The sequence below is a fragment of the Pinus tabuliformis genome, chromosome 8, assembly GCF_031772625.1.
Source record: "Pinus tabuliformis cultivar Carrire ecotype Pingquan chromosome 8, CPIR1, whole genome shotgun sequence".
NCBI classification, from domain to species: Eukaryota; Viridiplantae; Streptophyta; class Pinopsida; order Pinales; family Pinaceae; genus Pinus; species Pinus tabuliformis.
The window spans coordinates 607,384,538-607,456,626 of record NC_142294.1 but is presented as its reverse complement, the minus strand read 5'-3'; positions in this window follow the sequence as shown (position 1 = coordinate 607,456,626).

Genomic DNA, 72,089 nt, shown 5'->3' with positions numbered 1-72,089 from the left:
GACAGGGGATTAGGAGAGGTGGCGTAGTGGTGGAGGAAACTATGGAAACTAAGTTGCCTAGCTAAAGATAGATTTTTTCGGTGGTGCATATTGGGAAATAAAGTCCTTACTGGTGACAATCTAAAAAAGAGAAATATGGTAGGGAAAATCTAGTGTTTCCTTGAAAAAAACACTAAGGAGACTATGGATCATCTTTTCCTTTACTACCCCTTCTCTTTGGTTGTATAGAACAATGTTCAAGGATGCATGGGACTAGCTACAAAGTGGTAGGGCACATATTTTAAGGACACTTGGAAGGAGTCGTGTGAATAGGAAAATCCTAAAAAAAGTAGGATTTCTCTGTCTATTATCAGTTGGGGTGTATGGATCTCTAGAGATAATGAAATCTTTCAAGAAAATTCAACCACTCGGGATATAATGATAACACAATATATGGCTATGTTTATTTCTATGTCGGCTTATGGGCCTATTCATTAACCACGTAATATCACAGAAGAAGTTATTGATCGCTCCTATCCATGGGCCTACTTTGACGGGGCCTCTCTGGATGGAGGAGAGTGTGTGTGTGGGGGGGGTGGTGGGGGTATGTGTTATACCTCAGGGATAATCATTTCTTCAAGCTATAGTCCGAGTTAGGCAGAAGAACACATAAGTATGTCGAACTCGTCTTCCTTAAGCTTCTTCTCTTGTTTGCTATTGAGAAGGGATGTCAGTAGTTGTATTCTTTTGGAGACTCAAATATTGTTATCAATTGGCTTAATGACATTACCAGATGTCACATACACACACTTCATCCTACCCATGAATATATTTTACAATTAAAGGTTTCTTTTGATAGGATTCTGTGTTGCGATATCTATAGGGAAAGGAACTCAAGTGCAAAAACTCTCTCTAAGTCATTCAATGAACATAATATGGGCACTTGGAAGATCATGGAGTGGCTAGATGAGACCTCCTATGAGTATTATCATAGACCTTTCATAAATGATCTATTGATGGACAATTTACTAGACTGATCACTTATTACACACATGTTTTTCCCGAGCTAAAATTCCCAGACAATTGGAAGGATGTTGTATATATTTTCTAATGCTTTATGATGATAAGTTAATATCTGCTAATAGACATTAGTATCTTTGGACACAAAAAGGGCCCTCATCTCAGGCCTGGTATTATGATCGTTTTTAGATTGGTTGATGATCAGTTCTTTTTTTAATGCATTTTATTGCATATACAGAACGTATTTTTCAGCAAATTCTTGATGAAAATTATGATATTTTCCTTGGAAAAAGGAAAAAACATATTATGTATAAAAATATATTTAAATTATAAAACCATATTTTATATTTAATAGATGAAATAAATTAATTAAAAAAGTATATCACATTCTGAAGAAAACAAATGATAAATATTAGATTTAGGTGTATTACAAAAAAAAATTATGATGTTTTCATCTATCTATATATATATATATATATATATATATATATATATATATATATATATATATATATATATATATATATATAGATAGATAGATAGATAGATATATATATATATATATATATATATATATATATATATATATATATATATATATATATATATATATATATATATATATATATGAGCATGATCTATGCAGAGAGAACTAAGTTTTTCATATTAAAAATTTATATTTTATGAAAAAATATATTTTTCATTATTTTTTGAAGTTGGTGAAATAATATTTCAATTGCATTTTGTAGACACATGTGTTTGCGTAATGTTCTTTTCATCTATTTAAATAAATTGAATAACCAAGAGTACCCTTTTTAAGATGACTGGTAAACAAAGATAGTGGTATTTTTTGAAAAAATTTCGTTGTATAAATTTTATGTTATCGATTTTTTATTCAACCTCTTTAAAAGTGGTCAAAAAATTTTAAACATTATGTTTAAAAGAAACTAGATGAAAAATATCGTATGAATTTGAAAATGTCAAACTCATATGCCATTGGATAAAAGATTCCTTCCTGAATCTAACATGATCAACTCTGCCACCTAAGGACAATTTTTTCCCTTAGTCTGCTACGGTACAAAATGGTGTTGCAGAAATTTTTATAGAAGGGATGCTGAAAATATGGATTTCAAGACCTTAGATGCTCGATTGAGTGCTTAAAATGCTCGATTGAACGCTTAAAATTTAAATTCAAATAGCTCGACTAAGCAATTTTTTTAGCACTCGTGGAGCTTGATCGAGTGCTTAAACTGCTTGATCAAGCCCTCTCTTTTTTCACCTAAACTCACCCTCTCTTTCCAAGAAGTGTAACCAAACTCAATGCTATCCCCCTTAAAATTAAATTAATTTTTTTTATTCCAAATAAATTTTTAATATTTGAGTACTTAAAAGAAAATGTTTTTTTAACTTGATTTGTCAAATGTTGTTGAGTCACAATAAATCTCACAATATTTGAAATCTTTTATTATATATTATTTTAATTTTTCAGATTTATATTAATATTACTAGTTTAGGGCATAAAATGATGAAATAAATTGAAATTGATATAAAATATGCAAAGTTAATCACACCACTCACATATTATCCACATATTAAATATAAGATGTACTCTATGAAAATCACTATAGGAATTTAGACTATCTACAAGGTGAGGCCTATGTATCGTTGATACAAATATAAAGAAAATGGTAATCACTATGGAGTTTCCATGGTTATTGTGGCAAATGACTAACAAATGATACTTCACTTCTTTTATTTGGTGGCCAAATGTTGTGTTCAATTATGGAACTAAAAAAATACATCAACAAAGAAACCCCTTCACATTTGTCTAGAACTAGGGTTAGAGTTTTTACATGTGCCCACTCCTAGCCGAAATTATAGTTTTACACCCTATACAATTTTCTTGAAATTCCACATAATATTAATTCCAAAAGTACCAGTAATGTGACTTAACATAGCATCTAATTAATATCCTCTTGGTAAACAAAATTACCTAAAAAAACTCACATGTTAACTCCAATTGAGGTGACATTTCTCGCATTGAAAAACTTTCAATGTCAAGAACATTGTTCAAAGGTTAACAAAGTCATTCGTAATCTCCAATTTGTAAATCTTATGAATAGTGGTATATTAAAAAATATTGTATAGGAATGATTCAATGAAGTTGCACACATAATACATGTGATATATCAAAAACATTTTCATCTATACTTACAGTGATCAATGTAATAAAGGTTGTTATTATTAAATAATATTGTAATATAAATGTTGTTATTATTAAATAATATTTTATATACAAAGTAATGGAAAATTTGTATCTTCCATGCTATGGATTTTGCTCCTCCAGCTATGGCTCATTGTGCATATATGACCCTTCACAACTCTTAATTCGATTTAGTTGCAGGGTTCATTAGGCATTGTGCACATACGATATGCATTGAGCTGCAGGGCACTGAATTGATCTTGGTGTAAAGCCACACTTTCATTGGACACTCAAACCTAGTACCATGGCAATCGGCCAATGGGCCTTTTTTGTTTGTAAGAACAACCCCACTCAGTTTAAAAGCTTCAGTAGCTTCAGCAATGAGTGACACCTGCGAGTTTGTGGTATATTGCTAGCCAAACTAAATGGTTGAAACATTCTTGGGGAGTTTCGACCATGAGATCCTTCCACACTCCTCCCATCCCAACAACAGCGACTACTCTTAACCCAAGCCTTATTGCAAAAAATATGAGGAAGATGTTGCCACATAATATTAGGTAAAGTTAAATTAAAACATAATTCAAGAAGACTTATGTTAAAATTCTTTTAAAAATACAAGTTTTTGATTAAAAAATATAAGCAAAACTTTAAATAAAAAGGAAAAGAAAAATTCTAAATAAATTTAAATTTACTTTTAATACTAATTAAAAATTAAAAGGTTAAATTTTGTATAGGCTATTAATAATTATAAAAAAAAAATACTTTTAATTATAAAGTGGTTTTATAAATAGAGAAATAAGTTTTCATTGAATTAATTTGTGATTAAAAAATAAATAACAATGAATACTTATTTATGTTCAAGAGTTAAGCCTTCAGGGTTAGTTCAGTTGGTCAAGTCCCCATTATTAAAGCCACGGGGGCTTCACTGGCAAAGCAATACCATATCATGTGCATTCATCTTGGAGGATATATATTGAGGGAAAAATGACATAATATATTGAGCATATAATAAGGGGTAAAGTGTTTTTATATTTGCAGGTATAAAAAATGGAGTTCAATGTTAATGAAAAAACATAAAGGGGTATCAAAAATGTTAATGAAAAAATGGATACCTACAATATTTAGTGAAAGAAGGGGCTTTTTAAATTGGGAAGGTGTATTGGGTTCATATTGGTAGGGAGTTAAATAGTGTGATTTTTAGAGGTATTTTCCAATATTTAGTCAAATTAATGGTATTGTTTAGTATGCCACTAATGCACATGCTATGTTAGAGGTTCATTGAATGAAGACCCCGTGATTAAAGCACCTCTACTATTGAGAGGTCATGGGTTTAATTTTCTCGATACAAGTTTAATGTTCTCAATATTCTTAGGGTTATACTGGTTGAGCTAAGAAGAAGTGATCCTTTTGGGTCGAATTACCTAGTACAAATATTCATCTTCAACATCATTAACCACATGGAGTTTTAGCACCAACGCTCATACCTTAATGCCTCCCTTATCACACTAGGAAAGAAATATTTAAGGGTATAATGGATGTGATGGGGAAGAATGAGGATTTAAATGGAACCTAAGTGTTGGGAATATTAAAACACTTCTCTATAAATTGAGGTCCCCAATGCAAGTTGAGTGTTTGAAAAGGCATTACTCCTAGTTGGCCCTTAGAGCATAATATGCATTGTTTAGCTTTGAATAAAATTATTTGTATTTTTATATAAAGCTCAAGTTTCTCATATGAGAATGGAGAAAATTCTAAATGTGTATGCATTAGTGTAAGCTCTACTCACGGCCTACTTAGAGGCTTTAGAATTCCTTGGTGGAAATGTGGGTGCTTGTATTACCATAGTCTTGATCATCTCTCCAATATTATGTATGTACATGATGGATAGCCCAAACCAATAAATTTAATTTATAAACAAATATTGAATGATAATAAAATACATCATTGGTTGTAGAATAGGACAAAAGACATAAGGGATATGACTCTACAAGAGGGGGGAAATAAAGAAGCTTAAGGCTAAGGAAATGCCTTAATAAGTGATTTAACCCAAAGTATTTGTAACCTTAATTATTTCCCTTGATTAATAGCTAATTGTCATTTAACTAAACCTAGGGGGTTATCACATAAATGAGGTACACATGCCTTTCTAAAGTTACATTTTTCCTTCATGCCATGCAAATAAAAGGTTTACTATTTACCATGCAAAAAAAAAAACTATTGTTCTAGCTAAAGTTTTGAAAAGTGGGTTTCAAATGTCAAGTAGCATATAAATTATTAGAGGGTTGAACTATTAGAAGATTGAATTACATTGTGACCTATCTTGAATTACCTTGTGAACTATCCTTTATTTAAGGAAATTAGAGGAATTATCCTTGAGTAAAAATTGTCATGAGAATGATGTAAGTGAATTATGGAAATCTACAACTAAGAATTAAGTGAGAATTTTGGATGTATGAAATGATAATAATTGTCATTGAGGAAATTCACTAGAGATGACAATTCCCCAGAATCTGAATGGCGAACCTACGATCGATCCTTAGAGGAAAGTGGGTTAGTGGCATAGCCTTAGGAACTACTAAGAAAATAAGGGTATCCCATTTCTTGGGTTGTGTAGACTAATGGAGAAAAAGGTTTATGAATTGGGGAATGTTATCTATTTAATTAATGACAGTCAAATTGGGAAATGGGTTGTGAAAAGATAAATTACAACCATCCATGTGAAGATTTTGTCCATGTGGATTGATAGCCTTAGCTCGAGGGTGAACTTTTTTGTAGAGATATATATCATAGTAGAGAGACTTTGGTTGGGTGGAATCTTCATCTTTTATCACTAGTTCAACAATTCTAGATAAATAAATGCTTAGAAATTTATATGTGAATTGTGTTGAATTAATATACTTAAATGTTATGGTTTATGTCATGGTTGAATTAATTTTCAATTTATTCTTGTGTTTGCCAATGTTAGCATATATATATATATATATATATATATATATATATATATATATATATATATATATATATATATATATATATATATATATATATATATATATATGATTTATGGTTTCATGAATAATTGAATGGTTGCATTTATGTTGCATATAAATGTATTTCCATGGTTGCTTAATCATCGCAGAACAATGAGTTTAATTACTTAGTAAATTGGTATGAATTTGGGTGGTTAAAAGAATTACCTTGTATCCTCAAATGGCATAGAGGATATTGGGTATATTACACAATGGTATCAAAGCTACTATTCACAACATTGGGATTGTATAGGCTAGAAGTTAGGTATATATGAAGAGGTTTCAGTTTGTGTGACAAGTGTTTGATGAAAATTCTCTTTGAATAATCAAGGAAAATAGTGTCTAAAGCTTACAAATGTGTAATTGAGTGTTGCAAATACCAAATTGGAAGGTTTTTACCATATTTTGATAGCTTGTGAAAGAATAAACAAGGAAATTCTTGAATTTCAAAGTTATATTTTTGAAATTCTCGAGAAAATGAAGTTTGTGGGCTATTTTTTTGGAAAAATGGCCATCATGAGAATGGAATGTATAGAGCCATAACTCCAAATTTAGAAGCCCATCTTAGGCATGTGTGTGGTCATTGGAAGGCTAATTCAAAAGGAAAAAAAAAATTATGGTTTAAAGCTTGGAGAAGTGTTCCGAGAAAACTAGTGTCGCTATTTGATCTGCTATTCCAACTAAGATTGACAACTATCTTAGAAACAAACAATTCAACGCAACTTGTGTTTTCCTTTATGGATGATAGATAAGAGAGAAGCAGAGAGCACCAACCTCAGTCTTTTGCTTGGCTCCTTGCTTGTTCCTCTCTCCTTTGATAGAGTTTTCGCCACCCTTTTCTCACTTGTCCCACTTCAAAGAACACCTGTAGAGGCAAAGTAGAAAAATACCATCAAAGCATAGAGATCTATAATGCCATAAACAATGCAGAATCAGATGTACATTAACCATACAATTGCATCCACAAATACAAGATTTACAAGTACACAAGTATATGGAGGAAAACTCAAATAGCTTTATTGATAATAGAAGTAGAAGAGAGGATTACAACCCAGCTGTCTGATCCAGCATCATCCTCCTAGCATGAAAGCCCTCTTCACCTCATGAAAAGCAAGATCACCCAACAATACAATGTCTCAAAGAGAAACCAACAACACTTCCTTACAAATTACAAAATTCCAACCCTTGGATCTCTGGGATGAGGGATCCATTTATAGATATTTGCAGAGGGGTGAGTCAGCTTTTGGGTTTTTGATTAGTGTCATTTCACTGATAGTTCTTGGTTCCACTTCGAGATTTCATGATTTCTTACTCATCCCTGGGCGAATTCAGAGAGGCAAGTGTCATATGAGCAGTTTCTAGAAGATTCTCTGAGTTTCCACCTAGCAAACTGCCTCTGCCATTTGTCTTCTCTCGCTCATCGCACCCTATAGAAGGGATTTTTAGTATGCATCGCACCTCCTGTGTGTAGCAGGTGAGATGCATTGCACCCTGACCATGGAGCAAGTGATATGGTCCAGTTTTTGTCAGTTCTGAGTGGTTTTTCAGGTGGAACTTCTGGGAAATGATGTAATCATTTGACCATGATCCTTTAGGGTGTGAAACAACACTTTTAGGGGTTTAAGAGCCCTTGGTTTATTGACATATGTGATTGGGGTTACAGTGCCCAAATATTTCTATAACAAGAAGTGATTTAGAATTCCTCAAAATATGAGAAAATGAATATAATGTTATAGACCTAGAATATAGATGTATTTGACATTTTATTGGTATGTACAATTTTTGCGGAGTCAAAGCTACAAAAAGGATAAGTAAATAACAAAAAAGGAGACATGGAAGATGGGAAAAAACCCAACATATATGAAGAAGTTAGAGGCATGAGTATCATCATGAAAGAGATAGATTCTGAAAATTATAGAGAGAGGATGGAGTCATTAGAGTTGGTAGAAACTATAACGAGCTTGAAAATGGAGATGTAGAGCTGTTAATGTAAGGATGTTGAAATCTCAAGAGGAGAAAAATTGAAAAAACACTCAACTATTATATAGCTTAAATCATTTGCAAAAAATAAATGAATAATGGATCAAGTTCAAGGTATGAGGAAGGAGATAGACTCCATTTGAGAAGAGAAAACCATGGAATATCATCACATATAAGAAGTGCTACAAGGAATAAAAAGAATTATTACTCATTGGAACATTTAAAGAGGAATCCATAAACATCTAAAGAATCATAGAGCAATCCATAAGATCGGAGGATATGATGAATCTTGGTTTCTAGGAATAAGGAAATACTTTATGTTGCATAACTACTCATCAAATCTAGAAGCCACAATTGTTATATACACTTTATAGGGGAAATATTCTATTTTATGGCACCAACCAATGCATGTTAAGCACATCAATGAGATGATAATTTCCTAGCAATAACTCAATAATCATTTCTAGTAGCAATATCTTTCTAATCATTACTATGACAATAACATGCAAACATTTTTCAAGCTCAAATTGAGAAATATGGCCATGAAAGAGCATGAAAAAGGAGAAGGAAAAGATGCAAATATTCTTAAGTGGGTTTCCTTCACCCTACAAAAATAAAATTCAAGTTAATGAACCTAAGATTGTTGAAGAGACAATCAAGAAGGTCAAATGTTTGTATGAATAGAACAAAGGAAAAGAAGCATTTCAAATTCCTTAGCGAGATAAGAAAAAAGAACAGAAAGATTAGAGGGGGAAGGGATTCCATCCTCCTTTCTTCAGGAATGATCCTAATACATATTAGTAGAGCTATCTAGCTCAAAATGGGTCTATGATGGAAAATTTCTTGGGAAAATGGGAAAGGAAACCAATAAAATGTTGAGATGTGAAGGAATTTTTTTGTACAAATATTTCCTTCAAAAGAAAATGTAGAATTATGAGCATGCACAACATACAAGAGGAAACTATAGTAGAATATGTGGGTAAGAATATCCCAAGAATATATGATATCCTATAAAAGTGACAATACGACCATTAATCACACATGATTAAGGTTAAAGGTAAGGTTACCAATCAACCTATTACAATTTTAATAGATTTGGGAGGAATTCATAGTTACATTGCCCTTGGTTTGGATAAAACATTTCATGGAAGTAAGCATGAGAAACCATGTTTAGCTCAAGTCTATGCTAGAAATAAAATTAAGGAAATTAATGAGATTGTGATTGCTCATAATGATATCCTAGATTGTCATAATAAGACTTTTACTTGTCTTGATCAAGAAGGAAAACTAAGAATAGTGAAAGGAATTTGTAGATCCATTTCTATAAAGGAAACTTAATCTTTACAAGTGAATAAATGTTATAGGAAGGGGTGCCAATTGTATGCAATTCACGTGGAAGAGAAATTAAAATGTATAAGCCCAAATACTGAGGACTTTCCAATGCTAAAAGATTGTGAAATCATATTTGGGGAGATTCTAGGTTTACCACCAAAAAGAGATTGATTATTCTATTAATTTGCTACTTGTAGCTACTCTAGAATATAATTCTCCACTCATAATTAGTGCAACGAAATTGGAGTACAAAATGAAATTAAAAGAATTGATAAAGAAGGGGTGTTTACACCTATGTGTCTCTCATTGGACATCACTAGGACTATTTCTAATGAAGAAAGATGATACTTTGAAACTATGCATTAATTTTAAATAGTTTAAAAAGGTCAATGTGAGAAATAAATATTCTCTTTCAATAATTGATGAACTATTTGATTAGTGAAGAGGATAAAATGTATTTTCAAAGATATATCAAAGGTTAGACTAGTACCAAGGAAAATTTTAAGGATAGAAGTTTCTCTTAAAGTTTAGAAACCTTGGCAAATATTACTAGTCCCTAATATGCAAATTGTAAAATGTTTGCCAATATTTTTGTAAAAATAATTATATTTCTAATGATTTTATATTCGTCTATATAAATTTTTGGTTATTTTTAAGGTAAAATAAGTTTATACTATAAAATGTTGGCGAACCATTTTTAGAAAAATTGGAAATTGGCGAATCATTTTTAGAAAAATTGGAAATTGGCGAATCTTTTTTTTGGAAAAAACATGGAAAATTCGCCCACTTGTGAATATTAGCCCCTAAAATTTTCTCTGTAGACTACTATTAGATAAGGTAAAATGATGAAGACATCAATAAGATAAATTTTAGAACTAAGTATGGACACCATGACTTTGTAGTGGCGCCATTTGGATTGACAAATGAACTAGTTACCTTCATGTGGTTAATGATTCAAATAATTAGAAATAATTTAGATAATTTTTTTATTTATTCCTAGATAAAATTCTTATTTAATTAAAGTTAGAGGAGAAGAATGAAGAGAAATTAAGGTTAGTACTATAAATACTAATAGAGCATCAACTATATGGAATGTTAAGCAAAACTTTCATTTTATAGGCCTCCATACATAATTAGTACAACAAAATTGGAGTAGAAAATGTAGTTGAACTAATTGTTAAAGAAGGGACATATACACCTAAGTGTATCTCATTGGTGATCACTAGGAATATTTGTAATGAAGGAAGATGAGACTTTGAAACTATTCAATGATTTTAAATAGTTGAACAAGGTCAATGTGAGAAAAAAATATCCTCTACCAAGAATTGATGAGCTATTTGATTAGTGAAGAGGATCAAAGGTATTTTCAAAGATATATCTAAGGTTAGACTACAATTAGATAAGGAAAAAGGATGAAGACATCAATAAGATAACTTTCAAAACTAGATATGGACACCATGAATTTGTAGTGGCACCATTTGGATTGAAAAATGCACCAGTTAGCTTCATGTAGTTAATGAATGGAATAATTAGAAATTATTTAGTTAAAAATTTCATTTATTCCTAGATCAATTCTTATTTAATAAAAGTTGGAGGAGAAGCATGAAGAGCAGTTAAGGTTAGTACTGAAAGTACTAATAGAGCATTGACTATATTAAAAGTAAAGAAAATGTTCCTTTTATCAAAGAAGAACTTATTAATTGGGACACATTTGTTACATTTCAATTTGTCGCCATAACACTTGATTAATTTATGGGTCTTTTTACCATCCATGAGCATGTTTGGATGAACTGCCTCAGAAGCCAAACAACCAAAAATATCTTGAAATATATAAGAAATTTTGGGGAAAATAGTTGTCACACCTTGTTAGGTTTCGCTTGTGTTGATTTTTCTAGCTTTTCTCGCAGATTCGCTGGAATTAACTTTGAGAACAACACAATGTTTTTCTCTATCTGCCACTATAAACCCACACAAGTGAATTTAAGAAAGTAAAAATAAAAAGTACATTCTAGAAACATAGTTGGTCGAATATTTCCCAACTGAAAGCTTCTAGGTGATGACTATTCAAACTATAACCCTCGAATGATGCATCTTAATCCCATTCCACATGGAAACCTAATCCCTCAATTAAGGGGTTTAATCCTCCTTTTCTGGATCTAAAACTTCTTCCTCTTGGCCTATAAAATGACCAGAGGGTAGAGAGATTGAGGAGGTCAGAACTAGAGAAGATAATTTTATGTTAGTTTGAGATTGGAAAGCTTTTCATATAAGGAGGATATTGAAGCCATTTGGGAGGGACCTCACAACATCAAGGCGAAGGTTGTAAGGCTCCTCTTTATATTTGATTAATAAAAATGAACACCTTCTCCCATTAATTTGTCTTATTGGAATGATGAATGGTTTACAATTGTTTATAATGTTTGTTAAGGAAAATTCAATTCCTAATTTCCTTGATCATTAGGTTAAGTTTTTTTTGGACTATTATATCACATATGCTTTTGATCCCTTTATGGTCTATGATTGCAGGTCTAATCAAGCATTGAGGAGTTGCATCAAATCACAGCAAGGGATCTTCATCGAGCATTTCGTGAAATAGGTAAGAGGCTCATCCATTAGCCTTAATTCTTATAATTCAAACAAGTCCAACATAGGGAAAGAGTGAGTTCAATTGTCTTGCTTGTTTCTAGTTTCCGTTAAGGATCTAGGGAGATCGCTCTTGTCCATAAGAGGGATTTGTTCGGTGTAACAAATTGGAAACTCTATCAGGGAACATCTATGTTCTCTTTCTTTTCCTTAGTTTTTCTTTCTGATCCTTTTAATTTATCTCGACTTGAGTCTTTATGAATTAATGACCTTTCAGATCTGTGTGGTTGATTTCTTGAATTTTTATTTCTTCTTGGATTTATGACACCTACACTGTTATTGTTCACTAACAAAGCGCAATCCTACGCCAGTTTTTCCTTAGCAACTGGTTGCATGCACTCTGTTTTGTATTGTTGACCTACGCAGGCCTTGGGAATTTTCTAAAATTTGGCTTTTGCTTCAACCCAAACTTGAGTTTGTTTTTCTAAAAGTGTCATTATCTTTGCTTGGATTGTTTTATGTCTCTTTTGAACTCATTTGAGTGCTTTGTTAATATTTTTTGAGAATTAGGTCTCTTTGACAAAACTGGTTAGGCTTTTCCCTGGTTGATTTTCTGATTGATCAAAACAAGATAGGTTTTCCTGCTACTTGTAATATTCTTATTTTGTTCTGTCAAATACATTAGTTAACCTTAAATTTTTTCTTATTTGTGATCAAACTCATGTTGAACCGCAAATTAGGGTTTCTTGAGATCTAGTGCTTTTGTGAAGAAATTTTGGTCATTTTGGTTTGAACAATGTAAACTTTGAAATGGGAACTATAAACTCAAAACAAGAACTCTAGCCAAAAAATTCCCCAAAAACATGAAAAATCAACTCAAAAATGAAAAGTGTTGATGCTAGAATAACACTTTTTTTTCTAGGGTAAATTTTCAACATATTTAAAAATGGAAGTGAAAACCAATTTTTTTTTTGCAAAACTTGTGCAAAAAACACCTAGGAAATGAAAAATGTTGATGTGTTGATGTTGAAATAACGTCCTTTTTTTTTCTTGGCAGGATAAATTTTCAACATTTTGAAATAATGGCCTAAAAGTTTTTATCATGACTCCGAACAACATTAAAATTTCAAAAGAATATGAAAACATAAATTTAAAAAAAATAATAATAATGAAAAAAATAACAAAAAGTAAATAAAAATATATATTGAAAAAACACAAAATATAAAAAATGACAAAAAAATCAAATATATAAAAAAGAAAAGAAAAAAAAAGGTTAAAAAAGAAAAACAAAATTAACCTATAAAAGATAAGAATTAAAAATTTAAAAATTTAAAAAATATATAAAGAAATAAATAATAACAAAAACATATTTTCAAAAAAACATAAAAAATGTAAAAAAATTATCTTCCAAATGATAAAAAAAATGAAAATTATGTATATTTATATATATATATATATATATATATATATATATATATAAACAAATAAATGAGAATACTAAAACTTTAAAAAAACTATTAAAAATAAATAATAATTTTTTTTTTTTTAAATAATTAAAAATTAAAAACAAACCTAATTTTAAAAAAATAAGTAAAAAATTAACCAAAAAAACCAAAAAAAAATAATGCAATAGTCTAAGGCTCCTGTACTAGGGATAATGACCCTCATACATCCACTAGTATAAGAATACAAATTGGGGCTTGGTGTTAGTACATCCATGACCAATCTGCCCTCAACAAGATACTCTGACCATCTGGCTAATGTAGCATGCTCTCTCAACTCCTCTCAGTCATACCTTGTACCTGTCAAGTCCTTTGGCTCCCGATCTATAGCTCTTGCCTCTGTCAATGCTCCAAGTCCATTTGACCATTGAACCTCAGACATCTAATCTACTCAAGAGTTGATTGTTCATCCATCAATGTGTCAACACATCAATACTCATGTCGAGTTGTTCAAAGCTCCACTTGTGAACAACTCTCAATTTGCCCATTATTGCTCCTCAACTACTGAGGGACTCCAACCCACTATGGTCTTCCTATGCTGCTCCAATGAAGACCAACATATGGCATGGAGGGTTTCCACCTATCACTACAAGATATCCATCTCCCATAATGAACATGAGCTAGGAGGACTATGCATCATCTGTTGTAGAAGTCCTTCTCTACACACAATTCTAGGGTTGCAAAAACTACTCCTGGTTGATCATACCCTTAAGCTCAACAAGTGCCACTCTAATAACTACTTTTTCCCATCAAAGTGTTGCACACCGGGCTCCAACTTGGGCATTATCATGATGTCCTCTAACAAACCATAAATTCCCAACCACATCCACACTTGGTCCACTCTCATGCTTGCCTCCAAACATTCCATGAGTCACCAATCCTCTCTATAGCATCCTCTTCTGGCTAGGGCATCCTCACACCTAGGAAACCATCCTCTTGGATCCTATCAAACTCCATCAACTCTCCAACCCTTGGACACCCATCCAACTAGCAACCAACTCTATCAAAACACATACCTCTGCAAGTCCTTAAGAGTTGATGGCTTCCTTTGCATGGATGTTTCTCAGCTGCTACTACTTGATCATCGGTCAACTGTTGTTACTCAGTTGCTGCTACTACTTGGCCACTACTGCTACCTGGCCACCGCTTAGTTGTTATTACTTGACAGCTGTTGCTACTTGATCGTCGTTCAGCTGCTGCAACTACTTAGTCGTTTATGCTAATCGGTCGTTTCTGCTACTCTGATGTATTTTCTTGAGAGATAAATGCACTTTTGGATGTGGGCTACAAACATGAGGGCTACATGTGGTGTCAACAAGTCTAATTTGAACATAGGTCGACCTACTCTTTTCTCCCAAATTAATTCACAACCACACATATTAACTTAAAAAATTCACAACTCCAATTCTACAACTCAAAATGAGATGATCTTCATTGCGTCGAATTCATCTCGATGAGAGCTCTCATCCTCATCCATCACATGTCGAAATTTTCTCATTGTTTTGGCCCAAATCATGATGGTTGAAAAACCCCAAGCTTGGGTTTTAAGCCCACAAGGCCACATGTGGAGCTCCTTCCTCCAAAGCCTGGATCCTCAAGGCTTGGAGTACCTCCCAAGCTACAAAAATCAGCACTCCCTCTTAGCAAGGGAGGTACTTTCAAGACTAGAGAAGTAACCAACATCATTGGTGACACTAACCCATCTAGCATCCATCACTGCAACATTCCTTGTAGGATGAATCTAGTAATCTCAGTAGTGTCTCTGCCTCATCACATCTAAACCTAAAGATCCAAAACCTCCATAGGGCTGCTCCCTCTAAGGCTAGACTCCCTCTAAGTCTACACGATATCCACTGGCTCAGTTTTGCAAGCACTCATCCTCATGGATCAAATACGACTCATGAAAATCCCTCCAGTCTCGAATATGCAACATCACAATCCAATGAAGACTCTAGCCTTCCAATCTATAGTCCATCAAATGAATCTATCTCGATTAAACTGGTCTTGTCCATGCCGAAGAAGTCCTCAAGTTGTCCCAACCATCCATGACAAGTGAAAGGAATTCCATGATCTGCAAACCACCACACGACATATTGAAGTGTGCCAAGTTCATCATTGATCCACCAGAACTCCCAGCCCATCTCGCCATGTAACCTGTCAAGACCACATCTCCATGTCCTCGGTTGAACCCTCTGCTCCATGATTTAGACAACCACAACTCTCTCTAAGTTGCTTCGATGTGCACACTCAGATTCACTATCCCTCAAACTAACTCAGATATGCTCTGATACCATGTTGAATTTGCATGATATTGGGTCTAGGATAGAATCTTAAAATCTTTGATGCTACCAAACCAAGAATCTCAACAAGAACTACTTTGCACATTGGAAAATATAAAATAGTAAATTGCATATGCACAGAATATAGACAACTTTTTACGATTTTTAACCCAACTTTTTTTATATTAATCAACATGTAATACATTAGTCTAAGGCTCCCATACTAGGGATAATGGCCCTCATACATCCACTAGTACAAGAATACAAATTGGGGCTTGGTATCAGTACATTGATGACCAATATTCCCTCAAAAAGATACTCTGACCATCTAGCTGATGTAGCACGCTCTCTCAGCTCCTCTCGATCATACCCTATACTTGCCAGGTCCTTTGGCTATCGATTTGTAGCTCCTGCCTCTGTCAATGCTCCGAGTCCATCTACCATTGAACCTTTCTTGTCTAATCCACTAACTATTTAATCGTTCATCCATCAACGCATCAACACATCAAGACTCATGTCGAGTTGTTCACGGCTCCACTTGTGAACAACTCTCAATCTACCCATTGTTGCTCCTTAGCTACTCAAAGACTTCAGCCCATTATGTTCTTCTTGTTGCTCCTCAGCTACTCAGAGACTTCAACCCATTACATTCTTCCCCACTCCTCCCATCCCAACAACGGAAACTACTCTTAACCCAAGCCTTATTGCAATATCCATGCAAATGCAGAAATAACAACGATGTCATCTTCCATGCCCACAATCTGAGATTTTTCAACCAAACAGAGCTCTGCAACTGCAATTTTTTTGGGGTTCTCTGATTATGCGGTTTTTCTAGGACCATATTTGACGCTCGCCTGCATCTTGATTTGGTAGTTTCCCCTTTGATATGTCAATCCACGTGACAAAAGTTTTGTTTTCTCTATTGTTCCACAGAACAACAATGAATAGCTTTACCTTTTTCTTTGCCAAGAATATCTCTACGTTTTTATTTATATATGCGTATTTGAATGGAAGGAGGAAGCTTACTGGCGTGGGAGGAGAATATAATCTTTTTGAATTATTTTGGCCGTGGTCTAATTAGTCGGAGGAATTGTCTCAAAAATTATGGAAGTTCCAGTTATATTTAGGGAAAATCTGGTAAGGATTTTTGTAAATCCAAGTTATAGATGTTAAACTTCAATATTTTAGGTGTCATAGACTTTTTTGATGGTGTTGAATCCATTTCCACCATCAAAAACATAATTCAAACATTGTCTCTACCAGATTTTTTGAAATTATTTTGCCTGGATTCTGGCCACTTTTGGCCGTCCAGGCAATTCCTCCACCTCGATAGTCAACTCCCTTATTTTGAGGAGTGATTTTTTGTTGCAAACAATGGAAATCGTGACACTGTAATCGCTTTTAAAATTATGATTTAAATATTTTAATCTGCTCCAAATTGGCTAAATTCTTGGGTTTGTAATTTAAATAAATTGATTAGCATAGCATTTTTTTAATGGGAAAGGAATAATATTTTGATGCTTAGGTTAGTTTTTTTTTTTTTCTTTAATAATACAGTGAAACTCTAGCAATTCAAAAAATTTGATTTATTTGAAATAAGATGGATATATTCTGGTTTTTTTAATCAATTCTATATGGATATGTTTTGGTCTTTTCTATCCCATCATGGCAGGAATTAAGCATTTTCTTTATTTTAAACAACTCGCTAATAAAGTGTTGAGATAAGACACTTTAATAAGTAAAACTAAAGCTATATGTATACTATGTTAAAGGTATAAAGAATTCCATGCATCTTTTATAATGAATTATAATATCAATAATAATTGAAGTGACCAAACCAAGCTAATAATTTATTGATGTTTTATAATAAAATATAAAATAATTTATTTTAATTTAAAAAAAGAATACACATGTAAATTTTAAATTGAAAAGACAATAAATTATATACATTTTATTTATAAAAGTTACATTTCTAAACCAAAAAGTTAAAGAAATAATTCATTTATTAACTAAATTTAAATAATAATAATAATAATAATAATAATAATAATAATAATAACAGTAATAATAATAAAATAAGTAATACATACACATTTGATCAAAAGAGAAAGGATAACTTGTCCATTTTTTTTTAGAGTGAAGTGTAATCATCAAGAAAGTAAAATCATATTCGAAGCTTTCAAAGTAAAATGGATGGATTCCAAATGTGTAGCCCACGCTACTCACTTTGCATTAGTAAGCACATGTTGTAAGATTCTTCATTCCTATGAAAAATGGGTTCTTGCTTGTGTTGTTCTTTTGTTTGGGTAGACGGGGTATACAAGACATTTCACTTTTTCTTTTTTGGGGTAAGGGGTCATACAAGACATTTCAAGCCTCTATTGTAAGAGAGAGCCCATTCCTAAAGGCATATCATCTATAATAACTTAATAATAATTAGATTACCCACCAAGTCGGGGATAGGGGAGTTGGAAGGCATTAGGTGGATATAGAGGCAAAGATAGCTAGGGGAGAGATGTCTAGTATTGTGCGGGGACCAATGATTGTTATAGTACTGGTCCCACGAAGCCACCGGAAATTGAGAGATGTGCAACCAATATTTAAACAAAAACAAATAACATTAAGTGCAAATATCTTTTAATTTATGTCCAAAATTTCCCAAAACATTGACTGGTAGTATAAATCATATTGACCCAACTAGAAAACGAGTAAAACCATAAATTCTTCAAAAATGGTCTATTCCAGAAGTACAAAGTAGTAGTCACTTCAACCCCCACTAATTAGGAGTGAAGCTATGTATCCCAAATGCATATCCATACCTACACATAATAAAAGTGAATGTATGTCAGCCATAACTATTGTGTTATTCAACATTTAAACCCACAGTGTTCAATAAATGACACCCAACCCATTCTATTTCCCATTAAAACATATCAAAACACATGTATCAACAAAAAACAAATTCTCATTCATTGCATCACATCCAAATCAATCCAGATCACACGTTCAAAATGAAGTCATTTCAATCCATGTCTATCCTTGACACCAATTAAATTCAAGTGCAAAAAACTATAAAATAAGTTCAACCATTGCTGAAGTTGCATGTTTAACATTCAAACTGTTCACCAGCTCTCGAGACAAGCCATCACAAAACATTTGACACTATATTCAGGTTAGTTGTTTCAATTACAACCTAGTTTTCTTACAATTTTAGTTTCATTTCTCACAGTTTTTATTTCGTTTTTCTTATAGTTTTATTTTCATGAAAATATATATTTTTTCTATTTTTCCATATTCTGAATCATTTTCAGGTTGACTGGAAAATATGACACAACCATAATGCATAGTATTGGCTAGTATGACTAGCTACAAATGAAAAAGAAGAGAAATCGTTTATAGTTGAACATCAATCCTTTTCTACAGTACAAATTCCAGGCGGGAAGGACTTCATCTAAAGTTCTACACATTCATCCCAAAGGCAAAACAATGTCATCAAAGCTAGTTCCTCAATCAAAATTAATTAAAAAATGAGGCTCCTAGCTACAATTTAAGAACAACTAGATGACCTTCACATCGTAGATCCAACAGAGATTGGCCTTGTCCAACTAACAAACCATTTTGGCCAGCAATTTGTTGTAGAGCTCACTTTCCTTTAATGAATGTCATCCCATGGTTAGATAGAGGGCATTGGCTAATCTCTCTTTCTCTCTCTATAGTTTTCCACTTACCTAGGCCCTGCCATGTCCATGGAATTGTGTTAATTTGCTTTCTGATCTATTGATATATATAGTGGTTGTTTAGGGATTAAACACTTATCCAAGCCTATAATATATCTATCAATTTGAATCTTAAATTGAATTCAAAATATATTCATGCAAGATAAACTTTAATCAAATTCAAAATATATTCATTCAAGATAAACTTTAAATTGAACAAAAAACTACATATTCTAATTCTCAAACCAAGGGCATCCATTTCTTCTTTTATTGAAAATAAATATTTCATTAAACTTTTTTCTTGAGAAAAAATAAGTCACAGAACTTGTGGAGACCAGACTTCCACATGTCACAATTTTCAAGGATAAAATATGTGTCATGGCACCAAAAATCAACGTGTGATAGACAACCCGATATGCCAAATCAAATACGTATGTTCAAAAATGCAAAAAATAGCAAACTAGAGAAATATTTCCATAGCAACGAGGAGCATCAGAAGGATGTGATATAGAAGATGAAATTGTAAATCAAGATCCATTGTTATGGAAAGCAGACCTTGCCAACCTCTCTGATATGGTCAACTGGCTATGAATGACAAACTTGAAATGACAAAAATATCAGTGAAAAGCTTGGAATGACAAAAATAGACATAGAAACTCATTTATGCTTCCCTTTCTGCTGGTACTCCTTTATACTTAGCATCAAATGCTCAAGATACTTCATCTGTCTTTCAGATTAGCTTAAACCCACATTATTCTTCCATTCATCAACTGTGACATATTCAAATGGAAATAATGTAAAATAAGTTTGTCATTGTGATGCTTTTCAGAAACATCAGCAATCAAATTAACATCAAAATATTAAACTGACCATTATGAATTTTTTTTACAACGGATTGATGAGAGATCAAGTCTAATGGGAGTGAAATTTTTTGGCAAATTTTCCTTAGTAATTCTTTTTGGCTACCATCTATTCATATTGCACTTTATAACTAGGTCCAAGAACACAGCTAGGGCTACCCTCAACAGCCAAACAACTTGCAAAATTACCATGTCTTCCCAATCCCAACCTAGGATGTCTGTGAGTGCCTACAGCTAAGGCTACCCTCAGCAGCCAAACAACTTGTAAAAATACATTTTTCCCAATCCAAACCTAGGATGTCTTTGAGTGTCTCCCACCTTGTTAGACTTTAAATGGAGACTTAACACTTTTCAAGATTTAAGGATTTGATTTAATTCAAACAATAGTCGGGTAGTGCACTTTATAGCTAGGTCCAAGAACACAACTAAGGCCACCCTCAATAGTCAAACAACTTGCACTTTATAACTAGGTCCAAGAACACAGATAAGGCTACCCTCAACAACCAAACAACTTGCAAAATTACCATGACTTCCCAATCCAAACCTGGTATGTCTGTGAGTGTCTCCAACCTTGTCAGAATTTAAATGGAGACTTTACATTTTTCAAGATTTAAGGATTAAATTTAATTCAAACAATATTAAGGTAGTGCACTTTATAACTAGGTCTTGGAACACAACTCAAGCTACCCTTAGCAACCAAACAACCTAGACTTTATAACTAGGTCCAAGAACATAGTTAAGGCTACCCTTAGCAACCAAACAACCTTCACTTTATAAATAGGTCTAAGGACACAGCTAAGGCTACCCTTAGCAGCAAAAAAACTTGCAAAATTACCATGTCTTCCCAATCCAAAATTGGTATGTCTGTGAGTGTCTCCAACCTTGTCAGACTTTAAATGGAGACTTTACAGTTTTCAAGATTTATGGATTTAATCTAATTCAAACAATAAGCAAATTCACTTTATAAATAGGTCCAATAACACAACTAAGGATATCCTCAATAGTCAAACAATTTGCACTTTATAACTATGTCCAAGAGCACAACTAAGGCTACCCTCAACAACCAAACAATTTGAAAAATTACCATGTCTTCCCAATCCAAACCTAGTATGTCTATGAATCTCTCCAACCTTGTATAACTTTAAATGGAGACTTTACAGTTTTCAATATTTAAGGATTAAATTTAATTCAAACAACAATAAGGAAGTGCAGTTTATAACTAGGTCTAAGAACACATCTAAGGCTACCCTCACCAGTCAAACAACTTGCACCTTATAAATAGGTGCAAGAACACAACTAAGTCTATCCTCAACAACCAAACAACTTGCAAAATTACCATGTCTTCCCAATCCAAATCTAGTATGTCTATGAGTGCCTTCAACTTTGTCAGACTTTAAATGGAGACTTTACAGTTTTCAAGATTTAAGGATTTAATTTAGTTCAAACATTAGTAAGGTGGTGTACTTTATAACTAGGTCCAAGAACACTATAAAGGCTACCCTCAAAAGTCAAACAACTTGCACTTTATAACTAGGTCCAAGAAAATATCTAAGGCTACACTCAGCAACCAAAAAACTTGCAAAATTACCATGTCTTCCCAATCCAAACCTAGTGTGTTTTTTAGTGTCTCCAACCTTGTCAAACTTTAAATCGAGAATTTATAGTTTTCAAGATTTAAGGATTTAATTTAATGCAAACAACAGTGAGGAAGTTCAATTTATAACTAGGTCCAAGAACACCGCTAAGGCTACCCTCATCAGCCAAATTACCTGCACTTTATAACTAGGTCTGAGAACAAAACTAAGGCTACTCTCAGCAGCCAAACAACTTGCAAAAATACAATGCCTTCCCAATACAAACCTAGGATGTTTGTGAGTGTCTCCAACCTTGTTAGAATTTAAATGGAGACTTTACAATTTTCAAGATTTAAGGATTAAATTTAATTGAAACAACAATAAGGCAATGCACTTTATAACTAGGTCCAAGAACACAACTAAGGCTACCCTCAACAGCCAAACAACTTGCAAAATTTCCATGTATTCCCAATCCAAACCTAGGATGTCTGTGGTGACTATGAATAACAAAATTGACAAACATGAGACTAAACAAATTAATTCAAACAACAGTAACTACCAGATCAACATCTTAACCAGAAAAGGAACCAGGTGTCACTTTTTATAGTTGAAATTCCTCCTAGAGCTTCCTTCATGTCTGAAGAGTGTTATCTATAGGAATAACAATAGTATTTACAAACTCAAAACCATTCCCTATAGATCTTCTATTAAGCTTCTAATGTCTGTCATGAAACTAAACAATATTGACAAACATGAGGCTAAACAATTTAAGTCAAATAACAATTTATAGAAAATAATTAAACTAGATCAACATCTTAACCAGAAAGATCACTTTGTTTAGTTGAAATTCCTTCTATAATTCATAAAACATTTTATCCAAAACATTTATTGACATAATTGAAGACAAACAACCAATTCTAGGTCAATTTCAACACACTGGAAATAATTTTCCAAGTACAAATACAGTCATGGTATTTTAAGTGTGAAAACAAGTTACCAAAACGACAATCATTGATAATTTTGAAGACATACAACAAATTCATTCTGTAGATTTGATTTTTCAAGGATACTGTAAAAATGTTATATGTATGAAAATCTCTTAAGATGCTGCTAACATACATGTTGATAATTTCCTGTAATAAAGAAGAAACATTTTTTGCTTGTATGAAAGCATAATTTTCAATTATTCTTAACCAAATGCATGCAATAATTCTGCAGGTAATTGCATCTATGGAAAGAGTTAGTTATGTTTCTCAGACAAGGAGAAGTGATAGGAGAGTGACAGGGGGTGCCCAGCTATGATGTCCTTCATCAGATGAGGACACGACAAGTGATGTGAATGTCAACAATTCTCGAAGCAATGTTGTTGCAAATGACCATGCGACTAAAGCTGATGTTGTCACACCATCACCCATAGAGCCACCGTCAACTATAGTCCAAGGGGAAAGTTCAACTAAAAATATCAGTGCTCTAAGAGGTTGGAAAAAAATTAGTTGCAATTGATGACATAGGGTTTAATGGTTATTTGGTTAGGGCATTTGCAAAAAAACATGGCATTTCTCCCTCATCAATACATTATTTGATAAATGGGCTCACTCATACAAAATGTAGAGGGCTTCTTACAATTATGACTGAAGAGAAGGAAGTTGAGGTGGTTGAGTGGTATAAGGAGATGGCCCAATTGGGACATGAGCTAGAGTTGATACAACTCAAATCCACAATTGCTAAAATCTGTCAAGGGAGGCAAAACCCTTTCAAAGATGGGTTTCCTGGTAAATCATGGTGGTTTGGGTTTAAAAAAAATCATCCATACCTTGTATTGCGTAAATATGAGGGCCTTGACAAAGACAGAGCATTAAATTTGTGCCCTATAGTTGTATGTAAGTTCTATGACACTCTTTATAGTGCTTAAGATAAACATTCTTATGGTGCAGACATATATGGAACTGTGATGAAACAGGTTTAGAGACGGGAAGGAATTGTGGCATGCGGGTAATTGCCCAGAGAGGGAGCTGAAACATGACAAAAATTTTTCCTAAGAGCAGGGTGTGGATAACTATTCTATGTTGTGTCAATGCAATTGGCACTTCAATCCCAGGATTTTATCTATTCAAAGGTAAAAATCAACTAAAAAACTATATACAAAACTATGAACCAAGTGCATGCATGGCTGCACATCCCCATGCATGGATGACTAGAGAATTTTTTTTAATTTTCTTTGTCACTTTCCTGCATCTGTACCAGGTGGTGTCTCACCTAATAACATACACCTATTGATATTAGATGGCTATGGAAGCCACATTGTTGTACAAACAATCGAGGAAGAAAACAATTTGGGCATTAACCTGTTAAAATTTCCCACTTATACCACTCACATATTGAAACCCCTTGGTGTTAGTTTGTTTTTCCCTTTCAAGAACCATTTTATGTTAGAGCATGCTACCTGGATGGAAAAGAATCCAGGGGTTGAGGTGAAAAGGTTCGAGCTAGCAGAGCTTGCAAGTAAAGCGTTTAAAAGGGCTATGACACCATCAAATATCAAGGTTAGATTTAGAAGGATAGGAATATGACCACTGAATTATGATGCTCTTATGCATGATATTGGTTGTAATCAGGCATTTTATGTGGATTTCCAGGAAGAAGGGCATGTCCAAACAGGTGTTGAAGTGCAAGAAGAAGTAGATGAACAGGATGATGTGGTTGCAGCTGGTAATATGATTTCCCTCTCTCTAGGACATTTATATGGTGATGATGATGAACATGTATGTGAAACACAATATAATTATGAACAAATTTAGAGGAACATGGAGGTCGTTCTACCAACTCAAGCACATGAAACTTCTATTGTCGATATTATTAATGATATTGTTGAACATGCAGTTGACAATGAAAATGTATTTGAAAATGACATTGTTGATATTGCACTAGGAAGCAGAAATGACCAATTGACATTGACAAGCCAAGTAACACCAACATTAGGGTTGGAAAAATCCATGAATAATTTGAACGAACATAGTGTCTCAAGAACCAATGAACAAAGTATGAACATACCTTCACAACCAACGGAATTGAACAATGAAATTGTTCATTTTTTGTGTACAATAGATCAATGGAAGAAGATGAAGCACATAATGAGGCATCAGATGAAGATAATCAGTTTTATCGGATACTGAAAGTGAAGTACCAAGAAATGACATGCAAGTGGGAGGGATGGATAAGTTACTTGGTCGATTCCTAAAGCTACCAGTAGAGAGAGTGTAAATGAAAAAAAAAGGAACACCTTGTAGCCTTTTTTTGGGCCAAAGTTCACATTTACTCACCTCAGAAGACTGTATAAACCTATTAGTTGAGTCTGAAAAAAGAAATTTGAAATCCAGGAATTAAAATAGAAAAAGAAGGATCTAGCCAAGGAGAATATGGCAACAAGGATTATTGCATAACAAAGTCGAGCAGATGAAAGGATGAAAGAGAGAAATCAAGACAAGAGAAGGACCAACAAAAACAAATGGTAAGCCAGGAAAAGGAATCAAGAAAAGCTAAACAAATGCTTGAAAACAAACAAGGGATGACCGCTATGGTTGACAATGATGCAAGAAAAACTGACGAAACTAGGATAATTTCAAACACATTGGATAATATTGCAAATAATATACCATTATTCCAAGACCTCATAAACATTTAAGTGCCTCACTTCAAATGGGGTTTTACCCACTTTCCTTGTTCCTGGCAAAGGAGGTGTCAATTTTATGTATGATCATCACACACCTCCACTTAATGCAGGGGTTAGTAGTGAAAATGGGAGGTATGGGTACTCAATTCCTCCATGGTTGGAAGGTGAAAATTGACTAAATCATATGGAAGCAATCAATCATTTCCTAATAAACCATTTTTAGGTAGGCCAACCTACTTGGCTCAAGCAGGTAACTCAGGGAGTTTTTGCATTGAAGATTCTCAAGGCCATAAAGAATAGGGGTGTTATATGGTTTTTATTGTAACCACATTATGATGTGGATTTTGGATGGATTGTCTCTTTTTATTGTCACATAAAGATTTTGGCTTATAACCTAGGTTGACTTATTTCATATTGTTTGCAACATTGTAACCAAAATCCATTTTAGAAGGAACATCTATAGTCTATTATAATTTATAAATCGTACCTGAGAATGCAAATGGGATTTTCTGTTATGCCTCTACACACCAAATGGTTTACAACACATTTATAACTGATTTGTAAATATTATGACAAGTGAATGAATAATGAAATCTTGAACAAGTCACTTATTTTAATATGAAAACTCCATAAAACACTGAACAATAAAATTACCTAACCTCACACCTCATATGAAACCTCATTTACTGTAAGTTAACTTAGAAGACAAACAGATTGCATGTGCGGTGAAGCATCAACAAGACAAATAAAACATCAACAATCCAAGAGAATAATTAAATGGCAAATGAGGGAATAACGAAATCAACAAGCATCAACTGAGTCTCTAATTAAATGAAAAATGAGTGAATAATGAAATATTGAACAAGACACTTGTTTTAATATGAAAATCCATAAAACAGTGAATAGTAAAAGTATCTAACCTCACATCTCATATGAAACCTCATTTACTATAAGTTAACTTAGAAGACAAACAAAGTGCATGTGCAGTGAAGCATCAACAAGCTAAATAAAACACCAACTTTCCAAGAGAATAATTAAATGGCAAATAAGTGAATAATGAAATCATCAAGCATCAACTTTGTTGTTAATTAAATGATAAAGCATCAACTGAGTTTTTAGTTAAATGACAAACGAGTGAATAATGAAATCTTGAACAAGTCACTTCTTTTAATACGAAAATTCCATGAAACAATGAACAATAAAAGTACCTAGCCTCACATCTCATATGAAACCTTGTTTACTACAAGTTAAATTAGAAGACAAATAGAGTGCATGTGCGGTGAAGCATCAACAAACCAAATAAAACATCAACTTCCCAAGAGAATAATTAAATGACAGACGAGTGAATAACAAAATCAACAAGCATCAAATGTGTTTTAAATTAAGTTATAAAGCATCAACTGAGTTGTTAATTAAATGACAAATGAGTGAATAATGAAATCTTGAATAAGTCACTTGTTTTAATATGAAATTTCCATAAAATAGTGAATAGTAAAAGTACCTAACCTCACACCACATATGAAGCCTCATTTACTGTAAGTTAAATTAGAAGACAAATAGAGTGCATGCCTAGTGAAGCATCAACAAGCATCAATAAGCCAAATAAAGCATCTACAAGCCAAGAGAATAATTAAATGACAAACAAGTGAATAAATATGGATAGTCATTTGTAGATTTCATGAAGATGGAGGACAAAACCAAAATTATGTTTAAAAAGGAAACGAGGCAATATTGTCTCATAGAGGTGATAAAGAATCAAGGTTGCTGAGAGAACCAGAGGTAGAAGAAGAGATGCCCATTGCATCTGAAGGGAAAAAGATTATTTTTGGTGGTAAAACTGATTATGTATATGCAGGGTTTTTAAGTCAAGAGAATGAACAAATTTTCCTCCAAAATGACCATAAGAAAAATAATTCCACAGGGGATAGACAATCCTAAAAGGTTTTCCTAAAAGAGGAAGAAAGTGCAGGAATTGCTTCTCAGAAGCAGAGGCAAGAAGAAACAAGTTTTCAACCCTACAAGCAACATATAAAGATAGTCATGGCATCAAAAAGAATAATAGTAACTTGTGGAAGTTTCCATGCTAAAGGAGGAGACTCACTCTCAAAACCTAAAGTGGAGAACCTCATAAAAAGAGAGGAACAACCATTAAAATTTATGAGAGACTTCAGCTTTGTAGATGATGGATAGTGTTTTGTAGATTTCATGAAGATGGAGGAAGATGGAGGACAAAACCAAACTTATGTTTAAAAAGGAAATGAGGCAATATTGTCTCATAGAGCTGATAAAGAATCCACTATAGGCAGGCCACCTTTGAACTCTCTTTTACCATGTGTTATTAAGACGTATACAAGGAAGATTTGTAAGTTGATGTGTAAAGTCAAGATGCGACTGGCTGGTGGGAATATAAAGGTAGCTTGTTAGCTGGTAGCTATGCCCTTGCCTTACAGATAAATGTTCAAGTTTTTACAGGAGCTCGAAAAAGTAAATTCACCTTCCATTGGTTAATGTATATGTAGGTTTTTTAAGTCAATATCATGAACAAAATTTCCTCCAAAATGACCATTAGGAAAAGAACTCGACAGGGGATAGAAAATCCCAAAAAAATTTCGTAACAGAGGAAGAAAGTGCAGGAAATGCTTCATTACCATTTGGAATTGTTTCTACAGCAAAATTCTAGATCATTTTGTAGTTAAGGTAACACTTTTTTTCCTTTAGAAAGTATCATACATTAAAATTACAATTTTTTTATAGAAAAAAGAACAATAAAAAATATAATAATATCCAACCTCATAAAAGAGAAGGAAAATATTTTAAGGTACTAGAAATTTCTTAAATAAAAAGAATAAAAGTATTGCCAACAAAGTTGTTGGTTGGATAACATTTTATGAAAATTATTTCTTCTATGAAAACCCTATTGGAAAAATCCAAAGGATGCTTCCACACATTTGTTGATGGCATTTCCTGTCAATGTAAACTGGTATACATAACCCAAGGATATTCAAACAAAACACCTATGGATATAGACTAGCCAAATATGCAACAACATTGGCAATAATTGAATCAACTAACCCATTGAGCTTATTTTATGAACAATATTACATTTGTATTTAATAATAAAGTGCAAGAAATGCTTCTTAGAAGTAGAGTCAAGCAGAAATCGTAACAGAGGAAGAAAGTACAGGAATTCTCTTTGAGGAAGGCTCTGTTTGAGTTTCTAAAATCAAAGTAGGGATGTAACCCCCATTCTTTTTTCTGACATGCACCAAGTTGGTGACTTAAACCATGTATCTGATAGGGATAATTCTCTTGGCATCACAGAGCTTTTTTACATCCTTCTATAAAAGAGGACACAACAAGTAACACTACAAGAAACACTACAAGCAAGCAGAAATCGTAATGGAGGAAGAAAGTGCAGGAAATGCTTCTCAGAAGTAGAGGCAAGCGATAGAGGAAAAAAAAAACATGTTTTCAACCCTACAAGAAACACTTTATAAGCAACAATACAAACAAGAAGAAATCGCAACAGAGGAAGAAAGTGCAGGAAATGCTTCTCAGAAGCAGAGGTAAGCAGGAACACATTTTCAATGCTACAAGCAACACTACATATAATTATAGTGTGGGCATCAAAAAGAGCTAAACCAATGAATGAACAACCATAAACCATGCAACAAGAGCTAAATTCCCAACAACAAATTGAGATAAACCCATGAATGAATGACCATAAACTTGCCACCATAAACCATGCAACAAGAGCTAAATTCCCAACAACAAATTGAGCTAAACCCATGAATGAATAACCATAAAACTGCTACCATAAACCATGCAACAAGAGCTAAATTCCCAACAACAAATTCAAGTGTTGAAAAACACAATAGTGCAACAAGAGCTAAATTCCAAAATTCCCAACAGAAAATTTAATTGTTGAAAAACACAGTGGTAGGTAGGATTTAGAATCCTATCCGAGAGCCACAAAAGCCACCACCATGTCCAAGCATTGCCCCAAACCTCGCCATACCTCTTCTATGATAACTGCACAAATTACCTACAACAAAAACTTGCAAACATAGAAAAAATTACCCTTTGCGCAAAAACCTAAAAAAAATTACAACAAATTCGCAAAAAAACCCATGAATTTCTAGACTTACCTTTATGGACCTCGAAACCTGCATGTCGACCACCGAACTTGATAAAATCTCCCACTAGCTCATTCACAAACAACAGGCCACGAGGATGAAACAACAACAAAGGTATTTGTAAACCCCCGACAGTGCAGAACGAACAAAAACAATGCCAACGTTAAACCCCCCTCGAAACAGGTAAAGAAACCACACCCTAAACCCTAAATGAGAAACGAACCACTGCAAAAAACATTACCCCGCATGGTAAAGAAACCACTACAAACAACATTTCTTGTGAGAAGCACCAGAATGACGGACAAGTGTTATAGACATTTTTGGGCACTACAACCCCAATCAAACATGTCCATAAACCAAGGGATCCTATGTCCCTAAAAGTGTTGTTCCATCCCCTAAAAGAACAAGGTCAGTTGATTACATCATCTCCCAAAAGTTCTCCATGAAAAATTACTCTGAACTGGTCAAAACTAGACCATCTCACCTGCTCCATGGTCAAAGTGTGATGCATCCCATCTAAATGCACACGGGAGGTGCGATGCCTACTGAAAAGCCCATCTATGGGGTGCGATGGGTGAGAGTGGACAAATGGCAGAGACAATTTGCGAGGTGGATGATCATGGAATCTTCCAGAAACTTCTCCTGTGACACTTGCCTCTCTGAATTCGCCCAGGGATGAGTAAGAGATCATCAATATCCAAGTAGAATCAAGAACTATCAGAGAGCGGACACTAATCAAATCCCAGAAGCTGACTCACCCCCCTGCAATCATCTATATATGGATCCCTCATCCCAAAGATCTAGAGGCTGGAATTTTGTATCTTGTAAGGAAGTGTTGTTGGTTTCTTGTTGGAATATCATAGTGTTGGGTGATCTAAGCTTTTCATGAGGTGAAAGAAGGTCTTTCATGCTGGAGGATGACGCTAGGTCAGAACAATTGGTTGTAATCCTCTTTGCTATTCTTGATTATTAATAAATCTATTCAAGTTTTCCTCCACGTTCTTGTATGTTTGATGATATATGCATTTGTGTGGTCAATATACATCTGGTCCTATATTGTTTATGATTGTAGATCTCTGTTCTTCGATAGTATTATGCTGCTTTGATTCCACAGGTGCTCTTTGGAGCGGGGTAGACGAAGGAGAAGTGGCAAGGATCTGTCAGAAAGGAGAGGAATCAAGCAAGGAACCAAGTGCAAGACTGAGGTTGGTGTCCTTCATTCCACTCTTATATACTTCTCATAAAGGAAAACGAAAGTGGTTTTAGTTTGTTTGTTTCTAAGATAGCTACCAGTATTAGTGGGACTAGCAGATCCGAGTGGACACTAGATTTCGCGATAACAAAATGGCGACTCCGCTGGGGAGCGAATAGATTGTTTGTTTGTCTATATTTTTTTGTTTTATAAACTTACAAACGGAGCCTAAATTCAAGCCAGCTAGCCTTCGAACTACATTTGCTATGCAAGTGCAAAGTAGATCAATGCTGCTTTAGTCTATCTCCGGGTTTTGTTTATAAACTGAACAATTGATTTGCAAACCTTCTAATTGCCCTAGTGGTGGCTCTAGTAACCTCATTAGATCAGCCCCTATGATTTCTATTTACTGTACATCATTTGCTCGGCCTAAATCCCTGAACTGAGTTGCAAACTGTGACCAAGAGCCAAGTAAAGTCTCGTCCTGGTACCATCACACCATCTCTTCAAGGAAATCTGGATGCATCACACTTCCCGTGTGCAGTAGGTGGGATTCATCCCTGTTTCCTGTGTTACAGGTGCGATGATCAGAAAAGGTTAATTTTGCCTCCAGGTCTTGGTTTTTCTTCACTCTTTTCAGCTCTATTCTGGAGTTTTACTGTCGGGGATCAGTATACCATTGTGGAAACCCCCTTCATTTCCATCATTCCGCCTCCATTGTGCAAAGAACTGTGAATGTTTTATGTAGTTTCCACCATTTTTAGTTCTCTTTTGCAAAGTAGTAGCATAGTCGAACTGTTGTCTTTTGATTTGAAAGTGTCGCAAGTGTCGTTTTCAGTCAAAGAAAGGAATTCTATTGTTCTTGATGGTTGATTATATAGTTACTCTTGTATTTGATTTGAATTAGTATTTTTTCAAGTGTCGAAAGTAGTTTCCAATTCGAAATACTAAAGTGTCATCATTATCTTCCTTTCGTTTTTGAAGAGAAATCTGTTAGTACTGTCGCTTAGAAAAGATAATTTAGATTTGTACATAGCATTCTTCTTGTCATCCACACATTAAGAAAGCTGAAAACAAATACATGCATGTGCATTTGCATTTAGACTGCTTGTTGGTTTGATTTAGGACAGTGCATCTAGTGTGTGCTCTCTGCTCTATGTTGAAAGAATACCGTCTCTCTTTCTTTAGTAGCTAGGATTTTTGTTGCAAAAAGAAGATTAAACGATTGTTTATCATCTTAGATTGCATTTTAGGAATTGTATATCTACATCACGCGGTGAACCTGAAAGGCAAATTTCTTAAGAAAGATCAACTGTAAAATAAACCTAATGAACCTAAAAAAGCTTTGGAACCTAACGCACAACGTCTAGAAGTCTAGGCTAGAGACGTATTCCGGCGTCGTAAAGCCTGGTAACTGTCGCTTTCACTGTTGGTTGGCTGGTTCCTCCTCTTTGAGACAACAAGTGCCAGTACGGACTTGTGCTCCCATGTACCGTCGAGTATATATTGCGAGACCACAATAGGCTATATCCTTTATCCATAGGAAGCCGTGTCTGCCGCCCTATCGATCGCAATGCACTGAACACAGCATTCGGGAAGATTTATTGTCGTACCGTAAAAAGTATTCTGCAGTTTTGCAATTGGTTTGGTAATCCCTCTGTCTAGATTTTCAGAGCAATCTATTTCATTTCTTTTAAGACTCCTTAAAGGAAAAGGTCCATCTGAGCACTTGTCACTTCAGTCTCATTAAAAATCGAAGGATACTAGAGTCATCTTTTGTTTTTTCTCGACTCTTAAAAATTGAAAAAACAAGTTGTGTCAAAGCATATAAAATTTATTTTAATCAGAATAACACCACCTTTCCTACGTTGGCCTTAGGTTGAGGAAAATGGAGTCCACCAACCAAGGAGTTCCCCTTGGAGGAAATCCTAGTCCCTTCTCCTCTTGGGGAGATGTTGGTGCACCTTATATGGCCACATTGTCACTTCCAGGATTGACAATTGGTTTGCCCATATGGCTCTTCTCGACCTCTGTCGTTCAGAATACCGCGATTCCTGAACAATCAAGTCGGAAACTAGATGATACTAAAGTTACCCCCGAACCTTCTACTTCATCCGATTCTCCCTCTCCTCCTTCCTCTTCGCTTGATAAAGCCGGTAAGGCCCAAAACCAAGTAACTAAGAAGAAGAAGGAGAAGAAGAAGAAAGAGAAGAAGAAGAAGGAGCCGAAGACGAAAGGGGGCAACCATGCATCATTTAGCGAAATCGCCATGTGTCATTTTCAAAGGAGACCATTATCACCGAGATTGTCCCTACATCCCTCGGATCTTAAGGGACTGGTCTCCTCATTTGCACAACCCAGTGTCATCAACCTCTGAGGACCATGTTGAAAGTACACCATCAACTAGTGAAAGCGAAGCACCTGGACAAAAAGGAAAATGTAAATTTCCCTGTAGACTGTGTGAAAGCAATCATGCCCTCCACCGTTGTCCCTTCCTGGATGAAGCTAAAGAGTTTTGGATGACCGTTAGGTTTCACTGTTATGGCTTCCTCCTAGATATAAAAAACTCTTGCCAAGTCCATCACTGATTGAAAATCCGACTGACACGCCATTGTGTTTGGTCAAAACATCTTTCATTGAAGATAAACCCGCCGAACCCATACCAAACGAAAGTCAAAAGGTTGAGGTGCCAGTCGACCCGATCTTGTCTTCGGAAGGTCCATCTTCAGATGACACAATCACCGAAGAGAATGAGAATGCCATCGTCCAAATTCTTTTCGTAAACACAAACTCCGATGAACATGAGGGCAGTCTACCCATTCCTTTACCACAGGAAGGAAGTTCGTCAGAGTCATATCCAGCCGTCTATTCGGTCCCACCTCCAAGCGACCTAGTTGTTTCCTTCGATTGGAACCTACTAGGCAGACCCCGTTTACCGACTAGTATACCATTCTGAATCATTGCACAAATATACAGAATGGTCATGGCCGGTACCGTCGTAGATGAAGAGGCTTCCGTGAGTATCCTTTCCTCGACTGCTTGGAAAGCGCTTGGTTCGCCATCGCTTCTGCCTGAGATGAGAAATTTGACAGGCTTTGTTGAAAAGTGTGCAACAAGAAATGCTTGTTGAGAATGCAACAAGATGATGGAGCTTAGTGAAAAGAGTCGCCTTCACTAAGTGGGCCCGCAAGCAAATTATGGCGCAAGTTCTATTTTTTATCACAGTGTGGATGATCACAGTGTGGGTGATCACAGTATGAGTGATCACAGTGTGGGTGACCATAGTGTGGGTGACCACAGTGTGAGTGATCACAGTGTGAGTGATCAAAGTCGATTTTTGGACTGGCTGTCAAAAATAGAAAAGTCAAATATTATTGTCTCATAATAATATTTGGACTATAAACTTGATCTTATTCTCTTGGAGCACTTCAGGATGAGCTACGGATGTGGTACATGCATATCCCAGAGGGAAATACGTGGTTACCTATGGGATGACTAATATTTGCATGCAGGACTTCAGTTAGAACTCAAGTGAGTTGAGTTTAGTGGACTGGAGGTGCAGTTGATGGAGTTGTGTTCAGTTTAGCCTTGTTAAACTAGTTGTATTTAGCCTAACTGATCAATAAACTAGAGATGAGTTGGGTGAATTAGTTATTAATTAATTCACAAGTTATTAACTCATAATGCAACTATAGAATACATCAGTTAACTCAGTTGCATGTCAATGCATGTTCAATTCAGCAAGGACAGGTGTTAGAGGATCAGATTGCTATCAGTTGTGCCTATAGTTGTGCATGATGATTTGCACAATCATAGGGATTGAGTATGCCAATGAATTGGCCAATATCAAGAATTGTAGCCTGTGCTCACGTCCAATAGAGTGTGAGTATTTATTTGCAGGTCAAATACGAGTTTGGTAAACCATTCTCATCAGTTCTTGAGCAGGTATTGAGCTGGAGAGGCATGCAAGCAGCGGGGGAGATTTGGAGATCAAATCTGAGTTGTATTGTGTGTAACAGGTGGAGATGGTACTGGATTGCTTGTGATAAGCATTGTACTTTGTAATGTTACATGATTCAATCAATATAATATACAGATAGTTGGGGTTTTTAGCGAGATGCTTTCCCCGGGATACATACTGTGTTAATGAGTTTGATTGATGCTTTTATGTGCGCCTGTGAATGTTTCTGCTTCTGTAAATTTATGATCAACGTAGAGGAGGTTATGTATTATGCATGTTCCGCTTATAAGTGTATAATCAGGATAATCTCTGTGAATATGTGTCATATTATTCAAAATTTCTACATGGTATCAGAGCTGCTTGATTTGTAGAAGAGATTTTTACAGGATATCAAGCAAGGATTGATCATCGGATCTATTATTCAGAAAGTGTTTACATTTTATTTCTTCAGGCAGATTCTGTAATCGGGCCAGGTAGCCTCTAGATTCATCCTTCTTTTGGAAGGTGATATATCCAGTGAATGCCCAGACAGTCAATCTCTGTACAAGAAATACTTTGTTCTCACGAATTCTAGATCAGAAGCGGTTGAGTTTTTAGCTGGTGGAATTTGGATTTAATTCCAAATCAATAGATAAACTCAGAAACATTAAGTGTGAGAATGGATACAGTATGCCCAGGTAACTCACGAAGTTCATCCAATGTCGGGATGAGCTAGGAAGTGTGGGGGTGACTGTCAGGATGAGGATGGTGATTCTAGCACTCCTTAACCTTCCTAAGAGTTGGCATAGCTACCAGGACTCTGTGAATGGAAGGGAGAAACTACCAGGATGGGAGAGACTTTGGTCGGATCTTGTGCAGGAGGAGATTAGACGGCACACCAGAGACGGTTCTTCATCCTTGCAGGATGAGGAGAATTGTGCCTTAGTGAGTAAGGCAAAGAAGGGGAAGGAGAAGGTTTCTCTTTCCGAATCGTTTCTTCCAGTGATGGGAAGAAGGTTGACAAGTCGAAGGTGAGATGCTTTCGTTGTCATGAGATTGGTTCACGGGTCAAGAACCTGTATGCTCTTGAGGTTCAAGATGCATGCAAATCCTTGAGCAGTGAGGCAACTGATGGAGACTTGGTGGTTGAGAGGGAGGGTATATTACCTCTCAACATACAGAGCCAGAAGAAGTCTCAGACGATTGTGGAGGAGCCACGATTGGTGCAGCAGCTTCAGGAGGTTGTGAAGGAGCCACAACAAGGGAAGCTGAGAGGAGATCGAGTAGAGACATCTACTCATGCAGAGACCTACAGTAGGGGGAAACTTCGAGCTAGGTGGGCCAAGGGATCGCATGCAGCCATACCTCCAGGTAGGAGGTGGGGTGATGTGGATTGATTGTCCCAAGGAGGAGGGGCAAGATCCTTGAGGTACCCAACCTCTTGGATGAGACCTTGCTACGGGAGCCCCAGATGTGTAGTAGCAAGAACTGACTGATTGGGTAGAGACAGATGCGAATGGAGCGGCAGAGAGAGCAACAGTGCAGGGAATCCCAGGACAACGCATAGCTAGCAGGCTGCAGTAATGTGAGAGGCACAAGTGTTTTGCACAGTGCTAGGTGGCACAGAGAGGTGTGCAATGGTGCGAGATGCATGGAGATGTTGCAGTAAGCGCAGATGTTAGAGAGGGAGCACTTGTCAGCAGAAGGTAGAGCTTCAGCATCAGAGGGTGTTTCTAGCCCAAAAGGGAGGTCAGTTGGGAGGTGCAGTGCGGATGCAATGCTGGGAGATAGAACCAGCAGCAGCACAGATGCAGTCAGAGATCAAAGTGACAGAGGCTAGAGCAGTCAGATACTGAAGAGCACAGAGATGCAAAGTCTTCAATCGACAGAGGCAATAACAGTCAAAGACTTTGATGACAGAGCACGTGGACCAACCAGATGTGTTGCATGGAGAACATTCTAGAGTTTCAGGATCGGGTTTGAGAGGAAGCCTTTCTTGTTGAGAGGCAGTGTTGAAAAGTGTGCAACAAGAAATACTTGTTTAGAATGCAACAAGATGATGGAGCTTAGTGAAAAGAGTCACCTTCACTAAGTGGGCCCGCAGGAAAATTATGGTGCAAGTTCTATTTTTGATCACAGTGTGGATGATCACAGTGTGGGTGATCACAGTATGAGTGATCACAGTGTGGGTGACCACAGTGTGGGTGACCACAGTGTGGGTGACCACAGTGTGAGTGATCACAGTGTGAGTGATCAAAGTCTATTTTTAGACTGGCTGTCAAAAATAGAAAAGTCAAATATTATTGTCTCATAATAATATTTGGACTATAAACTTGATCTTATTCTCTTGGAGCACTTCAGGATGAGCTACGGATGTGGTACATGCAGATCCCAGAGGGAAATACGTGGTTACCTATGGGATGACTAATATTTGCATACAGAACTTCAGTTAGAACTCAAGTGAGTTGAGTTTAGTGGATTGGAGGTGCAGTTGATGGAGTTGTGTTCAGTTTAGCCTTGTTAAACTAGTTGTATTTAGTCTAACTGATCAATAGACTAGATATGAGTTGGGTGAATTAGTTATTAATTAATTCACAAGTTATTAACTCATAATGCAACTATAGAATACATCAGTTAACTCAGTTGCATGTCAGTGCATGTTCAGTTCAGCAGGGACAGGTGTTAGAGGATCAGATTGCTATCAGTTGTGACTATAGTTGTGCATGATGATTTGCACAATCAGAGGGATTGAGTATGCCAATGAATTGGCCAATATCAAGAATTGTAGCCTGTGCTCAAGTCCAACAGAGTGTGAGTGATTATTTGCAGGTCAAATACGAGTTTGGTAAACCATTCTCATCAGTTCTTGAGCAGGTATTGAGCTGGAGAGGCAGTGAAGCAGCAGGGGAGATTTGGAGATCAAATCTTAGCTGTATTATGTGTAACAGGTGGAGCTGGTACTGGATTGCTTGTGATAAGAATTGTACTTTGTAATGTTACATGATTCAATCAATATAATATACATATAGTTGGGGTTTTTAGCGAGATGCTTTCCCCGGGATAAATACTGTGTTAATGAGTTTGATTGATGCTTTTATGTGTACCTGTGAATGTTTCTGCTTCTGTAAATTGATGATCAACGTAGAGGAGGTTATGTATTATGCATGTTCCACTTATAAGTGTATAATCAGGATAATCTCTGTGAATATGTGTCATATTATTCAAAATTTCTACAGGCTTTGACAAAGGAACCAGTCAACTGTTAGGGATCCTTCCCAATGTGCCGATAACATTGAGAAGGAAAACCATTCACATGAACGTAATGGTAGTCCAAGGACCTCTAGATTATAATCTACTCCTTGGGTGTGACTATATTTATTGCATGGGAGCCATTGTCTCTTCACTCTTTAGAGTAATGTGTTTTCCGCACGAAGGCAGAGTGGTCAAGCTTGTAGACCAGCTCTCGTTTCCTGGCTCACACTTAGAAAATAGTCAAATACCATCCCTAAATGGTCTTTTCATGCAAAAAATGTCTCATCAATCTCCAGTCCATCCACCTAATGAGCGCGAGTGATTCGGGAGGACATGACTGAAACCCAGGGGGTATGCACTCTCGTCTGTTTCAGCAGGAAAACCTTGGGTATAGGGTAGGTTTCCGCGAAGGATATATGACTATTTTGGCACGCCCGTCCGTTTAGGAAAATGGGATTAGACTGGAATAAGATTCCCTCGTCAAATTTATGTGAGTGGAGGCGACTGCGCCACTCACCTTTTTCTATTTTTGTAGACATCACCAAGGGAGCATTTTGTCTACGACGCGGATGGAAACCTTTCATATGGTAGCCTGGAAATTTTTCGCTGTACCTGGGGGCATGCAAACATTTTGGCATGCAAGCGAAAAGCAACCATTTATTTTCTTAGTTTGTAGTTTCTCAACCCTTTAAACTCGTACGATTGGTCGTTCCTAAATTGCATAAAGAAAGGATCCAGGGCAAAGCTTTGTAAGGTTCAAGCTCCATAAAAAATGGCATCTTAGATGAGACATCCTTATTATACGACTGGCACGAGAAGTTTTAACGCAGAATTCAAGCTCGTTAAAAAGTAAACATAAGCAATGAGCAAACGTTCCCCAGAGTTTAAGCTCATTAAAAAATGAACCAATTTCCGGTAAATAACCATTTTGAATGCATTATCATCAGCTTTTGAGCCTTGGTCGTGTTCTCATCATCACCTCCACTCTATTTAGCCAATCATTCACCTCCATTTGATTGTTTACCCCTTTTGAGGAACAGCTGCGAAGAGTGATCCTGTTAGCCATCCTCGTGACACTGCCATGACTGGAAAATTCCAAACCTTACCTGGAATCAGCTACTACCCGAAAATTATCACTCATTCCTCAAAAAACGAGTCTCCTTTAAGCTCTTTTCAACTGACTCGTAAAATATGAAAAGATTGTCGAGCGATTGGCCTCTCCAGCTCGTTAAAGCAACCGAAAGTGCTATCCCTCCTCTAGATTTTAATCTTTTTGGACCTGAGGTATTATTACACAAAAAGATTGAGAGCTTGTCTTGTTCGGCTCGTTAAAATTACCGAAAATTCATCCATTTTGTATTATTTTATACCTTTTCAGACTTAAGGGATTATATGATGAAAAAGGATCATTGGAGTTTCCTTTACGTCCCTTTTCAGACTCTCTAAAATTGAAAAGGACCGAGTTATCTTTGTCGTTAAACTCGTTAAAACCAAATAGCGAAAAACTTGTCCATACAGACAAGAACGAGTTTCACTGTCACTAGGCTCGTTAAAATATAGCGACGGGTTTGCCCGAAGGGAAAATTATAGAACAAGAATATGTTATCCTCCTCAAGCTTGCCAAAAATAAAGAGGTACTGGTCAGTAATAATTGGGGAAAAATTGGGAAGAAAACTTGAAGAAACTTTATTGGTAGCAAGTCACTCTTGAACATGACACTTTTGCTCCACATCCGAGTCGGGTTGGGTTGTTCTGTTCACTGGTCATATTACCATTGATCCATCACATCATCCACATTTGGGGTTAACGCTACCAATCCATCATGTTAGTGTCACCGGTATGTTCAAGAGAAGTCGCTCAAAGAATTCACCTGTGTCTCATCCACTACAATACATTCACGCTCCATTCTTTCATGACCGCCACCCTAAACCTTGTATCATCAGACCGTTTTCACCTCCAAAATCATTTATTCCATTCCGTGTCGTAGATGTGGGATTCATTAAGGCCCTCCTACGACAGGTCACTTCTTGTTGACATCAGCTCATTATCCAAGAAGTCGACTTAGGAACAACCCTTTCAGTACTTTGAAGCTTGCATGCCTCAATGGCAAGTTTCTCACTTCCGGCGATAGGTTTACATCAATGACCTTCGACCGAAAGATTTTGCGTGGTGTTCAATGCCAAGTCCCTTATTCACACCACGCGAATTGTATTGTAGTACCTTGAGGGTCATCATCATTATCGATGATTCCTCTCGCGCCTGTTAACAGCTTACATCATTGGCTAGTAATCAGGCAATGTCTTTCCATGTTCGACTCCAGAAAATCTTTCACATGGATCGACTTGTACTCCGAGTGAAGATTGAACGAGTTTGAAGACCCCGGATCTAGTTTCATCCATCCAGGCTACTGTATATACAGGAAAATAAATACATCAAATGTACATTATTGCTGCACAGATGATCATCCGAATCAAAGGATGATGACTCTATCAGAATCATCAGTCTCCCGCGCAGACGGTTGTTTGTCTTATGTACATGCAAATGAATTTATAACGCTGAGCATGGGAATGCCCGCCTCAGCTAGATCATGAAAAATATTATGAAGATAATGTATTGTATTGTATCTTATTACAGGTCGCCTTCAATCTTGAAAAAACTTCGGATCCTCATGATAAAGCATTTCACCCGACATCAAAAGATTAACGACCTCATGCTTTAGGGGGCAACTGTTATAGAAATTTTTGGGCACTGAAACCCAAATCAAACATGTCCATAAACCAAGGGCTCCTATTTCCCTAAAAGTGTTGTTCCATCCCCTAAAAGAACAAGGTCAGTTGATTACATCATCTCCCAGAAGTTCTCCATGTAAAATTACTCAAAACTGGTCAAAACTGGACCATCTCACCTGCTCCATGGTCAAAGTGCGATGCATCCCACCTAAATTCACGTGGGAGGTGCGATGCATATTGAAAAGCCCTTCTATGGGGTGCGATGGGCGAGAGCGGACAAATGGCAGAGACAGTTTGCGAGGTGGATGATCATGGAATCTTCCAGAAACTTCTCCTGTGACACTTGCCTCTCTGAATTCACCCAGGGATGAGTAAGAGATAATCAATATCCAAGTAGAATCAAGAACTATCAGAGAGAGGACACTAATCAAATCCCAGAAGCTGACTCACCCCCCTACAATCATCTATATATGGATCCCTCATCCCAGAGATCTAGAGGATGGAATTTTGTATCTTGTAAGGAAGTGTTGTTGGTTTCTTGTTGGAATATCATAGTGTTGGGTGATCTAAGCTTTCATGAGGTGAAAGAAGGGCTTTCATGCTGGAGGATGACGCTAGGTCAGAACAATTGGTTGTAATCCTCTTTGCTATTCTTGATTATTAATAAATCTATTCAAGTTTTCCTCCACGTTCTTGTATGTTTGATGATATATGCATTTGTGTGGTCAATATACATCTGGTCCTTTTTTTATTTATGATTGTAGATCTATGTTCTTTGATAGTATTATGCTGCTTTGATTCCACAGGCGCTCTTTGGAGCTGGGTAGACGAAGGAGAAGTGGCAAGGATCTGTCAGAAAGGAGAGGAATCAAGCAAGGAACCAAGCGCAAGACTGAGGCTGGTGTCCTTCATTCCACTCTTATCTACTTCTCATAAAGGAAAACGAAAGTGGTTTTAGTTTGTTTGTTTCTAAGATAGCTACCAGTCTTAATGGGACTAGCAGATCCGAGTGGACACTAGATTTCCCGATAACAACAAGGTGAAATAGTACTGGAGCCGAGAGGAGCCATCATTGGTGAAGCACATTTCCCACACACCAGACCCAAAGAAAATAAGACACGGCAGCAAAGACATGCCACAAAACTCTCTTGAGGAAACCCTAGATGGCGGGAAGAAAAAATTATTTAAGGCACCCACCCACTGCAACAGGGGGCATGTCCCAGTCAACATGTGTCGTAGTAGAAAAGGGAGTTTCCACATCAATAGCCAACATGGACGGGAGGGTGCACAAGTAATGTTGTCCCTCCCCTAGAAGGGGTTGGGATGGATATTAAGGATGGAGAATCATTGTTTTTTATATGTTAAGATTATAATGGAAATTTGAAAAAACATTATTGTCGCTTTTTTATCAAATTTAAAGGAATTTAAAGTCATTTTAAAAAATATTGATATTAACATTCATTAATTATATTTTTCTTTTTTTAGGTTAAATAGTTGGAGTAATTTCAGAGACTCCACAAGGGTAGGGGAATGTACTCCTTGAGCCTTGTCATAAGGGGTCAAATATGTACCCCCATGAGTTTTGAAACCAAGAGGAGGGGATAACAACCAATTGTACCAACCACTCAATCATCCCACTAGATTATTTTGCCAAAAGTTATCTAGGCCTTGGAAAGTCATGATTTTATCAAGATTCCTTTTCAACATTCATCATGATAAAGGTTAGGGTTCTTTCTTTGACACACTTTTATTACACCCAAATGTGTTTTACAAATAAATATGAGGAAGATGTTGTCACATAACATTAGGTAAAGTTAAATTAAAACATAATTTACAAATACTTATGTTGAAAAATTAAAAATATATATATAAATAAGTTTTCAATTAAAAAATATAAGCAAAGCTTTAAATTAAAAAAAAAAATTAAAAAAAAAAAAATAATAATAATAATAATAAATTAAAAAAAATAAAATAATAATAATATCTAAATAAATTTAAATTTACTTTTAATACGAATTAAAAATTAAAAAGTTAATTTTATATCCTATTAATAATTATTATAAAAAAATTAGTTTTAATTATAAATTGGTTTTATAAATATAGAAAGAAGTTCTTATTTAATTAATTTGTGATTAAAAATTAAATAATTTCAGTTTGTGTGACCATATCTTGATATGTCCTTCTATCTTGATAGTTTGAGTGGTAATTCTGGCCAATGCTTTACAAGATATGGTTGGATTCATTTCTTCTTTCGCGATGTGATATTTCACTTCTTGAACCTTTCTCTTCTTGATATGTCCTTCTATTTTGAGAGTTTGAAGAGTGGTAAGTCTTTCCAATGCTTTACAAGACATGGTCAAATTCATTTGTTCTTTCTCTAGGGTTGTTTCCCAGTGTATATCCTCTTCTTTTTACGTTTCTTGATCCTTTTCGTCATTAGGAGGCCTTTCTTGTAGCAACTTTGTCCCACCTTCCTTCAAACCTTCCATGTCTTTCTTCAAATCTTCCATGCCTTTCTTCCAATATGCTTTCATACCATTGATATCAGCTTCCATGGCATAGCTTAAACTATTTATCTTTTGCTTCTCTAGAATATCATTTACCCTTATATTCAATTTTTGAAAGGTCCTCAATTTTCTCTGCCGTTGAACCCTTTTGTTGGAGATTTATCAATTGGCTAAAGAAGGTGTTGCTCTTGGTATCCTCATGATGTGTTATCATTTCCTTAGTGAAAATTGACCACGTGACAAGTGGTTTACGAGAACAAAGCCCTTTATACCATAAAAATTGATTCGGTTCTAAATAATTAGATGCAATATGCACCTTTTGTAATAGTGGTGCACCATGTAGTGTTACAGGGAAAAGTGTCTATATAGAACTGCTCTATCCCACTAAGGTGTGACAGCTGCCTTAGAAACAAACAGAGAAAAGCTATTTATGTCTTTCCTTTATGAATTATAGATAGAGAGGAATAGAAGGACTAACCTCTGTCTTGTGCTAATCCCTTGATTCAATCCCTCTCTTCTTTGATGGTCCCCAGCTACTTGCTCCCTTGCACGCCCAGCTTCACAAACTACCCGCAAGATCACAGAAGCATAGCACTATACAAAGACATGGATCTATATTCATAAACAATCTAGGATCATATGTAAATTGACCATACAAACGTAACAAGCATCAATGATACAAAAGCATGGAGGAAAACTCAAATAGCTTTTATTGATAAAACAAGAAAAGATCCAGGAGGAGTTACAACCGGTTGTTCTAACCCAGCATCAACCTCCCAGCAAAGAAGCCCCTCTTCACCTCAAACAAAGCTTAGATCACCCAACAATCTGATTTTTTGTCTCTAGAAACCAACAGCAATTCCTTACAATATGCAAATTCCAGCCTCTGGATCTCTGGGATGAGGGATCCATATATAGATATCTGTAAGGGGGATGAGTCAGCTTGTGATTTGATTAGTGTCTTCTCTCTGACAGTTCTTGCTTCCACTTGGAGATCTCATTGATATCTTACTCATCCTTGGGCGATTCTAAGAGGCAAGTGTCCCAGGAGAAGTTTCTGGAAGATTCCATGATCATCCACCTCGCAAACTGTCTCCGCCACTTCTGGGAGAACTTTTCATGGAGAACTTCTGGGAGAAGCTGTAATCAGTTGACCTTGTTCCTTTAGGGGTTAGAACAACACTTTTAGGGACTTAGGAGCCCTTGGTTTATGTACATTTCATGCTTGGGGTTGTAGGGCCCAAAAATGTCTATAACATTTGCCCCCTAAAGTATGAGGCCGTTAATCTTTTGGTGTCGGGTGAAATGCTTTATTATGAGGATCTGAAGTTCATTCAATGCTGGGAGGAGACCTGTAATAAGATACAATACAATACATTATCTTCATACTATTTTCATGATCTAGCTGAGGTGGGCATTCCCATGCTCAGCTCTATAAATTCATTTTCATGTACATAGGACAGACAATCGTATGAGTGTAGACTGATGATTCTGATAGAGCCATCATCCTTTTGAGTGGATGATTATCTGTGCAGCAATGATGTACATTTAATGTCTTTATTTCCCTGAATATATATCGCAACCCGGATAGATGAAACTAGATCCGGGGTCTTCAATCTCGTCCGATATTCACTCAAAGTACAAGTCGATCCATGTGAGAAATGTTCTAAAGTCGAACATGGAAAGACATCGCTTGATTACCAGTCAATGATGTAAACTGTTAACAAGCACGAGAGGAATCGCCGATAATGATAATGACCCTCAAGGTACTGCAGTACAATTCACGTGGTGTGAATAAAGGACTTGGCGTCGAACACCACGCAAAATCTTTTGGTCGAAGGCCATTGATGTAAACCTGTCGGCGGAAGTGAGAAACTTGCCATTGAGGCATGCAAGCTTCAAAGTACTGAATGGGGTGTTCCTAGATCAACTTCTTGGATAATGAGCTGATGTCGACAAGAAGTGATCCGTCACAGGAGGGCCTTAATGAATCCCACATCAATGACACGGAACGGAGCAAATGATTTTAATGGAGGTGAGGACGATCTGGTGATATACGATTCAGGGTGGCGGTCATGAAAGAATGGAGTATAATGTATGGTAGTGGGTGAGAAACAGGTGAATTCTCTGAATGACTTCTCTTGAACATACCGGCGACACTAATGTGATGGATTGGTAGCATTAACCCAAAATGTGGATGGTATGGCATGACCATGGTGATGTGATCGGCGAATGAAACAACCCAACCCGACTCAGACATGGAGCGGAAGCGTCATGTTCAAGAGAGACTTGCTACCAACAAAGTTTCTTTGAGTTTTCTTCCCAATTTTTCCCCAGTCATTACTGACCAGTACCTCTTTATTTTTGTCAAGTGAGGAGGATAACATATGCTTGTTCTGTAATTTGCCCTTCGGGCAAACCCATCGCTATGTTTTAATGAGCCTAGCGATAGTGAAACTCGTTCTCGTCTATAGAAAAGTTTGTCGCTATTAATATTTTTAACGAGTTTAATGACAAAGATAACTCGGTCCTTTTCAATTTTAGAGAGTCTGAAAAGGAAAGCATAAAACAATACAGAAGGGATGGATTTTCAATACTTTTAATGAGCCGAACAAAACAAGCGCTCGATCTTTTTGTGTAATAATCCCTCAGGTCCAAAAAGATTAAAATCTAGAGGAGGGATACCACTTCCTGTCCCTTTAACGAGCTGGAGAGGCCAATGGCTCGGCAATCTTTTCATATTTTATGAGTCAGTTGAAAAGAGCTTAAAGGAGACTTGTCTTTTGAGGAATGAATGATAAAACGGGTAGCAGTTGATTCCAGGTAAGGTTTGGATTTGTCCAATCACGGTAGTGTCACAAGGATGGCTAGTGAAATCACTCTTCGCAGCTGTTCCTCAAAATGGGTAAACAATCAAATGGAGGTGAATGATCGGCCAATGAAAAAGTGGAGGTGACGGTGCAAACACGACCAAGGCTTTAATGGCTGAATTACTACATTCACGATGGTTATTTACCGGGGAATACTTTATTTTTTAACGAGCTTAAATGCAGGGGGAAACATTTGCTCATGGCTTATGTTTATTTTTTAACGAGCTTGAACATTGTGCTAAAACTGCTCGATGCGGGTTTATTTTTTAACGAGCTTGAACCCTGCAGTAACACTGCTCGTGGCGGGTTTATTTTTTAACGAGCTTGAACCCTGCAGTAATAGTGCTCGTGATAAGTTTGCATGCCCCCAGCATAATAACGCAAATCGAGGTGCATGCCCCCCAAGCTTCATTGCATTCAACTCAGTGGTTGGAATGAAGGTTTACCTTTGATATTTGGAAAGGGGATTTGTTTCATTTTTTTAATGAGGTTGACACAGTAAAAGAACTATCCTCATGACTCCTTGTTTCATTTTTTAATGAGGTCGACACGAGATAAGAACCGTCCTCGGAATCCATTGTATTTACAGTATTTGATAGAAAATAAAAAACTGATGGATGATTAAGGTTGCTGGAATAATCTCCGTGGTAATTCAGAAGATGGGAGCGATGGTGGTAATCTTGCCATGGTGCCTCTCCTATCATCATTGATTGAATGATTCCTTCGTCTGTAGAATGTACATGCGACCAAGGATCTGAAGAGGTGCCATATTCCTTAAACCTATCTATCCAAACACTCGATGAGCGTCGATTTGGGTTTGCCCCCCAAGCTAAGAAAATTGATTGCTACAATATTTCTAAAATGGCGATGATCCATGCTGACAAAATGTTTAGGACTCTTCTGAATCCATTAGATATAGAAGATTTCATATTACAGGTTTCCACTGTGGCCACTTCCACCAGATTACTTGGAGGCGGTAGGGCAAAAGTACCCATTAAGGTAGGATCTTTTAGGAGGCCTACTCCAATATTTTGAAGCGAACGATTGCTTCCATGGGTCATTGGAATGCTTCCCGTAACTTGTGAACTGTTGGGGAGAAATGTTTGTTGGTCGACGATTGTAATTCCTCCTTGGAAGGGAAATGAAATCTTCTTGAAGTAGGTCGACACAACTGTGGCCATGGCATAAAGCCAGGGCCTTCCCAGTAGGATGTTGTAATCGAGGTTTCTGTCGATTACTTCAACAACAATTTCTACTATTTTGCCCCCCAGTTCAACTTGAAAGTTACTTAAAATCCCATATGGAGTGTATGATCGTCCATCAAATGCTTTTAACATCGTTGACGATCACGACAAGGGTGGTGAGCCTAAATTTTTCCAGCAACTCATCGACATAATACATGTAGATTCCCCCTCATCAATAATTGTTCGATGAACAATTTTGTTGAGGGCTTTCACTTGAATAAGGAAAGCTAGTTGAGATGGTAACTGAGGGTCATATCCTTTGTGATTAAAGGATATAAGATTGGAATCCATTGGGTCAATCCCATCTATTACTGATAATAGATCCTGCTTTTGGGAGAGGCAATTTTGCGGTACCTCAAGTTTCGACATAGTGGACGACGATTGGGCCAGGTCCTCTACTATATTATAATTCTGTGCTATTTTGGCACGAGGATTAAATTTCAATTTGTGTACTACTCCCTTTGGTGGCTTTATCATTGGTTCAGGAATGATGGGTGGCACAACTTCGGTCAAAGTTATTGTCGAACTACTAGGTTGTTCATTAGCCTTGTTATTCGACAGTTGTGGATTCTCGTAATCTTTATTCCTTGTCAAAGCATCATTTTGCTGCTTTGAGATAGACAACATAAGCACTTGGGATCGGGAAGCATTTTTATTAGCAACCAGTTTGGTTCCCGGGTTTGGAAACGGATCAGTCAATACCGCTGAGGTTTTTGAACTCTTAAAGAGTTTCTTAACTTCAGCTTTATGTGGACAATCTCTCGTCTGATGATCCTCATCGCATATATGACACCCTACAGGGGGTTTCCTTTGCCCAGAAGGGTTTGCAGAAGGTTTTTCAGGAGATGACTCATCCTGCTTCTTTTTTCTCCCTTTATTTTTCTTCTTGCCCCCTGGTTGCTTCAGTTGTTTGCCCTTGTCGGTCGACACGGCATTTACTTCCGAGGCAAGAAGTTCCTCATTTGCATTTTGAATAGAAACCTTATGGGCCTTTTTGGATGTAGCCTTTGTCGATTTCGTGTCTGTTGTGCCAATCACGCCATCGCCGACATGAGAGTCATTGTTCCATTTAGGAGGAGGAATTGAGAATTCTGGTCTAGGGGCATCGGGTATTTTATCATAGAGCGTGCCGGACTAAGTGTAAATCAAGTCCAGATATTTCGCACGAGCGATAACTTGCTCTTCTGTTACGACTCCCCCTTTTGCCACATCTTCCGTGATGGAAGGTAGTAATGACTTGATAAACAATTCAGCTAAGAGCTGATCAGGGACATACATTTTTACCATTCTACGACGACGTCGCCACTCATGTATATGATCATATATGTGAGTGGTCATTGTCTGTTTGAAGCTGGTAAGAAATTATGTTCCCGTTTCGTACCTTATTGGTAACTGAAAATGGGTTAAAAAGGTTGTCGCTAAGGTACTGAAGTTGTCGAATGAAGCTCTAGGCAATTCGATGTACCATTTTGCTGCTGGACCCGTTAACATCCTCTCAAAGAGGTGAACTCTTATCGAATCATCATTTAGGGTGTTTGATGAACACCACAGATGAAATGTCATCACATGATTCGATGGGTCTTCACCCGGATTTCCATTAAATTTAGGAATATCTGACAGAATTTTATGCGGAATCGCTGGCCACCAAGGGGCATAAGAAATTGGATCATTCATCAGCCGGTTTAGATCTGGTAATTCTAGAGTTGCCACGAAGGGTAACTGCTGATTCAGGTTGGGTGAAGCATACCTAGGATAAGATGGGATTGCTTGAGCAGTTGATCTTTGCATACCGGCATAATGCATTTGATGCTGGTAACTTTGGTAAGGTTGGTGGGCATGACCATTGTAAAATGGTTGATTTGGACCGTTTTGAATATACAGCTGCCCACTAGTTGCAAAGATTTGTTGCTCAGAACCTTGGTATACTTGTTGGAATTGCGGTTGTTGAGATTGAACCAGCCCTGGTTGTTGGACCATTTGCTGTTGTCCAATACTAGATGATTGACCAAGATGAGGAGTCATAGTACTTGTTTGAGCCTAAGTCGCTCCAGATAAGGATGCACTAACCTGAGGTTGTGATTGAGTCGTTGAGACAAGAGGTTGTTGTATTGCAACCTGAGAAACTTGCGGTTGACATACAACAGGTAGTACTTGTACTTGTGATGCAGTCACCATAGCAGGTATAGTGGGAATATTCGACACAGGGTGGACTGGTTGCATTGAATATACAACCCTTGGTTGCTGAGGCAGTATTGGTACCCAACCGCTGGATGTAATTCCAGTTTGACCTGAACTTTGTTGTAAACTCCCATATGGTTGTTCTTTGGGAGGGAACAATGAAAAGGCATACTACCCTCCATATGGTGGCAATCCAGTACTTAAAGGGTAAATTGGCCTTTGAAGACACATTGGATCAATTTTTTGAGTTTCAACATAAGAAATACCAGATGATAATCCAGATGAAGAAATAGGAATAGACCATGTCGTCGAAACAGTCCCTGATTGGACTCCGGCTTGTTGTTGATAACTTGCCGGGACATATGGTATACCGGCGAACATTGTTGGAGTAGTAGCAGGAGGTTCTGCTGCTGCTGTGTCGGATGACACAGTCCTAGATGTCGATGGTTGCTCAGACATATCTAGTCTATCCAAAAGATTTCTTAGCGATTCTACAAGAACTTGCGATGAAGGGAGACTAACTTCTAAGACCAACGAGAGAACAGTGATTTTATTCTGATTAAAATAAATTTTAGACGCTTTGACACAACTTGTTTTTTCAATTTTTAAGAGTCGAGAAAAAACAAAAGATGACTCTAGTCTCCTTCGATTTTTAATGAGCCTGAAGTGACAAGTGCTCAGATGGACCTTTTCCGTTAAGGAGTCTGAAAAGGAACGAAAGGGACTGCTCTGGAAATCTAGGTAGAGGGAGTACCAAACCAAACGCAAAACTGCAGAATACTTTTTACGGTACGACAGTCAATCTTCCCGAATGTTGTGTTCAGTGCATTGCGATCGATATGGCGGCAGACATGACTTCCTATGGATAAATGATTTAAGCCTATAGGGGTATCCCAAAATATACTCGACGGTACGTGGGAGCACAAGTCTGTACTGGCACTTATCGTCTCAAAGTGGAGGAATCACCCAACCATCAGTGAGAACAACAATTACCAGGCTTTACGACGCCGGAATACGTCTCTAGCCTAAACTCCTAAATGTTGTGCATTAAGTTCCAAAGCGTTGTTAGATTCATTGAATTTATTTTAAGTTGATCTTGTTTATGAAGTTTGCCTTTCGGGTTCACCATGAGATGTAGATGTAATTCCTAAAATGCAATCTAAGATGATAAACAAACTTTTTATCTTCTTTGTGCAATGAAAATCCTAGCTACTAAGGAAAAGAAAGACAGAATCTTTTCACAAAGAGAAAAGAGCACACTCTAAATGCACTTTCCTAAATCAAGCCAATCAGACTGTCTATATGCAAATGCACATGCATGTATTTGTTTTTTGACTTTCTTAGTATATGGATGCTAAAAAGAAAGTTGATGCACAAATCTGAATTTCTTTTCAAGCGACAAATGTAAACAAGCTTCTTTTCGAAATCAGAAATGGAGACGATTACGACACCTTACGATTTTGAAATGAACACTCGTTCTTGACACTAGATAATTACAATTTTAGACCAAAAGCAATAGTAACAGGATAATCAATCATCAACATCAATCAAACTCTTTCCTACGATTGAAATCGACACTTGCGACAGTTTCAAATCAAAGGGCGATAGTACGACTATGTTACTTTTGCAAAGGAGAACTGTAAACGACTCAACAAACACACAAAAACATCTACAGTTCTTTTGTACAAAGGAGGCGGAATAACAACAAGGAAAAGGTGTTTCAAACAGACATACAATGATTACAGGCAGCAAAAATCAGGAATATAACTGGAAATAATGATCCACAGAAACCACAACTACACAGAGCTAGTCTAATTAGCGCACCTGTAACACAGAGAATCTAAAATGCAACGCAGGTTGCCCACTCGGGAAGTGCACTGAAATTAAAAATCTCTGAACAGTACCTATGCTAGGCCAGAAACGAGACTCTGTTCGGTATCCGGGCCACAGTTTGCAGTTCAGTTCTTGGTTTTTGGCGAGTAAAAAGCAATCAGTAATGCAACAATCAGGGGTAGATCTAAGGAGGATCTAAGAGCTATCACAATGGCAATCAAATAGTTTGTAAATCAGTTGTTTAAATCATAAATAGATCCAGTGGATGGATTGAAGCAGCAGTTATCTACTTTACATTTGATACGGAAAATGCAGTTCGAATGCTACTTATAAGTTTATGAAACAAACAACAAAGAATGATAAACAAACAAACTAATTATCTCCCCAGCGGAGTCGCCATTCTGTTACAGGGAAAAGTGTCTATATAGAACTGCTCTATCCCACTAAGGTGTGACAGCTACCTTAGAAACAAACAAAGAAAAGCTACTTATGTCTTTCCTTTATGAATTATAGATAGATAGGAATAGAAGGACTAACCTTTGTCTTGTGCTAATCCCTTGATTCGATCCCTCTCTTCTTTGATGGTCCCCAGCTACTTGCTCCCTTGCACACCCAGCTTCACAAAGTACCTGCAAGATCACAGAAGCATAGCACTATACAAAGACATGGATCTATATTCATAAACAATCTAGGATCAGATGTAAATTGACCATACAAATGTAACAAGCATCAATGATACAAAAGCATGGAGGAAAACTCAAATAGCTTTTATTGATAAAACAAGAAAAGATCCAGGAGGAGTTACAACCGGTTGTTCTGACCCAGCATCAACCTCCCAGCAAAGAAGCCCCTCTTCACCTCAAACAAAGCTTAGATCACCCAACAATCTGACATTTTGTCTCTAGAAACCAACAGCAATTCCTTACAATATGCAAATCTAGCCTCTGGATCTCTAGGATGAGGGATCCATATATAGATATCTGTAAGGGGGATGAGTTAGCTTGTGATTTGATTAGTGTCTTCTCTCTGACAATTCTTGCTTCCACTTGGAGATCTCATTGATCTCTTACTCATCCTTGGGCGATTCTGAGAGGCAAGTGCCCCAGGAGAAGTTTCTGGAAGATTCCATGATCATCCACCTCGAAAACTGTCTCCGCCACTTGTCTTTTCTCGTCCATCGCACCCCATAGAAGGGCTTTTTGAAATGCAACATACTTCCTGTGTGTACAAGGTGCAATGCATCGCACTCTGGCCATGGAGCAAGTGCAATGATCCAGTTTTGACCAGTTTTGAGTAGTTTTTCATGGAGAACTTCTGGGAGAAGCTGTAATCAGTTGACCTTGTTCCTTTAGGGGTTAGAACAACACTTTTAGGGACTTAGGAGCCCTTGGTTTATGGAAATTTCATGCTTGGGGTTGTAGGGCCCAAAAATTTCTATAACATGTAGATCAAAATATTTCTCCATATGTAGTATCCAATTCACCCTATCCTTGCCATCAAACTTCCTCATATCGCCTTTTCTTGATTTTGGGAGCTCGATCTTAAAACAACTGTAACTTTGTAATATTGGATCTTCCAATTCTGAAATTGCGGCCTGTAGTAGCCCTCTGCCTCCTCCTTCCCAAGCCACCAGTCTGGTCGAAATTGGATTCTCCAAGAAAGAGTTATGCACAATCTCCCAAGATGACCTAATTATATACCTTTTCAAAAGAACGAACTTGTATGAAGTGTCACGTGGCACTGTTTGGACCTTCGAATATGTAAATCATATACAGAAAACTAAATTCCATCCTCTTTCTGTAACTTCTGATAAAATTTTAATATGATGCTCAGAGAGATAGTTATGACGATTTTCCCCAAGTCATCTATTTAGGATGTAATTCGGGCGTCTTCCAAAACCCTAACTTCCTCAGATCATATATCCGCACATATAGCGAGACAAGATCTATAATTTGGACCCAAGGTTTAGATCGATCTCTTCTCAAATGGGTTTTTTTGTTAACTTTTGAAACTTCATATCAACAGAGTTATCGCAAAAATTCCACGATGACCTATTTTGGATGAAATTCTGGAGCTTGCAAAAACCCTAACTTCCTTAGATCATATCTCCGCAAATATAGCGATACAAGATCTGAAATTTGGACTTGAGGTTGAGAAATATTTCACCTCAAATTATTATTTTTTTTAGCTTCTGAAACGTCACAGAAAAACAGTTATAGCAAAAATTCCACAATGACATGTTTGGAGCAGCGAAACCCTAGAATCTAAAGCTCTGATACCAAATGTTATGAAACCACCTCACAAAAAGATACAAGAGATAGATGAACACCTTAGAAATAAGCCTCTTTGAGAGGGAAACCTCCTTTACATTAAACAAATGAACAATTCTTGGATGATACAAATGACAAGACCTCTTTTCTATATATAGGAGTCTAAGAGGTCATAATATAATCAGAGTCGACATAACAATAATAATGTAAGGGAAAAATTATAACAATAGTGGGCTTTTCTAGGGCATAATAATAACAATATGGGGACTACATGGGCACAACAATATAATAAGGGGGTTGTACTAATAACAATAAGGGGTTACACTAGTAGTATAGGGACCTAACAATTTTGTCCTTGTGGATTGATATCCTTAGCTTGAGTTTGCCATTTGTTGTAGAGAGAAATAACATAGTAGAGAGCCTTTGGTTGGGTGGAATCTTCATCTTTTACCACTAGTTCAAAAATTCTAGATAGATAAATGTTTAGAAATTTATATGTGAATTATGTTGAATTAATATACTTAAATGTTATGGTTTATGTCATGGTTGAATTGATTTTCAATTTATTCTTTTGTTTGCCAATGTTAGCCTATATATATGATTTATGGTTTCATGAATAATTGAATGGTTGCATCTATGTTGCATATATATGTATTTCCATGGTTTCTTAATGGTCGCAGAACAATGAGTTTGATAACTTAGTAAATTGGTATGAACTTGGGTAGTTAAATGAAGTACCTTGTATCCTCAAAATGAATAGAGGATATTGGGTACACTACAAAATGGTATCAAAGCTACTAGTCACAACATTGGGATTGTATAGGCTAGAAGTTAGTTATACATGTAGAGGTTTCAGTTTGTGTGACAAGTGTTTGATGAAATTTCTCTTTGAATAGTTAGGGAAAATAGTCTCTAAATCTTACAAATGTGTAATTGAGTTTTATAATTACCAATTTGGAAGGTTGTTACAATATTTTAATAGCTTCTGAAAGCATAAACAAGGAAATTCTTGAATTTCAAAGTTATATTTTTGAATTTCTCGAGAAAATGAAGTTTGTGGGCTATTTTTTTGGAAAAATGTCCATGATGAGAATGGACTGTATAGAGCCATACCACCCAATTTAGAAGCCCAACTTGGGCATGGGTGTCGTCATTTGAAGGCTAATTCAAAAGGAAACAATTTTGATGGTTTAAATCTTAGAGAAGTGATTTAGAATTCCTCAAAATATGAGAAGATGAAGAAAATGTTATAGACCTAGAATTGAGATGCATTTGACATTTTATTGGTATGTACACTTATTATAGAGTCAAAGCTACAACAAGGATAATCAAATAACAAAATTAAATATTTTTTTTGAAGAGGAGACATGGAATATGCAAAAACACGTAACATATATTAAGAAGTTGGAGGCATGAATGTCATCATAAAATAGGTAGATTCTGAAAATTATAGAGAGAGAATGGAGTCAATGGAGTTGGTAGAAACTATAAGGAGATTGAAAATGGAGATGTAGAGATGATAATGAGAGGATGCTGAAATATCAAGAGGATAAAAATTGAATAAACACTCAACTATTATATAACTTAAACCAATTGCAAAAATAAATGAATAATGGATCAAGCTCAAGGTATGAGGAAGGAGATAGAGTCCATTTGAGAAGTGAAAACCATGGAATATCATCACCTATAAGAAGTGCTACGAGGAATAAAAAGAATTATTATTCAATGGAAATTTTAAAGAGGAATCCATAAACATCTAAACAATCATAAAGAAATCCTTAAGATGGGAGAAGATGAAGAATCATGGTTTTTAGGAATAAGGAAATACTCTATGTTGCATAACTACTCATCGAATCTAGAAGCCACAATTGTTATATACAATTTATAGGGGAAATATTCTATTTTATTGTGCCAACCAGTGCATGTTAAGCACATCAATGAGATGATAATTTCCTAGCACAACTCAATAAGCATTTCTAGTACCAATATCTTTTTAAGCATTTCTATGACAATAACATGCAAACATTTTTCAAGCTCAAATTGAGAAATATGGCTATGAAAAAGTATGAAAAATGAGAAGGAAAAGGTACATATATTCTTAAGTGGGGGTCCTTCACTCTACAAATATCAAACTAAATTTTATGAACATAAGATTGTTGAAGAGATTATCAAGAAGGGAAAATTCTTGTATGACTAGAGCAAAGGAAAGTAAGAATTTCAAATTCTTTAGAGAGATAAGAAAAAGGAAAATAAAGATTAGAGGAGGAATGGATTCCATCCTCCTCTCTTCAAGAATGATCCTAATACATATTAGTAGAGCTATGTAGCTCAAAATGGGTCTATGATGGAAAATTTCTTGGGAAAATGGGAAAGGAAACCAATAAAATGTTGGGATGTGAAGGAAAAGTTGTGTACAAATATTTCTTTCAAAAGGAAATGTAGAATTAGGAGCATGCACAACATACAAGAGGAAACTATAGTGGAATATATATGTAAGAATATCCCAAGAATATATGACATCCTAGAAAAGTAACAATAAGACCATTAGTCACACATGATTAAGGTTAAATTTGCCAATCAACCTATTACAATTTTAATAGATTTGGGAGGAATTAATAGTTACATTACCCTTGGTTTGGATAAAATATTTCATGGAAGTAAGAATGAGAAACCATGTTTAGCTCAACTCTATGCTAGAATTAAAATTCAGGAAATTAATGAGATTTCGGTTGTCCATTAGATATGGATGGTGTCACTGATTATTACAAAACTAAACATGATACCACTTCATTCATATGATTCTCTTATTAGAATGGATTGGTTGGTTGCTCATAATGTTATCCTATATTGTAATAATTATATTTTTACTTGTTTTGATCAAGAAGGAAAGTTGAGAATAGTGAAAGGAATTCATAGATCGATTTCTATAAGGGAAATGTAATCTTTACAAACGAATAAATGTTATAGCAAAGGGTGCCAATTGTATGCAATTTTTGTGGAAAAGAAAGTAAAATGTATAAGCCCAAATCTTGAGGACTTTCTAATGCTAAAAGCTTGTGAAATTGTATTTGGGGAGATGCTAGGTTTACCACCAAAATTAGATTGATTATTCTATTAATTTTCAACTTGGAGCTGCTCTAGAATATAAGCATCCATACATAATTAGTGCAACCAAGTTGGAGTACAAATTGCAATTAAAAGAATTAGTAAATAAGTGGTATATACACCTATGTGTCTCTCATTGGAGATCACTGGGACTATTTGTAATGAGGAAATATGAGACTTTGAAACTATGCATTGATTTTAAATAGTTGAACAAGGTCAATGTGAGAAATAAATATCATCTTCCAATAATTGATGAACTATTTGATTATTGAAGAGGATAAAAGGTATCTTCAAAGATATATCTAAGGTTAGGCTACTATTAGATAAGGAAAAATGTTGAAGATATTAATAAGATCAATTTTAGAACTAGATATGGACACCATGAATTTGTAGTGGCACCATTTGGATTATCAAATGCACTATTTACCTTCTCGTTGTTAATGATTCGAATAATTAGAAATTATTTAGATAATTTTTTCATTTATTCATTTATTCATAGATGAAATTCTTTTTTAATCAAAGTTGGACGAGAAGCATAAGGAGAACATAAGGTTAGTACTACAAGTGATAATAGAGCATAAACTATATGGAATGTTAAGCAAAAATTTCATTTTATAAGCCTCCATACATAATTAGTACAACGAAATTGAAGGAGTACAAAATGCATTTGAAAGAATTGTTAAAGAAGGGACATATACACCTAAGTGTCTCTCATTGGTGATCACTAGAACTATTTCTAATGAAGAAAGCTGAGACTTTGAAACTATTCATTGATTTTAAATAGTGTAACAAGGTCAATGTCAGAAATAAATATCCTCTACCAATAATTGATGAGCTATTTGATTAGTGAAGAGAATAAATGGTATTTTCAAAGATATATCTAAGGTTAGACTACAATTAGATAAGGATAAAGGGTCAAGACATCAATAAGATAACTTTGAAAATTAGATATGGACATCATGAATTTGTAGTGGTGCCATTTGGATCGAAAAATGCACCATATTCCTTCATTTGGTTAATGAATGGAATAATTATAAATTATTTAGATAAAATTGTCATTTATTTCTATATAAATTCTTATTTAATCAAATTTGGAGGAAAATCATGAAAAGCACTTAAGGTTAGTACAGCAAGTACTATTAGAGCATTGGCTATATGAAAAGTATATCAAATGTTCCTTTTATCAAAGGATAACATATTACTCGAGACACATTATCTATCAAAAAAATATAGTAGATCCAAAGAATATTAAATCTATTAAGAAATGACCTACATCTAAGAATGTAGTTGAGGTAAGGTCCTTCATGGGTTTTTCTAGATACTATAAAAGGTTCCTAGAATTATTTTCCAAGATTGTTCATCTCGATACATATCTAGAAAAGAAGGGAATTAAATTGGAATGAACACCAAAGTGTGAAGAAAGCTTCCAATTGTTAAAGAAATTACTTACTAGTGCATACATTCTTAGGATTGCTAAACCAAAGGGAGGAGGAAGTGTTTAAAGAAGTGGAAACATAGTTGGAGCATCTAGAAGCAACTGATTGGGGGGGATACTTGTTAGAGGAATCAAAGAAGAGGATCATCCATCTATAGACTACTAGGAAGAAAAGATTGGTTGATAAGGGGCAAACATGGAGGCAAAAGAGTAGAGTTATTTTGTTGAAAAATGGAGATGAAAATATGAAGTTTTTTCATCAAATTTGTAAGAGTTCATCAAGCTCAAAATAACATATGGGATTTGTAGAAATTTATCTGTAGATCAGCTAGTTGTGATACCATGTGGAAATTCTACAAATTCTCTGCAAATCTCGCACTAAGATCATGTCGAAAATCTGACTGTAGAAAATACTATAATCTACTTCTAATATCAATTTGTGGAAGCTTAAGGATCAAACAAGATCAAGTTGAGCACATATAACCAGAAGAGGAAGTACTTCTAATATCAATTTGTGGAAGCTTAAGGATCAAACAAGATCAAGTTGAACACATATAACCAGAAGAAGAAGAATCAATGCACATGAAACACATAAAATACTCAGGGGAAAGCCTCAGCTAAAAACCCCACTATCTATATTATCATACAAGGTGGAAATACATCAAAATTATACAAAGCCTTAGCTATCACAACTAGCCAGCTCTTAGTACAATCCTCTTGGATGCTCACAGGAAAAATTGACTTCTCATAAGCCTTCTCCTCTGCCCTCCAAGCTCCTATTTCCTTGCACAATTTCTCCTAGGTGATCCTCCTGTTACGAAGTGGAACACTGATCACTCACACTAATCCCACACCCTGTAAAACTGCGCAATCCTCGAGGAACCTTCCATTGACTGCATGGATGAGTTTCCTTTATAGGAAAACACATGCAACTGATAGTAACATGTCGTTGACATTTAGCTCAACTGGGTCTTTCTCAAAATAGACACGCATGAGTTTCTAATGAGAGAATCTTCAGTTATCTAGAGTACACTTGTTGAGTGCATGCATGCATCAACTGACTGATCTCACAATTAGTTCCTCAAACAATTTTGAACTAATTTAACTTGACTTAACTCAGTAAGCTGAGCTAACTAATTACAACTGAAATATAACTCAACCTTATCTTCTTAATTAAGGGATAATCTCCTTAGTTTAAGGCATCACTGTTGCATGACTTTAGAAAGACTTCTAACTTGAATTTCTCCAACCAATTAACTCAAGATGGATTAATTAATTATTTTTTAAGCAGCTGGTGAGACTAAATTCAAATTTTAATTCACAATTTTAATTCAAGGACAAATTAAAATTGAAATATTTGGATTCTGTTTTTATCATTTCTTGTTTCTACTTTCAACACTCCCTCTCAACAAGAAAGGAATTCAACTCGATCCCGATCGTGAACCTTTGGAATGTTATGCATGCAATACTTCTCTCTAGTGTTGTTGCTCCAGCAACTCCAAAAACAAAAAAAACATCCAACCTGAATCAATATGATACATCTGTCATTAAAGTCTCTGACTGTTATTGCCTTTGTCGACTGAAAAATATGCGCTTCTGTTGACTTTGCCTTTCTACACTGTTGTCAATCCTTCTCTGCGCTCTTCAGTATATCACTGCTCTAGCCTCTATCACTTTGATCTCTGACTACATCCATCCCACTGATTCCTCCCGCTACTATGTACTTTTGGCTCTTTTAGCAAGGTACGATCCACGAGATAAAACCTCTCAATGGACCCTGCCTAATTTCAGCCTTATTGGGACTATCACTTCACATCGCCCCACCTCACACCTAGAGGTATGGATGCATGTGATCCCTCTGCCCACTTGGATCTAAATTTCCCCCCTAATGGAGGTATCTACATGAGTGGATCTCTTCACTCAGTCTCCTCTCTGCTTCTCCAATTGTGGCTCCTCCACAATTGTTTGAGACTTCTTCTGGGACTGCATGTTGAGAGGTAATTTACTGTCCCTCTCAACCACCAAGTCTCTAACGTTTTCCTTGCTCCTCAAGGCTTTGCATGCATCTTGAACCTCAAGAGCATACAAGTTCTTAACTCGTGAACCGATCTATTTCATCTGTCTCGTGGTGATGTGTCTAAGGAAAACCTTTCCCTTAGCCTTTGTCCTCCAACATCATGACTGATGCCAAGTTCTTCTTCAGTTCAAGAACATACTTAACATCTATCAAGGTGATAAGAGCTCCATGCTCCTTCTGAAAAGCAACCGTGCCCACTCTTGAAACACTATACCTTTCGTCGTCACCCATCTCTATGCGCATCTTGAGGTTTTTCTCCTCCATGGTACCGAATAAACTTTTATCGTCGGTCATGTGGAATGAGGCTCCATTGTCAAGATACCAAACAAAACACATCATCGATGACACCATGCATGCGATGAGAGTAAAGTCCATTTTGAACTGAAAGGCTAATGCTTCACCTTCTGATCCATTTGAGGATCCCTTCATGGACTTCTTCGATGGGAAATTAGTTGCATAATGTCCCATCTCAATTGAGGTATGATATGAATTCGATTTGCACTTGCAACCCTGAACTTCAAACTTCGAATTCTCTTCTCCGTATACTATTCACAACTCCGATAAACTACGCTTCGGTACCATGTAGAAATTTCTCTATAGATCAGCTAGCTCTGATACCATGTAGAAATTCTGAAAATTCTCTACAGATCTCGCACTAAGATAATGTAGAAAACCTGACTATAGATTAACCCGATAATGCAATAAACCAAAGAAACATACTATAATATACTTCTACTATCAATTTGTGGAAGCTTAAAGATCAAGCAAGATCGAGCTAAACTCATATAACCAGAAGAAGAAGAATCAATGCACATGAAACACATAAAATACTCAGGGGAAAGCCTCAGCTATAAACCCCACTATCTATATTATCATGCAAGGTGGAAATACATCATAATTATACAAAGCCTTAGCTCTCACAGCTAGCCAACTCTCAGTACAATCCTCCTACATGCTCATAGGCAAAATTGACTTCTCATAAGCCTTCTCCTCTACCCTCCAAGCTCCTATTTCCTTGCGCAATTTCTCCTCGGTGATCCTCCTATTACCAAGTGGAACATTGATCACTCAGACTGATCTCGCACCCTGTAAAACTGCACAATCCTCAAGGAACCTTCCCTTTGACTGCATGGATGAGTTTCCTTTAGAGGAAAACACATGCAACTGATAGTAACCTATCCTTGACATTTATCTCAACTGGGTCTTTCTCAGAATAGACATGCATGAGTTTATAATGAGAGAATCATTAGTTATCTAGAGTACACTTGTTGAGTGCATGCATGCATCAACTGACTGATAACTCACAATTAGTTCCTAAAATAGTTTGGAACTAATTTAACTGGACTTAACTCAATAAATTGAGCTAACTAATTACAACTCAAATATAACTCAAACTTATCTCCTTAATTAAGGGATAATCTCCTTAATTTAAGGCATAACTGTTGCATGACTTCAAAAATACTTCTAACTTGAATTTATCCAACTAATTAACTCAAGATGAATTAATTAATTATTTTTCAAGCAGCTCGTGAGACTAAATTTGAATTTTAATTCACAATTTTAGTTCGAGGACAATTTAAAATTGGAATATTTGGATTTTATTTTTATCATTTCTTGTTGCTATTTTCAACACTCCCTCTCAACAAGAAAGGAATTGAACTCGATCCCGATCATGAACCTTTAGAATGTTATGCATGCAACACTTCTCTCTAGTGTTGTTGCTCCAGCAACTGAAAAAACAAAAAAGACATCCAACCTAAATTAGTATGATGCGTCTATCATCAAAGTCTCTGACAGCAATTGCCTCTATCGACTGAAAACTCTGTGCTTCTGTTCACTTTGCCTTTCTGCACTGTTGTTAATCCTTCTCTGTATTCTTCAGTATCCTACTGCTCTAGCCTTTGTCACTTTGATCTCTAATTGCATCAATCCCACTAATTCCTCTCGCTACTATGTACTTTGGGCTCCCGTAGCAAGGTATGATCCATGAGATAAAACCTCTCAATGGACCCTGCCTAATTTCAGCCTTCTTGGGACTATCACTTCACATCGCCCCATCTCACACCTTGAGGTATGGATGCATGTGATCCCTTTTCCCACTTGGATCAAAATTCACCCCCTAATGGAGGTATCCACATGAGTGGATCTCTTCACTCGGACTCGCCTCTGCTTCTCCAATTGTGGCTCCTCCACAATTTTTTGAAACATCTTCTAGGACTGCATGTTGAGAGGTCATTTACTCTCCCTCTCAACATCGTGACTGATACCAAGTTCTTCTTCAGTCCAGGAACATACTTCACATCTATCAAGGTGATAGGAGCTCCATGATCACCCTAGAAAGCAACCATGCCCACTCCTGAAGCACTATACCTTTCGTCGTCACCAATCTCTATGTGCATCTTGAGGTCTTTCTCCTACAAGGTACTGAATAAAATTTTATTGCCGGTTATGTGGAATAAGGCTCCACTTTCAAAATACCCAACATAACCCATCATCCATGACACCATGCATGCGATGAGGGTAAAGTCCATTTTGAACTGAGAGGGTAATGCCTCACCTTCCGATCCATCCGAGGCTCCCTTCATGGACTTCCTCGATGGGCAATTAGTCGCATAATGTCCCATCTCAATTGAAGTCTGATATGAATTCGATTTACACCTGCAACCTCGAACTTCAAACTTCGAATTCTCTTCTCCGTATACTATTCACAGCTCTGATAAAGTAAGCTCCGATACCATGTAGAAATTTCTCTATAGATCAGCTAGCTCTAATACCATGTAAAAATTCTGCAAATTCTCTACAGATCTCGCACTAAAATCATGTAGAAAATCTCACTGTAGATTAACTCGATAATGCAATAAACCAAAGAAAATACTATAATCTAGTTCTACTATCAATTTGCGGATTCTTAAAGATCAAGCAAGATTGAGCTGAACGCATATAACCAAAAGAAGAAGAATCAATGCACATGAAACACATAAAATACTCAGGGGAAAGCCTTAGCTAAAAACCCCACTATCTGTATTATCATGCAAGGTGGAAATACATCAGAATTATACAAAGCCTTAGCTCTCACAGCTAGCCAGCACTTACTACAATCCTCCTGGATGCTCAGAGGAAAAATTGACTTCTCATAAGCCTTCTCCTTTGCCCTCCAAGCTCCTATTTCCTTGCCTATTTTCTCCTAGGTGATCCTCCTGTTAACAAGTGGAACACTAATCACTCACACTGATATCACACCTTTTAAAACTACGCAATCCTCAAGGAACCTTACCCTGACTGCATGGATGAGTTTCCTTAATAGGAAAACACATGCAACTGAAAATAAATTGTCCTTGACATTTAGCTCAACTAGGTCTTTCTCAGAATAGACATGCATGAGTTTCTGATGAGAGAATCTTCAGTTATTTCGAGTACACTTGTTGAGTTCATGCATGCATAACCTGACTAGTAACTCACAATTAGTTCCTCAAATAGTATTGAACTAATTTAACTAGACTTAACTCAGTAAACTGAGCAAACTAATTACAACTCAAATATAACTCAATCTTATCTCCTTAATTAAGGGATAATCTCCTTAATTTAAGGGATAACTGTTGCATGACTTCAGAAATACTTCTAACTTGAATTTCTCCAACTAATTAACTCAAGATGAATTAATTAATTAATTTTCAAGGAGCTAGTGAGACTAAATTCGAATTTTAATTCATGATTTTAATTCAAGGACAAATTAAAATTGGAATATTTGGATTATATTTTTATCATTTCTTGTTGTTATTTTCAACACTCCCTCTCAAGAAGAAAAGAATTCAACTCGATCCCGATTGTCAAGCTTTGGAATGTTATGCATGCAACACTTATCTCTAGTGTTTTTTCTCCAGCAACTCCAGAAACAAAAAAAACATCCAAAATGAATCAATATGGTGCATCTTTCATCAACATCTCTGACTGCTATTAACTCTGTCAACTGAAAACTTTGTGCTTCTGTTGACTCTGCCTTTCTACATTGTTGTCATTCCTTCTCTACATTCTTCAGTATCTGAGTTCTCTAGCCTCTATCACTTTGATCTCTAACTGCATCAATCCCATTGATTCCTCCCACTACTATGTACTTTGGGCTCCTGTAACATAGTACAATCCATGAGATAAAACCTCTCAATGGACCCTACCCAATTTCAGCCTTCTTGGGGCTATCACTTCACATCACCCCACCTCACACCTGGAGGTATGGCTACATGTGATCCCTCTGCCCACTTGGATCAAAATTCCCCCCTAATGGAGGTATCTACATGAGTGGATATCTTCCCTCAGTCTCCTCTCTGCTTCTCCAATTGTGGCTCCTCCACAATTGTCTAAGACTTCTTCTGGGACTGCATCTTGAGAGTAATTTACTCTCCCTCTCAATCACCAAGTCTCTAACATTTGCCTTGCTCCTCAAGGCTTTGCATGCATCTTGAACCTCAAGAGCATACATGTTTTTAACTTGTGAACCAATCTGTTTCACCTATCTTGTGATGATTTGTCTAAGGGAAAACTTTCCCTTACTGAAGACAACATCATAGCCTTTGTCCTCCAACATCGTGACCGATACCAAGTTCTTCTTCAGTCCAGGCACATATTTCACATCTGTCAAGTTGATAGGAGCTTCGTGCTCCCTCTGAAAAGAAACTGTGCCCACTCCTGAAACATTATACCTTTTGTTGTCACCCATCTTTATGCGCATATTGAGGTCTTTCTCCTCCAAGGTACTGAATAAACATTTATCGTCGATCATGTGGAATGAGACTCCACTGTCAAGATACCAAACACAACCCATCATCAATAATATCATGCATGAGATGAGAGTAAAGTCCATTTCAAACTAAGAGGCTAATGCCTCACCTTCCAATCCATCCGAGGATCCCTTCATGGACTTCTTCGATGGGAAATTAGTCACATAATGTCCCATCTCAATTGAAGTATGATATGAATTCGATTTACACTTGCAACCCTAAACTTCAAACTTTGAATTCTCTTCTCCATATACTATTCACAGCTTCGATAAACTAGGCTCTGATACCATGTAGAAATTTCTCTATAGATCAAGTAGCTCTGATACCATGTAGAAATTCTGAAAATTCTCTATAGGTCTCGCACTAAGATCATGTAGAAAATCTGACCCTAGATTAACCCGATAATGTAATAAACCAAAGAAAAATACTACTTCTACTATCAATTTGTGGAAGCTTAAAGATCGAGCAAGATCGAGATGAACACATATAACCAAAACAACAAGAATCAATGCACATGAAACATATAAAATACTCAAGGGAAAGCCTCATCTAAAAACCCCACTATCTATATTATCATACAGGGTGGAAATACATCAGAATTATACAAATCCTTAGCTCTCATAGCTAGCTAGCTCTCATTACAATCCTCCTGGATGCTCGTAGGAGAAATTGACTTCTCATAAGCCTTCGCCTCTACCCTTCAAGCTCCTATTTCCTTGCGCAGTTTCTCCTGGGTGATCCTCATGTTACCAAGTGGAGCACTGATCACTCACACTGATCTCACACCCTCTAAAACTGCACAATCCTCATGGAACCTTCTCTTAACTGCATGGATGAGTTTCCTTTATAGGAAAACACATGCAACTAATAGTAACCTGTCCTTTACATTTAGCTCAACTGGGTCTTTCTCAGAATGGACATGCATGAGTTTCTTATGAGAGAATCTTCAGTTATCTGGAGTACACTTGTTGAATGCATGCATGCATCAACTGACTGATAACTCACAATTAGTTCCTCAAACAGTTTGGAACTAATTTAACTGGACTTAACTCAATAAACTGAGCTTACCAATTACAACTCAAATATAACTCAATCTTATCTCTTTAATTAAGGGATAATCTCCTTAATTTAAGGGATAACTATTGCATGACTTCAGAAAGACCTCTAACTTGAACTTCTCCAACTAATTAACTCAAGATGAATTAATTAATTATTTTTTGAGCAACTAGCGAGACTAAATTTGAATTTTAATTCACAATTTTAATTCAAGGACGAATTAAAATTGGAATATTTGGATTCTATCTTTATCATTTCTTATCGCTATTTTCAACACTCTCTCTCAACAAGAAAGGAATTAAACTCGATCCTGATCGTGAACCTTTGGAATGTTATTCATGCAACACTTCTCTCTTTTGTTCTTGCTCAAGCAACTCCAAAAGCGAAAGAATCATCCAACCTGGATCAGCATGATGCATTTGTCATCAAATTCTCTGACTATTATTGCCTCTGTCGACTAAATACTCTGCGCTTCTGTTGACTGTGCCTTTCTATACTATTCTTAATCCTTCTCTATTCTCTTCAGTATCTGACTTCTCTAGCCTTTGTCACTTTGATCTCTAACTGCATTAATCCCATTGATTCCTCCTGCTACTATGTACTTTGGGCTCCCGTAGCAGGGTACAATCCATGAGATAAAACCTCTTAGTGGACCCTACTTAATTTCAGCCTTCTTGGGACTATCACTTCACATCGCCCCACCTCACACCTAGAGGTATGGCTGCATGTGATCCCTCTACACACTTAGATTGAAATTCCCCCCTAATGGAGGTATCTGCATGAGTGGATCTCTTCACTCATTCTTCTCTCTACTCCTCTAATTGTGGCTCCTCCACAATTGTCTGAGACTTCTTCTAAGACTACATGTTTAGAGGTAATTTACTCTCCCTCTCAACCACCAAGTCTCTAACATTTTCCTTGCTCCTCAGGCTTTGCATGCATCTCGAACCTCAAGAGCATATAGGTTCTTAACTCATGAACCGATATGTTTCACCTGTCTCGTGGTGATGTGTCTAAGGAAAATATTTCCCTTACCAAAGACAACATCATAGCCTTTGTCCTCCAACATCACAACCAATACCAAGTTCTTCTTCAGTCTAGGTACATACTTCACATCTATCAAGGTGATAGGAGCTCCATGCTCCCTCTAAAAAGTAACAGTGCCCACTCCTTAAACAATATACCTTTCATCATCACCCATCTCTATGTGCATCTTGAGCTCTTTCTCCTCCAAGGTACTGAATAAACTTTTATTGTCGGTCATGTGGAATGAAGCTCCACTGTCAAGATACCAAACACAACCCATCATCGATGACACCATGCATGCGATTAGAGTAAAGTCCATTTCGAACTGAGAGGCTAATGCATCACCTTCTAATCCATCTGAGGATCCCTTCATGGACTTCTTCGATGGGCAATTAGTCGCATAATTTCCCATCTCAATTGAAGTATGATATGAATTTGATTTTCACTTTCAACCCCGAACTTCAAACTTTGAATTCTCTTCTCCATATATTGTTCACAACTCTGATAAGCTAGGCTCCGATACCATGGAGAAATTTCTCTATAGATCAGCTATCTCTGATACCATGTAGAAATTCTGCAAATTCTCTACAGATCTCGCACTAAGATAATGTAGAAAATATGACTATAGATTAACCTGATAATGCAATAAACCAAAGCAAAATAATATAATCTACTTCTACTATCAATTTGCGAAAGCTTAAATATCGAGCAAGATCGAGTTGAACACATATAACAAGAAGAAGAAGACTCAATGCACATGAAACACATAAAATACCCAGGGGAAAGCCTCAGCCAAAAACCCCACTATCTGTATTATCATACAAGGTGGAAATCCATTAGAATTATACAAAGCCTTACCTCTCACAGCTAGCCAGCTCTCACTACAATCCTCATACATGCTCATTGGAAAAATTGAATTCTCATAAGCCTTCTCCTCTACCCTCCAAGCTCCTATTTCCTTACGCAGTTTCTCGTGGGTGATCCTCCTGTTACCAAGTGGAACACTAATCTCACACCCTGTAAAACTGAAAAATCCTCAAGGAACCTTCCCTTGACTTCATGAATGAGTTTACTTTATAGGACAACACATGCAACTGATAGTAACATGTCCTTGACATTTATCTCAACTGGGTCTTTCTCAGAATAGACATGCATGAGTTTCTGATGAGAGAAAATTTAGTGATCTAGAGTACACTTGTTAAGTGCATGCATGCATCAACTAACTGATAACTCACAGTTAGTTCCTCAAACATTTTTTAACTAATTTAACTGGACTTAACTCAGTAAATTGAGCTAACTAATTACAACTCAAATATAACTCAATCTTATCTACTTAATTAAGGAATAATCACTTTATTTAAGGGATAACTGTTACATGACTTCGGAAAGACTTCTAACTTGAATTTCTCCAACTAATTAACTCAAGATGAATTAATTAATTATTTTTCAAGGAGCTGGTGAGACTAAATTTGAATTTTAATTCACAATTTTAATTCAAGGACAAATTAAAATTAGAATATTTGGATTCTATTTTTATCATTTCTTGTTGTTATTTTCAACACTCCCTCTCAACAAGAAAGGAATTCAACTCGATATTGATCGTGAACCTTTGGAATGTTATGCATGCAACACTTCTCTCTAGTGTTTTTTCTTCAACAACTTCAGTAACAAAAAGAACAACCAACCTAAATCAGTATGATGCATCTGTCATGAAAGTCTCTGACTGTTATTGCCTCTGTCGACTAAAAACTCTACGCTTTTGTTCACTATGCCTTTCTACACTATTGTTAATCCTTCTCTGCACTCTTCAGTATCTGACTTCTCTAGCCTCTGTCACTTTGATCTCTGACTGCATCAATCCCACTGATTCCTCCCGCTACTATGTACTTTGGGCTCTCAAATCAAGGTACGATCCATGAGATAAAACCTCTCAATGGACCCTACCCAATTTCAACCTTCTTGGGACTATCACTTCACATCGCCCCACCTCACACCTAGAGGTATGGCTGCATGTGATCCCTTTGCCCACTTGGATTGAAATTCCCCCCTAATTGAGATATTTGCATGAGTGAATCTCTTCACTCGGTCTCCTCTCTGCTTCTCCAATTGTGGCTCCTCCGCAATTGTCTGAGACTTCTTCTGGGACTGCATGTTAAGAGGTAATTTACTCTCCCTCTCAACCACCAATTCTCTAACATTTGCCTTTCTCCTCAAGGCTTTGGATGCATCTTTAACCTCAAGAGCATAGAGGTTCTTAACTCGTGAACCAATCTATTTCACTTGTCTCGTGGTGCTGTGTCTAAGGAAAACCTTTTCCTTACCGAAGACAACATCATAGCCTTTGTCCTCCAACATCACGACCGATACCAAGTTCTTCTTTAGTCCAGGCACATACTTCACATCTATTAAGGTGATAGGAGCTCCATGCTCCCTCTGAAAAGCAACCGTGCCCACTCCTGAAACACTGTAACTTTCATCGTCACCCATCTCTATGCGCATCTTGAGGTCTTTCTTCTCCAAGGTACTAAATAAACTTTTATCACCGGTCATGTGGAATGAGGCTCCATGATCTGAATTTGAAACTACTTGAAATTTGTTTGCAAGGTATTCAATTCAGAATTAAACATGTTTAAAAGATTTCCATGTCTAGCAGAAAGAAAACACATGAAATTTTCAGCTGTTCATGACCCATTTAAGCATAGCAGAGTTATTTCCTTTTACTGTTTAACACATTAAAATGATTTTTTTCAGCAAAATAAATCAACCACAAATTCAAAAGAAGTTGATAAAGCAGTTCACCCCCTCCAGGGCTACGTCTGCTGGGTCCAAAGCTCCCAACTGGGCTTGTCCTTGTTTTTATTAAATGCTCAAATTGAAAATACAGCTGAATAGAAGCATATACAGGAGAAATAGATGGTAAAAATGGATTAAGAACACTTGAATCCTTCAGGATTGACTATTGGATCACCTCCAATGGATACCTGCAACCCTATACAGTCTTCACAAAACTGGGCCCTTGTGGCTCCTAGAACTTTCACGGCTCCAAAACCTCTGAAAATGACCTCAAATTGCTATAATACCTGCACCAATGGCTTCAGACAGTTGAAAATACCCAAAATCAAAAAAAAAATCGTCCAAAACCGACTTTCCTAGCCAAAGTTATGGCCATTTAAAGTTTCTCCAGTTTTTCCCTAGAAAAACTCCAGCTAACTTTAGTTAACTCCAGATAGCTCCGCCAATTATGGCGGGTCCGCCAAATTTGGCGCTCCTGCCAAAATTCCGCCAACTTAACTGCAGTTACATTTAATGTTTGGTGGTTGCCTCGGATTTCGTGCCCGACGGAATATTCCTTTTTTTTTTTTTTTTTTGAAAAATTACAATTTCTAATGTTATGGACAAATTCTTCTTTTTGCCATAACTTCCTCATACAGCGACCATTTTTTGAACCGTTTGCAGCGCCAGAATCAGGAAGATGAGAAATTTCCAGTCATTCAACTTTGAAATAGTTCTAAGCACTTTAAATTTTGAGCATTTTACGACACTTAGGACATGAGCACCTGTTCACTCCACTGTCAAGATACCGAACACAACCCATCATTGATGACACCATGCATGCGATGAGAGTAAAGTCCATTTTGAACTGAGAGGCTAATGCCTCACCTTCCAATCCATCTGAGGATCCCTTCATGGACTTCTTCAATGGGAAATTAATCACATAATGTCCCATCTCAATTGAAGTATGATATGAATTCGATTTTCACTTGCAACCCCAAACTTCAAACTTCGAATTCTCTACTCTGTATGCTATTCACAGCTCCGATAAACTAGGCTCCGATACCATGTAGAAATTTCTCTATAGATCAACTAGCTCTGATACCATGTAGAAATTCTGCAAATTCTTTACAGATCTTGCACTAAGATCATGTAGAAAACCTGATTCTAGATTAACTCGATAATTTTATAAACCAAAGCAAAATACTATAATCTACTTCTACTATGAATTTGCGAAAGCTTAAAGATCAAGCAAGATCGAGTTGAACACATATAGCCAGAAGAAGAAGAATTAATGCACATGAAACACATAAAATGCTCAGGGGAAAACCTCAGCTAAAAAAACCCCACTATTTGTATTATCATACAAGGTGGAAATACATCAGAATTATACAAAGCCTTAGATCTCAAAATTCGCCAGCTCTCAGTACAATCCTCCTATATTCTCACAGGCCAAATTGACTTCTCATAAGCCTTCTCCTTTTCCCTCCAAGTTCCTATTTCCTTGCGTAGTTTCTCCTAGGTGATCCTCCTATTACCAAGTGGAACACTAATCACTCACATTGATCTCACACCCTGTAAAACTGCACAATCCTCAAGGAACCTTCCCTTGACTGCATGTATGAGTTTCCTTTATAGGAAAACACATGCAATTGATAGTAACCTGTCCTTGACATTTAGCTCAACTGGGTCTTTCTTAGAATAGACATGCATGAGTTTTTTATGAGAGAATCTTCAATTATTTGGAGTACACCTGTTGAGTGCATGCATGCATCAACTGACTGATAACTCACAATTAGTTCCTAAAATAGTTTGGAACTAATTTAAATGGACTTAACTCAGTAAACAAAGCTAACTAATTACAACTGAAATATAACTCAATTTTATATCCTTAACTAAGGGATAATCTCCTTAATTTAAGGGATAATTGTTGCATGACTTCAAAAATACTTCTAACTTGAATTTATC